General features: G+C 43.4%; 1 protein-coding gene across 1 annotated transcript; it reads right to left on the bottom strand.

Moving 5' to 3' along the window:
• Window positions 1-23,984: 23,984 nt before the first annotated feature.
• socs5b (suppressor of cytokine signaling 5b) lies at window positions 23,985-67,588 on the bottom strand. The gene is made up of 2 exons (XM_041867157.2): window positions 67,122-67,588; window positions 23,985-27,377 (listed from the first exon to the last, which is right to left on the bottom strand). Exon 2 carries the CDS (start codon window positions 27,358-27,360, stop codon window positions 25,672-25,674), a length of 1,689 nt encoding a protein of 562 aa, XP_041723091.1. The 5' UTR covers window positions 27,361-27,377; window positions 67,122-67,588; the 3' UTR covers window positions 23,985-25,671.
• Window positions 67,589-72,089: the final 4,501 nt, after the last annotated feature.

The raw sequence follows: 72,089 nt of genomic DNA, 5'->3' as shown, positions 1-72,089 counted from the left end.
AGAATTCAGTTTTAGTCGTCAGGCAACCAGTTCCTCTCTCTCTGTCTCCCCCAGACCCCCAGTCCCTCTCCTCTCTCTTCTCTGGGCCCCACTGAGGCCATGATGTCACCCCAAATGGAGAACAGGCAGCGCTGGAAAAGCAATGTAAAAAAAGCAGTCCAGTGGAATAATTATATGAGAGAGGGAGTGAATCAGGAAATAGCTTTTGGTTTGGCAAACTCAGCAAGAGAGCGAGCTTTGCCATATGCTAAATTAAAACAGTATTCGGAAAATAAACTCAGAAAGGTTCATTGTGGGGACTAGATTTTTTATTTGTTTTAAAGAGCAGTGCCTGTCACCCTGTGTAACCGATGGTCAACTGGGAGAATATCCATCCATTTCCTTCCTCTTTTCTTTAACCTCCACCCCCCTTTCATCAACCACATCTCCTTCTCTCTCTCTCGTTCTTGAGAGCAGTTGGCTGACATGCTCACAGCTCTTTCCTCATACTTTTTAATGGATATCTTCCCAATCAGGTTTTTATTGCAGGAAATTTCAGCACACCACATTGCGTGAGCCGGAGGAGTGCGCTGTTCTTAGCTCCATGCTGTTGAGTGCTAGGGTGCCTTCGCTTGCTAGGGGGGAAGGGGGTGGAGGAGGAGTGGGGGGGCAGTGGGATGGGATTGGTGCCAACATTACAGTTCTGGAGGATTTGTATGATTTATTTTCTTCTCAACAATACTGAAGTCAGAGAGAACACTTGAGCAAAACAAAACAAACAAAGCCAGTCACAATAACACAGACGGATTAAGTATTTTATTTTCCCTGTCAGATGATTGGTAATCTCTCTTGGACAGACGCACATAACATAACTGGTATCGTAGACTGTGGGATGCCACAACTAACGATAAAGTTTGTTCTGGTGCGCAGACTTTTCGTCACTGATCACTTGGACGAATCACGATTTTGCAGGTATTCGCATATTTCAAATTTTGGAAGGGAGGGGAAATTTGGCCCATAGATTCACTCGTAATTTACAAAGAGAGGGGAGTGGAGCTACCACCCTGCTTCCGCTCCTCGTTCTAGAGGTCGCGTTCTACTGCATAGGCGTTGCCAGATCTTACAAAACATGGATAGGTATTTTACCTATCAGTTTACACATCATATGTTATAGCAATCTGTCAGTCGATGATACAGTCGATGACGTGGAATGGAACCATTGGTTGATGCATGTAACGTCTAAGCAGTGTAACGCGACCAGAATATTTTCTTACACGTCTCCCCCAGAACTTAACCGAGCATCTGACGCAATTATGTGAGATCTTAGTTATGGGTTTCGGAGATTGGATGATTGGTAGCTCCATGGCTTCCTTTAATGGGATTCCTCACTACGATATTCCCACACTCTGGTTTTCTTTGTATGCAATCCAGCTCTTCTACGTGAAGGCTTTCTTCTCACCTCTCTCCCTTCTCTCTTTTCTTTTCACCAACCTCCCGGCCAGGCTTTTCTCTGAAATAAGGCCAGTGGTAGGTTTGTGGTTTAATTGCAATAATATTTGCTGTACTCCGCAGACTCCCAAGTCTTTTCTCCCTTAACAACGGGCATTATTTTTAGCTTCTGCACAGACTTCTGTCATTTCCTGTTGGAGGTTCAGGCACTGCACACTTGGTTCAGCCTACAAGTACACACACAGCCTCTGAGCTGAGGCTTTGACGCTAACACCATTCTCGACACCAAACATGATTGTTTGCCAGCGAAACATGCCCTCTTTAAAGTTTTCTATTGTCACATACACCGGATAGGTGCAGTGAAATGTGTTGTTTTACTGGGTCAGCCAAAGTAGTACAGTGCCCCTGGAGCAAATTAAGGTTAAGTGCCTTGCTCAAGGGCACATCAACAAATGTTTCACCTTGTCGGCTAGGGTATTCAAACCAGCAACCCTTCGGTTACTGGCCCAACGCTCTAACCGCTAGGCTACCTGTCACCCTAAATACCATCTTTGATCCTTCAGCACCAAAACACCATATTTCACCAGGAAAATATTAGCAAGACACCACCTATCACATTTCATTTAATTAGCAATGATCCATCATTGGTTCATTTGGAGAGTGAGAAGCACAGGGAATGTGTCTCTTCTTCCTGCCTTCTCATTTTCTGTCTCTTCTTTCACAATTCCAGGAATAGAGGAACCTTTACGGACAGAGCAGTTCCTCAACTTCTGGCTCTATTCCATGTAATGATATAAGCCCAACTCCCTGTGTGATAAATCATTGGGCTACATGAACATTGTGATCCTAAATAACAACAGCACAACACATTTATTAGCACTTTATAACAGCTTATTTAATACTACACAAAAAAGCATAGAGCCTAATATAAGCTTATGTCGACAAGCCAAGGTGACATGGGGCATGACGTCTTTATGGATGTTTAAGTGGTTAGAGTTAGGGTGTGTTCTGCTTTGCTTATGAATGTGTTTTTATGTCCTTATTTACTGGTGGACCTCTTAAGGGGTTACATATCATACTCAAACCAACACATTTGAAAGGAGCTTAAACTCCCATGAAAAGTGTTGAAATGGTGGCCAGTCCTGTAATGACAGCTGTGTGAGTCACAGGACTCCCCTGGGAGGTTGGTTGGGGAGAGGAGGAGAGATGCTGTGGTCAAGCCCCGGCCCCCCTCACTGCTCTGGGCTGGAGAACAGAGGATGAAAAGGCTCATGGCCACTCTGTGGTTTCCCTCTCTTATTCATCCTTCTGGGAACAGGCTGTGGGAAAGGAAACCGCAGACAGCCTTTTCTCTCTCTCCTTAGTCTCATTCAGACTCTACCTGCCATCCCTGTCTGCCTGCATTGAATGCAGGAAACTACAGCCCCTGGCTTCATCTTATGGTTTCCATTATTCTTTTGAATGTGTAGAATAAAATGTGTTGTTTGAGTGTTCACACAGCCAATCATCCACAAATCTGGGCATCTCCACAACACAGCCCATGCAGCTCCACCACAAGGCTCACACTGCTCCACCACATAGCCCATTTAGCTCCAACTCAGGGCCAACACTGCTCCACTGCAGGGCCCTAGCTTTCTCGGGAAAGAGAGATTAAATATAATTCTGGCATGTTAAGTCTGCAACACAAGAGAGGGACCGAGGAGGATGGAATTTGTCCGAAGTCCATAAACACATACATAGAGTGAGATCCTGATACCAGCATTCTAAGTGAGAACACACCGGAGCCTTCAAGAGGCAGGGAAGCTTGGGGTGAGAGTTAGCAGAGCTCCTGGGCTTAGAGTTTACAGGAAGGCCAGCCAAGCAACAATGATACATTAGGCTACACTTGGATAGAGGGAGAGGCAGAGAAAAGACAGTGAGAGAGGACAAAAATGTAAAAGAGAGCAAGAAAGAGAGCCGGATAGATGCAGTTTGTGGTGGGGTAACTGAACCCTGCAATTAGTTTGCATTTTATATTCATATTATAAGTTATGTATGTAATATTGGGCTAGTGAGCAGCAAGCAGTTAAGGAAAGATATGGAGGTACAGTGAAGAGATAGAGGGAGGTGGGAATATAGAGGAATTAACGGAAGGCCATGTCCACACATTTTTTCCAATGTATCTGCCAGAGTGGGGGGGGTCAGTCCAGATGCTCACTGTTAACATGGACCGTCTTTTCTTGGGAAAACAGGGGAGGGAGAGGGGGAGGGGTGTTGATGATGAAGATGGAAGGGGGAAATGTGGGAGAGAGGTGAGGAAGGAGCTAGCTGGGTGCTCACTCACTGACTTGGCAAGGTGAGCGAGAGGGAGAGAATCAGATTTTGGTTCCCAGATGTTGGACAAGTGGGAATTTTTTACTGGGGCGGGTGTGAGGAGGTTTGGGGATCAATTTGCTCTCAAGAACCCAAGGTGGTATTCTGCCTTATCCCTAGGGTTCTCAGCCATAAGTATCACCCACAGCTTGGACCTTGTGAACTACAACGTTGACGCCCGGTTTTAACGTTTAGAAATGTTAATCATGCTTGCTTGCGATACAGTTTTGGAAACATAAAGCCTTCTACTGTCACGGATACGGCCGAGACTGCCCCTCCTCCTCGCTCGGGCAGGCTTTGGCGGTCGTCGTCACCGGAGTACTAGCTGCCACCGATCGATGTTTCTGTGTCTCACTAGTTCTGTCTTTATTATTCACACCTGTTACTCATTAGGCTTATTAGTTTCCCTATATTACCTCTGTTTTCCCTCCTGGGTGTGTGCGTGATTGTTCTTTGTTACGTCGTCTGTTGAGCTGTTGTTTTGCTCTTCCCTGCGTGGAGGGTTTGCTATGGTTTACTTTTTTGTCTAGTAAAGCCATTTATCTCTCAGTTCTGTGTCCTGCGCCTGATTCCGTTTCCCCACTTCACCCAGACGCTGACTGAATCACGCACCCTTTATGGAGTCAGCAGGCACGCCCGATCCCAGCGCTTCGGTGGAGGAACGCATCCACCAGCACGCGACCATGCTGCAGAGACTAGGTTCGGCTCTGGATCAAGTGATCAACACCATGGGTCGATGGGAAAGAGTTGGGTTTTCTACACCTCCTCCTTCGCCGATTTCTCCTCCATCAAGACCCTCAAACCCTGGGTCCAGTGGTCTTCGGCTCTCGCTCCCGAGGGAATCCGATGGGACAGCTGCCGGGTGTAAGGGTTTCCTGCTCCAGGTGGAGCTTTACCTGGCCACCATCCACCCGGCTCCCTCGGGATACGAGAGCGTGTCCGCCCTCATCTCCTGTCTGTCGGGCAGAGCCCTGGAATGGGCCAACGCGGAGTGGGGTGGAATAGACGCTGAGTCCGTTCGTTATGAAGATTTTACCCGCTGTTTCCGGGCAGTATTCGATCATCCGCCTGAGGGGAGAGCGGTGGGGGAGCGTCTGTTTCACCTCAGCCAGGGAAGGAGGAGCGCACAGGAGTTCGCCCTGGATTTCAGGACACTGGCAGCCCGCGCGGGATGGAACGAGAGGGCCCTGATTGATCACTACCGATGCAGTCTACGGGAGGACGTTTGTCGGGAGTTGGCCTGCAGGGACACTAATCTTAACCTGGACCAGCTGGTAGATTTATCGATCCGGCTGGATAACCTGTTGGCTACCCGCGGACGTCCAGATCAGGGTCCGTCCAGTCCATCACCCAGCACTTCCGAGTCCACACCTATGGGTGGAGTAGGCCCAGGTGAGTAGGCACCCAACTCACCCAGAGCTCCCTGTTGCTCACATGATGATAAATGTTATTTTTCCTGATTTTTCCCCACATTCTCAGCATAGGGCGCTCGTAGATTCCGGCGCAGCTGGGAATTTCATGGATAGACTGGTTGCGCATAGATTAGGGATTCCTATATTGCCTTTAGATGTGCCCTTCCCCATACGTGCCCTAGATAGTCGCCCATTAGGGTCAGGTATGGTTAGGGAGGTCACAGTTCCACTTCGGATGGAGACACAGGGGGGTCATGAGGAGAGAATTAGTCTCTTCCTTATTGATACTCCTACGTTTCCCGTGGTGCTGGGCCTTCCCTGGCTAGCCACCCATGACCCCAGTATTTCGTGGCAACAGAGGGCTCTTAAGGGATGGTCACCTCAGTGCTCGGGAAGGTGTGTAGGTGTTTCCGTAGGGGCAACCACGGTGGAGAGTCCAAACCATGTCTCCCCAATGCACATTCCCTCAGAATATGCCGATTTGGCTCTCGCCTTCTGTATAAAGAAGGCTACTCAATTACCACCCCATCGACGAGGGGATTGTGCGATAGATCTCCGTGAGGGCGCTGCACTTCCCAGGAGTCACGTGTATCCTCTGTCACAGGAGGAGACGGTGGCTATGGAGACATATGTCACCGAATCTCTGGGACAGGGATACATTCGGCCCTCCACTTCCCCTGCCTCCTCGAGTTTCTTTTTTGTGAAGAAAAAGGATGGAGGTTTACGCCCGTGCATTGACTATCGAGGTCTCAATCAGATAACCGTAAAATACAGCTATCCTCTTCCTCTCATTGCTAGTATGACGGAGTCATTGCACGGGGCGCGCTTCTTCACAAAATTGGACCTCAGGAGCGCGTATAATCTGATCCGTATCCGGGAGGGGGACGAGTGGAAGACGGCATTTAGTACCACCTCTGGTCACTATGAGTACCTCGTCATGCCGTACGGGTTGATGAATGCTCCCTCAGTCTTTCAATCCTTTGTCGATTAGATTTTCAGGGACCTGCACGGACAGGGTGTAGTGGTGTATATAGATGATATTCTAATATACCCCGCTACACGCGACGAGCATGTGTCCCTGGTGCGCAAGGTGCTTGGTAGACTGTTGGAGCATGACCTGTACGTTAAGGCTGAGAAATGTCTGTTCTTCAAACAGTCCGTCTCCTTCTTAGGATACCGCTTGTCAGAGTCGGGTAGAGATGGAGTGTGACCGCATTTCAGCCGTGCGTAATTGGCCGACTCCTACCACGGTAAAGGAGGTGCAGCGATTTTGGGGTTTTGCCAACTACTACCGGAGATTTATCCGGGGCTTTGGCCAGGTAGCAGCTCCCATAACCTATTTGCTAAAGGGTGGATCGGTGCGCCTGCAGTGGTCAGCTGAGGCGAACAGGGCTTTTGGTCAGCTGAAGGCGCTGTTCACCACGGCTCCCTTGCTGGCTCATCCGGATCCTTCCTTGCAATTCATAGTCGAGGTGGACTTGTCCGAGGCGGGGATAGGAGTTGTACTGTCTCAGCGCTCGGGTACGCCTCCCAAATTCCGCCCCTGTGCTTTCTTCTCGAAGAAGCTCAGCCCGGCGGAGCAAAACTATGACGTGGGGGATCGGGAGCTGTTAGCTGTTGTGAAAGCTCTTAAGGTGTGGAGACATTGGCTTGAGGGGGCTAAACACCCTTTTCTCATTTTGACTGACCACCGCAATCTGGAGTACATTCGGGCAGCGAGGAGACTGAATCCTCGTCAGGCAAGGTGGGCCATGTTTTTCACGCGTTTTGTGTTCACCCTATCATATAGACCAGGTTCCCAGAATGCTAAGGCAGACGCTCTGTCCTGGCTATATGACTCAGAGGATCGGACCAGGGAGCCTACTCCCATACTTCCGGCTTCTTGTCTGGTGGCACCGGAAGTATGGTAGGTTGACGCGGACATCGAGCGGGCATTACGCACGGAGCCCACTCCCCCCCAGTGTCCAGTGGGTCGTGCGTACGTTCCGTCCGAGGTTCGCGATCGTTTGATTTATTGGGCTCACACGTCACCCTCTTCTGGCCATCCTGGCATTGGTCGGACAGTGCGCTGTCTTAGTGGGAAGTACTGGTGGCCTACCTTAGCTCAGGACGTGAGGGTTTATGTTTCTTCCTGTTCGGTGTGTGCCCAGTGCAAGGCACCTAGACACCTGCCCAGAGGTAAATTACAACCTATCCCCGTTCCACAGTGGCCGTGGTCACACCTATCGGTGGACTTTGTTACGGATCTTCCTCCGTCACAGGGTAACACCACGATCCTGGTCGTTGTGGATCGGTTTTCTAAGTCCTGTCGTCTCATTCCTTTACCCGGTCTCCCTACTGCCCTACAGACCGCAGAGGCCCTGTTTACACATGTCTTCCGGCACTACGGGGTGCCTGAGGATATAGTGTCTGATCGGGGTCCCCAGTTCACATCGAGGGTCTAGAAGGCGTTAATGGACCATCTGGGGGTCTCGGTCAGCCTGACCTCAGGTTTTCACCCTGAGAGTAATGGGCAGGTGGAGAGAGTAACCAGGATGTGGGTAGGTTTCTGAGGTCGTATTGCCAGGACCGGCAGGGGGATTGGTCAGTTTATATCCCCTGGGCAGAGATGGCACAAAATTCCCTCCGCCACTCCTCCACTGACCTGTCTCCTTTTCAGTGTGTACTCGGTTACCAGCCGGTCCTGGCACCGTGGCAACAGAGCCAGATCGAGGTGGATGAATGGTTTCGGCGCTCGGAGGAAACATGGAACGCTGACCATGTACGCCTGCGAAGGGCGATTAGGAGACAGAAGGCGAGTGCCGACCGCCACCGCAGTGAGGCTCCGGTTTATGCACCGGGGGACCGTGTCTGGCTCTCGACCCGAAACCTGCCCCTTCGCCTGCCCTGCCGGAAGCTGGGTCGGCGGTTTGTGGGGCCCTTTAAAGTCCTGAGGAGGTTGAACGAGGTTTGTTATAGGTTACATCTCCCCTCTGATTACCGTATTAACCCCTCGTTCCATTTGTCTCTCCTCAGGCCGGTGGTAGCTGGTCCGCTCCAGGAGTCCGAGGTGCGGGAGGTTCCTCCGCCCCCATTGGACATTGAGGGGGCACCGGCGTACTCGGTCACGGATACGGTACTGTCACGGATACGGCCGAGGCTGCCCCTCCTCCTCGCTCGGGCAGGCTTCAGCGGTCGTCGTCACCGGAGTACTAGCTGCCACCAATCGATGTTTCTGTGTCTCACTAGTTCTGTCTTTATTATTCACACCTGTTACACATTAGGCTTATTAGTTTCCCTATATTACCTCTGTTTTCCCTCCTGGGTGTGTGCGTGATTGTTCTTTGTTACGTCGTCTGTTGAGCTGTTGTTTTGCTCTTCCCTGCGTGGAGGGTTTGCTATGGTTTACTTTGAGTCTAGTAAAGCCATTTATCTCTCAGTTCTGTGTCCTGCGCCTGATTCCGTTTCCCCACTTCACCCAGACGCTGACATCTACTTTCACATCACATAAAAATAATTCCACAAATGCAAAATATTCACTTACTGTACACTGTTTTAAACACTTTTACAACACTTTTCTGGCATCAATCAATCAAATGTACAGTTGAAGTGGGAAGTTTACATACACTTAAGTTGGAGTCATTAAAACTAGTTTTCAACCACTCCACAAATGTCTTGTTAACAAACTATAGTTTTGACAAGTCGGTTAGGACATCTACTTTGTGCATGACTGTGATGGAAAGGAGTCAGGCGCAGGAGGGTAATCACCGAATACAGAGTTTATTCCTTCGTAGACATACAAATGCGCTCAAATAGCGATCAACGAAACAGGCACAGGGGAAACTATCATCCCTGGCAAATACACTGTAACGGACATCGAATAATACATAGGCACAGGGGGAAATCTACCCTGGCAACAATATGTTACGAGTAGCTCCACCGAGCTACACTACTCTCACAAATAACAATCACCCACAAGGACAAGGGGGCAGAGGGAACACTTATACACAGACTAATTAGGGGATAGGAACCAGGTGTGTGTGATTGACAAGACAAGACAATTGTGATGATGATTGGGGCGGCAGTGGTTAGTAAGCCGGTGACGACGAACGCCGAAGCCTGCTCGAACAAGGAGGGGAGGCAGCCTCGGCCGAAGTCGTGACAATGACACAAGTAATTTTTCCAACAATTCTTTACAGACAGATTATTTCACTTATCATTTACTGTATCACAATTCCAGTGGGTCAGAAGTTTACATACACTAAGTTGACTGTGCCTTTAAACAGCTTGGAAAATACCAGAAAATGATGTCATGGCTTTAGAAGCTTCTGATAGACTAATTGTCATAATTTGAGTCAATTGGAGGTGTACCTGTGGATGTATTTCAAGGCCTACCTTCAAACTCAGTGCCTCTTTGCGTAACATCATGGGAAAATCAAAAGAAATCAGCCAAGACATCCACAAGTCTGGTTCATCCTTGGGAGCAATTTTCCTTGGGAGCAATTTCCAAACGCCTGAAGGTACCACGTTCATCTGTACAAACAATAGTACGCAAGTATAAACACCATGGGACCACACCGTCATACCGCTCAGGAAGGAGACACGTTCTGTCTCCTAGAGATTAATGTACTTTGGTGCGAAAAGTGCAAATCAATCCCAGAACAACAGCAAAAGTATCTATATTCACAGTAAAATGAGTCCTATATCGACATAACCTGAAAGGGCGCTCAGCAAGGAAGAAGCCACTGCTCCGAAACCGCCATAAAAAAGCCAGACTACGGTTTGCAACTGCACATGGGGACAAAGATCATACTTTTTGGAGAAATGTCCTCTGGTCTGATGAAACAAAAATATAACTGTTTGGCCATAATGACCATCGTTATGTTTGGAGGGAAAAGGGGGTGCATTGCAAGCCGAAGAACACCATCCCAACCGTGAAGCACGGGGTGGCAGCATCATGCTGTGGGGGTGCTTTGCTGCAGGAAGGACTGGTGCACTTCACAAAATAGATGGCATCATAAGGAAGGAAAAATATGTGGATATATTGAAGCAACATCTCAAGACATCAGTCAGGAAGTTAAAGCATGGTCGCAAATGGGTCTTCCAAATGGACAATGACCCCAAGCATACTTCCAAAGTTGTGGCAAAATGGCTTAAGGACAACAAAGTCAAGGTATTGGAGTGGCTGTCACAAAGCACTGACCTTAATCATATAGAACATCTGTGGGCAGAACAGAAAAAGCGTGTGCGAGCAAGGAGGCCTACAAACCTCTTCTGGCTGTGCCAGGTGGAGATTATAAGAGTCCTTTCATCCGGTACACACAGTTGTTCGGAGCACGCTACATAGCTAATTAGCAAAGGTGGTCCCTATGTCTTCTGCCTGTCTTCCGTAAACAAGCGTTGTAACATGGAAATACTATATGGCCGTGTGGGAACCCTAACCCTAACCTTATAATGGTGTGTGTAGTCATTTAACCTTTAGTTTTTTAAAATAATTTCTTGCTGATATGAAAGCTAAGGTCCTTATGTTTCCAAAACTGTACTGCAAGCGATGTGTTAACGTTCAGACCGAGCGTCGGGGCTCTTAACAAACCCCACCGTGAATAGAGTTAGCTAGCATCTATGAACAGGCTAGGGATCACTAAGCGAAGTTATTGCATACAGTAGCTCGATTTACTAAAGCATGATTGAAAAGATAAAGAGCATTAGGATTCAATTAGGGGGAAAATCAAGATAGTACTCAAATCTACACACCAAATAAAAGACAAAGTTGTTGAATATCTTTCACCACTAACACTTTTTCAAATTACATTTGGATGCGTAGGCTACTATCCCTGTAGTCCCTGCACTGTCTTCTTTCTCCAGATGACGGTTGTGACGAATACTGAGTATACGAAGAGGCAGGATGCAGACGCAGGAATTAACAAGGTCAAGGTTTACTTAACAAAGAGAAAGAGAAATAACAAAGACAGAGTAAACGACACGAAGCTTAACAATCACACACAACATCATCCAGAACAGTCCAGGGCTAAATAGGGGTGGTGTTGAGATGATGAGGTGCAGGTGCGCTGGAGGTGATTAGGGTGCGTTGGGTTTCCATTTTGGTGTTGCCGAGGTGGTGCGCTCAGACCGGTGGCCCGGCGAATCAGAGCGGGGAGCAACGGGAGGAGACGTGACAACGGTGCGATTCAATAGGCCTGTTCCTCGCTCGTGCTGCAGGGCTTCAGGTTGGCTCAGAGAGGAGAGGCGCAGCTTCTGGCCCTGCCTCCTCAGCCCAGCCACTGGGAGCAGGTGATCTCTGGAGCGTGTCTAAAATACTGTCTGGGGATATATTTCTGGTATGAAATATGGATGGGAGCCTGTGTGCGTGTGTGTGTGTGCGGCTGGATGAGGTCAGCGGGAGGTCACCGCTCACTTTGCCGCCACAGACTTGGCGGCAGCGAACGCTGGAGACACAGGCACGCAGCAGCAGCACTCTCCCTTCTGTTCTTTCCTTCCTAGTACTGTAGGCCTGGTTGCGTGCAGATGACATGTGAGAGCCATGTGGTGTGTATCTGTGTTGAGCACTGGACTTGTGGAGAAATGTGGAGCTATGAGCTTGATAAGTGAAAGAAATGTAAAACGTAAGTGTATCAGGAGCGAGTGAGGATTCGGAACAACAAGCAGGTGTTTGATTATGACGTTTTTTTGGCATTAATGGAAGCACAGTTCATCTCTCAGAATCAGATACCTCAGCGCCATTCTACAAAGTTGATAGGAATGTATACTCAGAAAGACACTACAGCATGGCTCTCAAACACTGTTTTCTCCAACACAGCTACCCTCCTGTAAGTTAGGAGTAAAAACCTACAAGTCATATGCTTCATAAACAACAGGTGTGGACTAACAGTGAAATGCTTACTTATGGGTCATTTTCCAACAATTCAGAGTTAAATATATATATATATATATATTAATATATACAGTGCATTCAGAAAGTATTCAGACCTTTGATTTTTTCCACATTTTGTTACATTACTGCCTTATTCCAAAATGGATTAAATAGATTTTTTCCTCATCAATCTACACACAATACCCCATAATGACAAAGCGAAAACAGGTTTTTGGACATTTTTGCAGATGTATTAAAGATAAAAAAAAAAAAAAAAATCTTATTTACATAAGTAAGGGTCGTTGTCCTGTTGGAAGGTGAACCTTCGCCCCAGTCTGAGGTCCTGAGCGCTCTGGATCAGGTTTTCATCAAGGATCTCTCTGTACTTTGCTCCGTTCATCTTTGCCTTGATCCTGACTAGTCTCTCAGTCCCTGCCGCTGAAAAACATCCCCACAGCATGATGCTGACACCACCATGCTTCACCGTAGGGATGGTGCCAGTTCAATCTTGGTTTCATCAGACCAGAGAATCTTGTTTCTCATGGTCTGAGAGTCCTTTAGGTGCCTTTTGGCAAACTCTAAGCGGGCTGTCATGTGCCTTTTACTGAGGAATGGCTTCCGTATGGCCACTTTACCATAAAGGCCTGATTGGTGGAGAGCTGCAGAGATGGTTGTCCTTCTGGAAGGTTCTCCCATCTCCACAGAGGAACTCTGGAGCTCTGTCAAAGTGAACATCGGGTTCTTGGTCACCTCCCTGACCAAGGCCCTTCTCCCCTGATTGCTCAGTTTGGCCGGGCGGCTAGCTCTAGTTAGAGTCTTGGTGGTTCCAAACTTCTTCCATTTAATGATGGAGGCCACTGTGTTCTTGGGGACCTTCTATGCTGCAGAAATGTTTTGGTACCTTTCCCCAGATCTGTGCCTTCAACACAATCATGTCTCGGAGCTCTATGGACAATTCCTTTGACCTCATGGCTTGGTTTTTGCTCTGACATGCACTGTCAACTGTGGGACCTTATATAGACAGGTGTGTGCCTTTCCAAATCATGTCCAATCAATTGAATTAATCAATCAAGTTGTAGAAACATCTCAAGGATGTTCAATGGAAACAGGATGCACCTGAGCTCAATAATAATGGATTTAAATGGTGCTCCGTGGGATGTTCAAAGTTTCGGATATTTTTTTATAACCCAACCCTGATCTGTACTTCTCCACAACTTTGTAACTGACCTGTTTGGAGAGCTCCTTGGTCTTCATGGTGCCACTTGCTTGGTGGTGCCCCTTGCTTATTGGTGTTGCAGCCTCTGGGGCCTTTCAGAACATGTGTATATATACACTGAGATCATGTGACAGATCATGTGACCCTTAAATAAAGTCCACCTGTGTGCATTCTATCTAATTATGTGACTTCTGAAGGTAATTGGTTGCACCAGATCTTATTTAGGGGCTTCATAGCAAAGGGGGTGAATACATATGCACGCACCACTTTTCCGTTATTTATTTTTGAGAATTTTTTGAAACAAGTTATTTTTTTCATTTCACTTCACCAATTTGGACTATTTTGTGTATGTCCATTATATGAAATCCAAATAAAAATCTATTTAAATTACAGGTTGTAATGCAACAAAATAGGAAAAACGCCAAGGGGGATGAATACTTTTGCAAGGCACTGTATTATCAATTGTGAATGATGCCCAGCTTGTGTGCAGTAAGGCAAGAAACAGAGCTTACCTTTTTATTTGCGACTTTTAAAAATCATAGTCACACACCTCATGTAGCCTAGCCCATAGGCCTACAGTGAGGGAGAAAAAGTATTTGATCCCCTGCTGATTTTGTAAGTTTGCCCACTGACAAAGAAATGATCAGTCTATAATTTTAATGGTAGGTTTATTTGAACAGTGAGAGACAGAATAACAACAGAAAAATCCAGAAAAATTCATGTCAAAAATGTAATAAATTGATTTGCATTTTAATGAGGGAAATAAGTATTTGACCCCCTCTCAATCAGAAAGATTTCTGGCTCCCAGGTCTCTTTTATACAGGTAACGAGCTGAGATTAGGAGCACACTCTTAGAGGGAGTGCTCCTAATCTCAGCTTGTTACCTGTATAACAGACACCTGTCCACAGAAGCAATCAATCAATCAGATTCCACTCTCCACCATGGCCAAGACCAAAGAGCTCTCCAAGGATGTCAGGGACAAGATTGTAGACCTACACAAAGCTGGAATGGGCTACAAGACCATTGCCAAGCAGCTTGGTGAGAAGGTGACAACAGTTGGTGCGATTATTCGCAAATGGAAGAACCACAAAAGAACTGTCAATCGGCCTGGGGCTCCATGCAAGATCTCACCTCGTGGAGTTGCAATGATCATGAGAACGGTGAGGAATCAGCCCAGAACTACACGGGACGATCTTGTCAATGATCTCAAGGCAGCTGGGACCATAATTGGTAACACACTACGCCGTGAAGGACTGAAATCCTGCAGCACCCGCAAGGTCCCCCTGCTCAAGAAAGCACATATACATGCCCGTCTGAAGTTTGCCAATTAATATCTGAATGATTCAGAGGAGAACTGGGTGAAAGTGTTGTGGTCAGATGAGACCAAAATGGACCTCTTTGGCATCAACTCAACTCGCCGTGTTTGGAGGAGGAGGAATGCTGCCTATGACCCCAAGAACACCATCCCCACCGTCAAACATGGAGGTGGAAACATTATGCTTTGGGGGTCTTTTTCTGCTAAGAGAACAGGACAACTTCACCGCATCAAAGGGACGATGGACGGGGCCATGTACCGTCAAATCTTGGGTGAGAACCTCCTTCCCTCAGCCAGGGCATTGAAAATGCATTGTGGATGGGTATTCCAGCATGACAATGACTCAAAACACACGGCCAAGGCAACAAAGGAGTGGCTCAAGAAGAAGCACATTAAGGTCCTGGAGTGGCCTAGCCAGTCTCCAGACCTTAATCCCATAGAAAATCTGTGGAGGGAGCTGAAGACGTCAGCCTCGAAACCTTAATGACTTGGAGAAGATCTGCAAAGAGGAGTGGGACAAAATCCCTCCTGAGATGTGTGCAAACCTGGTGGCCAACTACAAGAAACGTCTGACCTCTGTGATTGCCAACAAGGGTTTTGCCACCAAGTACTAAGTCATGTTTTGCAGAGGGGTCAAATACTTATTTCCCTCATTAAAATGCAAATCAATTTATAACATTTTTGACATGAGTTTTTCTGGATTTTTTTGTTGTTATTCTGTCTCATTGTTCAAATAAACCTACCATTAAAATTATAGACTGATCATTTCTTTGTCAGTGGAAAATGTACAAAATCAGCAGGGGATCAAATACTTTTTTCCCTCACTGTACAGTAGCACACTTCTGTGTATAACATGAGCTGGTAAGTATGTGTAGGTAATCTTTTCTAAAGCAGCTTTGTTGAAAGATATCACGTAGTAGAACTGCAAAAGTGTTGCTCTCCACTTTCTGGAGGACTGATGCAGTTTTGAAATCAGTGGAATGCCCGGTGGAATTAGAGTATGATGGCTAAGGAGATTCTGGCGTTTGATTGCAAATATGCAGAGGAAGTCAAAAAGAGAACACACAGAAGGCTGTTGTATAAAACACCTGTCTCCGGATTACATCTTCAAACTAAGGTAACCATGGCATCCGTGACCGAGAGGGAGAAGCGTCCATCCTACATTTTCAGATATTATACGTTTCTAATTTTGTCAGAAAGTCGTTTTTATTTCAAGTTAAAGTGTACTGTTAGCTAGCTAGCTAACGTCATGTGTATGATCTGTGTAGTAATATTATTCGTATCTCAGATCCATTTGCATTGCTAGTTATAGCCTAATGTTAGCTAGCTAGCTAACATTGAACCTGGTTGGTTAGCTGCCTGCAGATTCATGCAGGGTAGAAAAGTTATGAATTTGGATTATGGTTCATTGTTTTACTTTACCATTGTTCCTCAACTGCAGTGTATGATATACCATTTTCTAGCTCTGAGTCTCTACTTTTATCCAATGTAAGAAACACCTATTCAAATGTTGCTACATGAGACCGAATCGAGCCGGTCGGTCACAAATGTCATGACCGCCACGGCCCAAACCACCACTGCACCTGGCTATCAGCGGAGCCTCGTCTGGCAGCGAAACAGTTAATTCAGCCTCATTTACTGCCTTTTTATAAACCATAGCTGATCTGGCTGACTTGCTTAAAGAAATATGGTTTCTACTGACTCCTTGTGGATTTGTGTAACTCGATAAGAACCGCATTCTCCTTCAATAACGAGTATTCACTTTTGAACCATACACAAACATTATTACATTTATGTTCAGTGAATTCATAATGTATATCAGATCTAAGTATAAGCAAGTGCAATCAAACGAGGTGCGACGAGGTAGGCCTATTCGTTCAGCACTTTCGAAATGGACAGCGACAATTTCAGATAGATGTTAGTTCAGATTAATTCAGCAAGATGTTGAGGCCTTAACTTTTACTCTTCTTTAAGTCTCCACACACACGAGAGAGAGAGAGAGAGAGAGAGAGAGAAGAGAGAGAGAGAGAGAGAGAGAGAGAGAGAGACATGGACTCAGTAGTTAGCCTACCATTTGAAGCATTTTATTATGTGGTCTAAAAAGGAAGGAAAATACAATTTCAACGAGGATCCACTTTTATAGACAATAATATACCAATGCACAGACAGTGCATAACATAAACAAAACCACCCTCGCAATTTGAACTGGAATTACATGGGTCCATTACTGAACAGAAATATACTGAACAAAAATGTAAACACAACACGTAAATAAAAGATCCCAGAACTGTTCCATATGTACAAAAAGCTTATTTCTCTCAAATTTTGTGCACAAATTTGTTTACCTCCATGTTAGTGCGCATTTCTCCTTTGCCAAGATAATCCATCCACCTGACAGATGTGGCATATCAAGAAGCTGAATAAACAGCACGATCATTACATAGGTGCATCTTGTGCTGGGGACTATAAAAGGACACTCTAAAATGTGCAGTTTTGTCAAACAACACAATGCCACAGAGGTCTCAAGTTTTGAGGGAGTGTGAACTTGACATGCTGACTGCAGGAATGTCCACCAGAGCTGTTTCCAGATAATTTAAATGTTCATGTCTCTACCATAAGCCCCCTCCAACGTTGTTTTAGAATATTTGGCAGAACGTTCAACCAGCCTCACAGCCGCAGACCACGTATAACCACGCCAGCCCAGGACCTCCACATCCGGCTTCTTCACCTGCAGGATCGACTGAGACCAGCCAACCGGACAGCTGATGAAACTGTGGGTTTGCACAACCGAATAATTTCTGCACAAGCTGCCTCGACATGACATACAGCTTTTTGTGTCACCTGCTAGTTTCTTTCGATAGATGGGCATTGCAGACAGTGTGCAGAAATTGCAGAGGAGGCTCATTGGTACTGTTCCAGACCACATCTGAAGTGTGGTGGGCTTTCTGCGCTGTCCCAGCTGCAAGAGCAAATCACCCAGGTAGGTGCTACACTTTCAGCAGTGGAGGACGAGCTACCTACGGCCGGAGGAGCAGCTACGGAGGAACCTCAAAAGTCGGATACAATGTGCCCTGATGAAGAGCTCCTGAACTGTCTAGATGTTCCTTTTTCTCTCTGCCCTACACCATCGATGCTCCCTCCCTTCGTCCAAGCTATGCTGCCTGACTGAACTGCCTCATATCTGACTACAGACTTCATCACTCTCCATCTTATTATTAACATCTGAAGTTGTGGAAGCCATCGCCCAAGAATCTGTAAGAGTACGATTAATTTAGTTTTTTTGTTTTAAAGAGACTGAGATTACGTGTGTAATGAAACGCTCTATGTAAAATAAATCTATTATTATTATTATTATTATAGTGCAGCTCGATTAGATTAGAAGCTACAAGCTAAATTGGGAAATAGACCACCTCTGGCCGTGTCTACACTTGACACTTACATGCGACTTCTGCTATCAGAATACAGTGCATTCGGAAAGTATTCAGTCCCCTTGACCTTTTCCACATTTTGTTATGTTAAAGCCTTATTCTAAAATTGATTAAATAAAACAATTTCCTCATCTATACACAATACCTCATAATGACAAAACGAACAGTTTTTTTAGAAATTTTAGCAAGAAAAAATGAATATATACCTTATTTACATAAGTATTCAGACCCTTTGCTAGGAGCATAGAAATTGAGCTCAGGTGCATCCTGTTTCCATTGATAATCCTTGAAATGTGTCTACAACTTGATTGGAGTCCACCTCTGGTAAATTCAATTGATTGGAGATGATTTGGAAAGGCACACACCTGTCTATATAAGGGCCCACAGTTGACAGTGCATGTCAGAGCAAATACCAAGCCATGAGGTCGAAGGAATTGTCCGTAGAGCTCCGAGACAGGATTGTGTCGAGGCACAGATCTGGGGAAGGGTACCAAAACATTTCTGCAGCATTGAAGGTCTGCAAGAACACAGTGGCCTTCATCATTCTTAAAATGGAAGAAGTTTGGAACCATCAAGACTCTACCTAGAGCTGGCCGCCCGGCCAAACTGAGCAATTGGGGGAGAAGGACCTTGGTCAGGGAGGTGACCAAGAACACGATGGTCACTCTGACAGAGCTCCAGAGTTCCTCTGTGGTGATGGGAAAACTTTCCAGAAGGATCTCTGCAGCACTCCACCAATCAGGCCTTTATAGTAGTGGCCAGATGGAAGCCACTCCTCAGTAAAAGGCACGACAGCCCGCTTGGAGTTTGCCAAAAGGCACCTAAAGGACTCAGACCATGAGAAACAAGATTCTCTGGTCTGATGAAACCAAGATTGAACTCTCTAGCCTGAATGCCAAGCATCACGTCTGGAGGAATCCTGGCACCAGCTCTACAGTGAAGCATGGTGGTGGCAGCATCATGCTGTGGGGATGTTTTTCAGCAAAAGGGACTGGGAGACTAGTCAGGATCGAGGGAAAGATGAACAGTGCAAAGTACAGAGAGATCCTTGATGAAAATCTGATCCAGAGCGCTCAGAACCTCAGACTGGGGCAAAGGTTCACCTTCCAACAGGACAACGACCCAAAGCACACAGCTAAGACAACACAGGAGTGGCTTCGGGACAAGTCTCTAAATGTCCTTGAGTGGCCCAGCTAAAACCCGGACTTGAACTAGATCGAACATCTCTGGAGAGACCTGAAAATAGCTGTGCAGCGACGCAAAAATGTAAAAAAAACTGTTTTTGCCTTGTCATTATGGGGTGTGTAGATTGCTGAGGGGAAAAAACTATTTAATCAATTTTAGATTAAGGCTGTGACAAAATGTGGAAAAGGTCAAGGGGTCTGAATACTTTCCGAATGCACTATACAAAGCTTGACGGGTCTAGACGCACAAACAACGCTTTGTGGTCTGATTGTGTTCAGATCTGTCTGACCACTTCAAGTGGTGGTCAGGGATGCATTGTGTGCGGATTTCTCCTCAGTCTGGATGCAATCAGGCTACCGAAAGTGCATACAGTGGGCGTCGTCATCAGCACTCCTCCCACAAGTCTCCAGAAAACTTGTGTTTTGGAACCGAGGAACCTTTTCATTATGATATTGGAGGAAATATGTTCCTAGCATGTGGGGATCGTGTTTGCTGGCCTCATAAATGCTTGCCAGCTAGCTAATATTTAGAAATAATATTTTTTGTTTGGCTAGCGTTATGCTAACTCGTTTGCAATCCCTTTAGCGTTGCTTGCTAGCGATCTACAGAAGTTAGCTGGTTACTTAGCTACAGTAGTTAGCTACTGCCATCAGTTGTTATTGTTATCATCATATTTAGCCTATTCCACCGTTTGTAGTATGCATACTGGCATTTGAATATAGCGCGGGAACGGACACGGTGGACACATTTAAATGTAACAGTAGACGCATGACGTGTTCGGAATTCCATGATCATAACTCCATTTTCAGAATACAAAAGCTGCATAAACTGTCAAGTCTAGACCCGGCCTCTGATGTACTGTGGCATTTACAAAATGGCTACTCTGATGATTCGCTCCAGTTGACTTTTCCTTGATGGTGCTGCCAACAATAACTGCTTATTCAAGCTCAATGTGCTCAAGAGAGATACATGTGTATATTGTGGAGGCTAACACTCAGACTCTCTACTGATGAGGTGCCTCAGGTTGAACCGAGTCAGAGCCTAGCAGGTCTAGAGATCTTGTGGGTTTGGCCCAGAGCTCACCGCGAGAATCCCCAACTCATTCCAGTGGTGTCTTGGTCCAGCTCAGGATTCCACAACTTATTGGAAATTCCCTGAGCACCTTGGGGTATTTGTGGCTGAAGGCTGAAGCTTTTAAGGGCCTGAGGCGGGTTTACAAGTGAACTTGATGTTGGCATTGGTAGTGTTATAAAAGCAGAGCTTGAGTCCAAGCAGCACATTTGATGGGGATCTGCCTGCAGTAAGGTGCTGCTCAGAATCTCTGATCTAAAATTCACCTTACATGCCAAATAACCACTCTTTATGTGATCAAGTTGAGCAAATCTGTGCAGCACCTTGCTCAAGCTTATCTTCTCGAACATGCTGTGTGTTGAGAGGGATTGTGAGCTTTGTGCATGTTCAGGTATTTATTATATATTGAGCTCTGTTGTTTTTTAACAGGTTCAAGCCTACAGAACGCTTCCTGTCATCCTGTGCTTGCTTGCTCACCCTCTCTCCCTCTGGGCGAGCTAAAATTATTTATAAGTCTCGGCTAGCTAACTTGAAACCGATAACCCACATGCTATTTATACTTTATTTCAAGGAACAAATACTAAACTCCAGGGTCGTGCTTGCATCTCCAGTCAGCTACTGGTAGGCCCTGGGTCCCCAGATCACTAGGCTAACTCATATCCAACCGACTCCACATACCAAATCCTGCCTGGGTCGTCAACCTCATTTAAGTTTGAAGGTAAACTTGACTAGACTACTTTAAAAATGGTTAGGAAACATTCAAACACACTGTAATTTTAGTGAATTATCCCTTTCATTTAAGGTAGAGAGAATGGTGAAAGGTAAGAAAATGCGGCACAGTGAGAAAGAGAAGAATGAGAGACCTGGAATCAAACACGGCCCAATGTAGATTACACTTAACAGTTTTATTTGGAATATTAAGACAATGAAGCATAAGCCAAGCGCCAAGAGTGACAGCTACAAGTGTCGCATCATACGGCTCTTTAAAATGAACAGGCTATAATGGAAAGAAACAACTTTCTGAATGGTGAAGCAGATGCACAGAACAACAAAGACATTGAAAATGTGAACATTTACACTCTCCAAATCCTTCCTGACAACTGTAAAAAAAAAAAAAAAAAGATTTTTAATAAAGAAAGAAAATGAAACAGCGATATTCGTCTGACCAGAGTTTGGTAAGCTCGTGGCAGTGCCTGCGGCCCCAGATTTGAAAGGGCTCTTGTGATTGGTCAGAACGAATAAGGCAGTCTGGGAACACAATTGTGCTGTAGAATGACAACCATTAGTCCCCATCATTGTCAAGTCCTGTTGCCACGGCACCCACATAGCAACCAATGTGCACATACAGCATTAAAGTGACAGAGGATTGCGACCATTGTTACAGTACACTCCATTGCATATAAGGGAGAAGAATAATACAAAATAATAATTATTTAGTCGTACATCTTTTCTTTTTCTCGTTTGCATATAGCATTTTTACCCAGCTTTCCAAAAAAATAGGGGAAAAGATGAGAATAAAACGTTTTTATTTTTCCTCTAAGAGCTGAAACCTTGATCCAGGCCAGGGGTCATGATGTGGTCAAACAGGGTTGGCTGGTGATATGACCTGCCTGTCTCAGATTTATTACAAGAAGGTCGAGAAGAGATCCTGGAACTAGCCTAATGGTGGGCCTGCCTGAGAATAGGTGGACAAGAGGCATTGTTCATAGCGGTTCATAGGGGGTACCCCTCACAGCAGACTCCACATCCCCTCCACCAGACCCCCTCTATGTGGTCTACACACACACACACACACACACGTCTGCAACTCAACAGAACAGAAATCTGTCCTCCAACATTGCTTGTAATGTATGAACACAAATGAAATACTCCAGGACCACCATCTTCTCCTGACTCACACCCACATCTCCACCTTGAACAAATAAACAAACGCGCACACACAGACAATTAAAGTGCCATTACTTCAACAAATCCCAAGACCCCCCCCCACACACCCCATTCCCACAGCAGGAAACCGCCGTTCAATGGTAGATTGTGTGACTGAGGCGCTACTCTCTTTTAATGCTAACTTTAGCCTAGCTTCCAAACTGGGCTGGGGCGGCCGCAACATGTGGAGGGGAAGCAGACAGCAGTACAAACAATAGCCCCCAAGTCCCCTCCACATATCCCAGTAGCATCATGTTGAGGATGTGGTCAGAGAAAGAGAGGGGGCGAAAACAATTCTCCCTCACTAAGAGTCACACAGCACCCATTAGGAAACACAGTGGCCCTTTTAGCGCACGGTATATGTAGATCCTGGCGAGGTACATTTCGCCAGTGATTAGCACCCACGGGTGGGGTGGGGTAGTGCCAGTAGGCCATAGACGTAGCATGATAGACAGGTGGCAAAGAGTAGGCGTGTGTGTGTGTGCGCGTGTGGGTAAGAGCCTGTGTGTGTGCAGGCGAGTGAGTTAACAGATATCCCATACAAGATGTCAGGGTGATAGAGAGACATGGATGTGGACATAGAACATACAAGTGCACATGCAAGTGACTTATATGTCAACTTATTTATTTTTTTAAACCGTCCTCCACAGCCCTTCATAGATCATACAAATGGGTGATTTTCACATGCAATCTTCAAGCTTTCTGAAAACAAAGTAAGTTCTGTCTGATTGGGTTTAGGACACAGAAGAGAGAGAGAGGGAGGGAGGGGGGATATGAAAAATAACATTGTTGATTGAACTATCACCCACACGCCTCAATTACACCATTTACCCTTGACAATGAAACACTTTCCCGCCCTTCTGCCTCCAAACCATAACACATACCCACACATCACCTTTCATTATTACACTGTGATAGTAGCACAAAGGGCTTGGCAGAGGCCAGAGGGGGGTTAGTCATTAAAAGCATTTCCAAGACTGAGGTGTGAGGTGATAGGGGCTCATCTCTGTTTCTACCTGGTAACATCGCCTGCACTGTATACTTCAGCCAATCAGGCATTGTTGGGGTATCTGTCCTAAGCTGTGATTGGCTGCCATTGAAATGTTTGTTCAGTTTTGAAAAAAAATTCAGTATGGTAATTTTAAAGAGCCCTAGAGACATAGTGGCAAGCAATACCACTAAAAACAACACAGGTTGTGTGCAACACCGTTGAATAACAGAGCTTTGGTCACAGACACTCAGAGATGCTCATGAATAAGCTAATCATATGCATTCATTGAATTTTCATTCATGATCCTCCCACTCTGATAACCCTCAACACACACACACACACACGACGCGTTGGGTAGTTAAAATAAACATTTTCCCTGCCATTCAGAGAGATGGGATTCGAGCGTTACCTATCCAACCAGGATAAAAATCACTGATATCACACCGATATTTTGTAAGAGTTATATTTGTATACATTTGCAGATAGTATTTCCATATACAGGGGTACTCCTCATTTCGTATCTTTTTCAGAGTGTTACATAGATTTTATAGACTCGTGCCTATGTGTGTCAATATAGGTGTGCAGTGTCGAAGCCCTCCAAGACCTGACGCTGCCTTGCCCAACCTATCCAGCCACCTATAAAACCCAATGAGTTTTACAAGTGAAGCCAATAAATTATTCTAGACAGCAGTGGCGGCTGGTGGGAGGAGCTATAGGAGGACGGGCTTATTGTAATGGCTGGAATGGAATAAATGGAACGGTATCAAACACATCAAAGATACGGAAACCATGTTTGACTCCATTTATTCCATTCCAGCCATTACAATAAGCCCGTCCTCCTATAGCTCTTCCCACCAGCCTCCACTGCTAGACAGTGGAGTAGTGCATTCACTTCTAGCTAGCTAGCTAACATTGACAATATTTTCTTGATGAAATAGAAATGTGAAAAATGTAAATATGTATATAAAAAATATTGAATGTGCACCAATGAACAGAGAGCAAGCTCAGAGCTCACACTTCATCCCCTGCTCCTCATCATTCCTTTTCCTCCTCATCATCCATTTAAAAGGCTACATGAGTGGGAAGTGCTGCTGGAGTATTCTATGCACCAGGCTCAAGAGTTTTAAGTAGATCAGGAGGCTCTATGAAAAGGCACATAGGTTACGCTTTGTTGTCTTCGTCTTCCTGATGCAAGCTCTCACAATATGCTGGGTTATTATGGGCATGGCTAGCAGCAGTGACAATGCGCATATCAAATGTAGCTCCTTCAGGTACTAATAATATAAAGCGGGACTGTGGCTGTAATGTGTAAAGGGGAGTCAAGTTAACTGTAAAATATCAATGGTATGTAGAGGGAGCAGACATTAATTATATTAACCCTAAGTAGCATGGTGGATGCCACAGAGAGAGATAAGTGACACCATGAAGGCAGAACACAGGTCCAGAAACAAACCAGACCCTGAGACAATAACCAGTGTGTGTGTGTGTGTGTTCAAAAACTGCACGCACTGTCAAAGTGCCTGTTCTGTTGCCAGTTTGAGCCACTGGCAGACATGTGTGAGAAAACCACCACCAGGACAAATATCATTAGTATTGTTCCATTAGAAGAACAGTACACCTGTGCCAACACAGTGGTGGTGGGAGACAATGATTATGCTTAGATAAATGACAGTGAGGATATCTAAAAGCCAAGGACTCACAGTGACCACACACACTCCTATGTATGCCTCGCTCCCTATAGGTGTACGGAAGCAGGATGTTGTAGCAGCACCTTTGGACATGGCTGCGTTCCGCATTGCCCTTGGGGCGAAGACCTACTGGACAGCACCCTTAAACAGCACCTTATTTCCGACATAGGCCTACTCAATGATGCATGATGATGGCTGGGTGTGTGTCTGTGTGACTGTCCACCAAACGGGCCCTAACAAGCTGCAGTAGGAGTTGTAGTCGCAGCAAACCCCCCCTCCAGAAGTGCCACTGTCAATCCCATACCTCAAGCCTCATGATGCCCGCCAGGCAGTCTTCTAGCAATAGGAAAAAAGGAAGGATAGAAAGTATATGTGAACTGTACGACATAGCTAGCTAACCATGTGGGCCTAGATAGAGACTGGGGGGGTGAGGGGGGGCATGCAGGCAGCTCATGCTGTGGGATCAGGCAGACATTTGACAGAATGAAAGAGGAGAGAGGGAGACAAAGCATGAAGGCTTGTGCTCTCCCGTTCTGAACCTGTTCAATACTAAAAATGTGCTTGCCAGACAGCATTATACTGAATATAATCATACATATGTATTCCATGTGATGTAAGTAATAACTAAAACAAAAGAGATTAGAATGAATCTTCGATAGATCACTTTACCTAACTCCTCCCCTCCAGTTACCCCTCCCCGCCTGACTGAAAAGTGCCATGTTCAGTATGGCCTCTCCTGATTGGCTGGGAGTTTTTCCTGTTTTGACTAAGCCCGCAGCGGCGCGCACAGGCCACCGGAGCCCCGCCACTATTTGATCTTGAGTGGCGGCTCCCACTCCAGCCAGCGCACGCGCACTTTCTGTTTGTAGTGATACTCCTTGAGGAAGTCCTGCATGGCCGGGGGCAGTGGCAGGGCGCCGATGCCATCGTACGTGGTCCGGGGGCAGATGGCGGCGCGTGCCAGGTGCTGCAGGCCGAAAGGGAAGGTCCGGTGGAGCGGCGACGTGAGCAGTGGCTCAAAGAACATGCAGGCGCTGGGGTCCTTGTAGTGCTCCAGCAGGCCTGTGACGGTGGATGAGTGGAACACGCAGGGGTCGTGGGCGTCGAAGCTGAAGTTGTGGTTCCACTGCTCGATGCGGGCGTGCAGAGAGCGGTTGTAGCGGCGAAAACTGACCGAGAACAGGTAGTCCTCCTGGGCCGAGTCGCGCAGTAGGAAGGTGCCCTCGGGCCGTCCATCCAGCAGTGCCTCCGCCTCGTAGCGGTCCATAACGCCCCAGTAGCAGGGCAGTGCAGTGATCTGCAGCAGGTCCGGTACCAGGCAGTGGATGTAGTCGATCTGGGTGTGCACCTTCCATGGCCCAGGCTGGTTCCGGCTCAGATTGCCATCCCCGGACGCGTGCCGCTGCTTGGGCCTCCGGGCCTGCAGGCAGAGGGTGGTTGAGTCCTCCTCCGAGTCACAGTCAGCCAGCTGGGCTGTAGCCCCTCCGAGCACCTGCACCGATACCCCTCCTCCTGAGCAGCTGGCCGTGGCGCCCCGGGCCTCCCCAGAGGCCTCTGCAATGCCGGGGGCCATCTTTGGTCCCAGTTTGTACAGAGAGGAGCCCTGCGCCAAGGCCTCCAGGGTGTGGATCTGGGCGTTGGGTGGGGGGTCCACTCCCTCCTCGATGCTGAGCCTGCGGCGTTCGCGCAGACGCTCCTCCTCATCCTCAGGGGAGGGGTGGGCAGTGTCGAAGGCGTCAAGCAGAGCCGTGGAGGAATGCGGGCTGACGGGCGCCGTGTGCTGCTTGATCAGGTGCCACTTGTTGGCCAAGTCCGAGCCCTGGGGGAAGGGACAGGTCTCCAGCATCAGCTCTGTCAGGTGGATCTTGCGCTTGGAGATGGTGGGGGTCTTGGAGGAGCGTGAGCGGCGGCGGGGGGGAAGGGGGAGACACAGACCCACTGTATCGCTAAGCCGCTGGCGCAGAGAACGGGTGCTCAGACTGCGCCCTCCGCCCCCAGAGTCACCCATTTCCTGGATGGAGCTGACCCCATAGCGACGCTCCCTCCGGCCAGTGGCCCCGCGCGTGCGCCCTGACCGCCTGTCTGTATCCATGGAGCTCTGGGTCTTAGTGGAACATGAGTGTTTTTTCTTGCCCCCCCAAGGTGCATGGCGTGAGTACGAGTCTCTCCGGGCCATAGGGACTCCCCCACGACCCCCCCTCGCATCCTCACTGTCTTTGCTGTCTATGGTGATCTCCACTATCTGGGGGATGTCCGACACACAGTTGTGACGTCGTCCTCCAGTAACCATGGGGAGCGGCAAGAGGCTTCGGGACAGGCTAGAGGCCCGAGAAGCCTGGGCCTCGCCTGAATTGCCTCCCCGTCCCAGGTCAACCACACAGTGCATACTGTCCACCTCCACCACGCTGTTCTCTGTACTGGGTCCCGCACCGTCACTGTGGAAGAGGGTCTGGCATCGGCTCCTCAGGTTGCTCCACATCTTGCCCACTTTCTCCATGGATAGGAGACCAAGACCTGCCAGACAGATGGACACATCAGATTAGACCAGTTGTAGGGTACAGGAATCTCACACAATCCATGGCCTACATTACTATACAATTGCAGAATTGAACATAAAAAAACCTTAATTTTAGTTAGGCCTAAACAAAGCTAGGTTTTCATCCAATTGGCGACAGATTTCCATGCGAATATTCTTGAATCCGCATAAAGAAAATGTGCGCATTTTTACACCAGTGATATGTTTTCACCAAATGGACTCGTTGCGGATAAAAATCAGTATGTGATGACGTAGTGCACACTAAATGTACTTTTTCGCTTAAGTGTACATGTACCAAATCTAAGTTCAATGTGTTTCCATCGCATTTTCAACTCTAATTATAGTTTTGTCACAAAAACGGTTGCGTTAAATAGCAAATGTGCCTACTCTGGTCTTGGCACCTGCGCTCTAGCCAACAGCTCACAGATTCAGAGTGGGTAGGCTGTGCGGGTTGTCTAGTCTACATGAGGTTTTTATGGATAAGAGCGTGAATATTTTTGTCAAACGGCAGTCAAGCATCGATCATCATGTCACCAGAATAAGACACTGGATATTTATATGTTCATCATAACTTATTTCATATGTAGCCTAATAAACTGCATGGTCGTAGTGGGAGGACCACACACCATATCATCGCGTGACTCCAAATTTACTTCGATATGATGGTTATGCTATCAATATTTGCACATAAAGGTGTTTCCACTGCCATTTCCCACATACAGTGGGGAGAACAAGTATTTGATACACTGCCGATTTTGCAGGTTTTCCTACTTACAAAGCATGTAGAGGTCTGTAATTTTTATCATAGGTACACTTCAACTGTGAGAGACGGAATCTAAAACAAAAATCCAGAAAATCACATTGTATGATTTTTAAGTAATTAATTTGCATTTTATTGCATGACATAAGTATTTGATCACCTACCAACCAGTAAGAATTCCGTCTCTCACAGACCTGTTAGTTTTTCTTTAAGAAGTCCTCCTGTTCTCCACTCATTACCTGTATTAACTGCACCTGTTTGAACTCGTTACCTGTATAAAAGACACCTGTCCACACACTCAATCAAAACAGACTCCAACCTCTCCACAATGGCCAAGACCAGAGAGCTGTGTAAGGACATCAGGGATAAAATTGTAGACCTGCACAAGGCTGGGATGGGCTACAGGACAATAGGCAAGCAGCTTGGTGAGAAGGCAACAACTGTTGGCGCAATTATTAGAAAATGGAAGAAGTTCAAGATGACGGTCAATCAACCTCGGTCTGGGGCTCCATGCAAGATCTCACCTCGTGGGGCATCAATGATCATGAGGAAGGTGAGGGATCAGCCCAGAACTACACGGCAGGACCTGGTCAATGACCTGAAGAGAGCTGGGACCACAGTCTCAAAGAAAACCATTAGTAACACACTACGCCGTCATGGATTAAAATCCTGCAGCGCACGCAAGGTCCCCCTGCTCAAGCCAGCGCATGTCCAGGCCCGTCTGAAGTTTGCCAATGACCATCTGGATGATCCAGAGGAGGAATGGGAGAAGGTCATGTGGTCTGATGAGATAAAAATATAGCTTTTTGGTCTAAACTCCACTCGCCGTGTTTGGAGGAAGAAGAAGGATGAGTACAACCCCAATAACACCATCCTAACCGTGAAGCATGGAGGTGGAAACATCATTCTTTGGGGATGCTTTTCTGCAAAGGGGACAGGACGACTGCACCGTATTGAGGGGAGGATGGATGGGGCTATGTATCGCGAGATCTTGGCCAACAACCTCCTTCCCTCAGTTAGAGCACTGGGTCTTCCAGCATGACAACGACCCGAAACACACAGCCAGGGCAACTAAGGAATGGCTCCGTAAGAAGCATCTCAAGGTCCTGGAGTGGCCTAGCCAGTCTCCAGACCTGAACCCAATATAACATCTTTGGAGGGAGCTGAAAGTCCGTATTGCCCAGCGACAGCCCCGAAACCTGAAGGATCTGGAGAAGGTCTGTATGGAGGAGTGGGCCAAAATCCCTGCTGCAGTGTGTATGCAAACCTGGTCAAGACCTACAGGAATTGTATGATCTCTGTAATTGCAAACAAAGGTTTCTGTACCAAATATTAAGTTCTGCTTTTCTGATGTATCAAATACTTATGTCATGCAATAAAATGCAAATTAATTACTTAAAAATCATACAATCTGGATGTTTGTTTTAGATTCCGTCTCTCACAGTTGAAGTGTACCTATGATAAAAATTACAGACCATTACATGCTTTGTAAGTAGGAAAACCTGCAAAATCGGCAGTGTATCAAATACTTGTTCTCCCCACTGTAATTCATTTGACCAACACAAAAAGATCCCACCATGTCGAACGAACAAACAATCTGTCGGCATTCATAAAATTACACCGAAACTTTATGTTTCCATCACAGCTGATTTTTTGTGTGTGAGAGAAACAGGGCTAGTTGGAGCAGTAAAGTGAGTGAGGAGTTGCCAGGCAGACGTGCAGGGACACGGCTGTAAATGAACCCGGGGATCTGCCTGCTCCCAGCTGATCTGCTGGTATGTACTGTATTACAACGTCCGTCTGGACCTGACCAAGAACTTTCCCTGTCACAACAGTGTAGACAGCCAGCACACACACAGAGACACACACACACACAAACACTAAATTCATCAGTGTGCATGGGTTATACTAGGTTCTTGAGAGCAGTGACCCCAAACTGCCTTCATGTTTAGAATCAACTTGTGGCAGGCAGCCCTCTTCCCTCCTTATCAAAGGTAATGGATCTCTTTAACACTGCATTTCCTTCCAATTGAACCATTGATTATTGACTTTAAACCTTTAGTAGTATAATAATACAGTAATATATGCCATTTAGCAAATACTTTTATCCAAAGCGACTTAGTCATGTGTGCATACATTTTTTGTACGGGTGGTCCTGGGAATCGAACCCACTACTCTGGCGTTACAAGCGTCATGCTCTACTAACTGAGCTACAGAGGACCACTAGTAGTGGATGTCTAGCAGTGGGAGATCTAATCTGCTCTCCAAACTGCCATGGTGTACTCCCAGTCTCCCTCCCACCTGCTCAAATTTGCAGAGATATCATTGTGGTCCTTTGTAGCTCTGTTGATAGAGCATATTGCTTGTAACGCCAGGGTAGTGGGTTCGATTCCCAAGACCACCTAAACGTAAAATGTATGCAAGCATTACTAAGTCGCTTTGGATAAAAGTGTCTGCTAAATGGCATATATTATTATGATATAGTATTGCCCCAGTTACATAACATAGTTGCCCCAGTTAGCCTAGATGAGCCAAGCAGAGCAGGCTCTACAGTCTGCCCTAGCTTGCTACAACACTGGAACCTCTGTTTCAATAGAGATACAAGAATTTTGCACAGTCAGCTGCAACGGCGTTAAGATGCCCGAGGAATCAGGCCCAGACTCAGCACAACTGATTACGTTGATTTACCAAGGCCTATCCTCCCCTGACCTAGAGCAGCCTATGACTAATACCACTCATGACATCCAGACAGAGCTAGAACCAGATGATCGCTCTTAACATTAGGCTATCTTTTTTACCAAGGACTTTTTATTCTTAAAATGTTGCCTTAATTTAACCAGGTAAATCACTGAGAACAGATGCTCTTTTACAATAATGACCTGACCAAGATGGAGCACAATTAGGACAATAGGACACATCATGTACCCAAGTCAGGTGGTCAGAGGTGGTCAAGACAAAAGACAGAGAAGCACGAGATATTACTAATATGTCATGTTTGGTAGAAGACGCAGCAAATATCACTCTCGTGATATAGGCATTTGATAGAAGAAGTGGTGGGCACAAATACCAGTATCCATAATACATCATGATTTTGATCGCTATCCCCCCCCCTCTTATTGCCAAAATAAATTGTTGCATTCGACAAAACAAAAACATTCAAGCCAGTCTGAAATGTCACCTGCTACAGACCTTCATAGACTGTGGCAGAAATTGATTTATGATGGGTGTAGGCCTAATGTACGGCCCAATAAAATCTGTGTTGTGGAATACACAGACGGAATCCAGACATTAAAACGTAATATAATAATATTCAAAAATATATTTAACTTATTAGAAAATGCATTCATTCTGTCTGGCAGAATTATATCATGATTATTTGCATCAATCCAGTGGCCATTTGTTTTGCAAACTCTGCAATCAAATGAGCGCTCGAGAAACACCTCCAACCAAACAACGGTCTCTGGCTGGTGTGCACTTGCATTAAAAAGGTAGGCCTAACTTTACCCCACATTTTTCTGATACAACTAAAGTGGTCTCCTGATGTGATTTAAGCAGTTATGGACTTAGAACTTCAAAAGGGTGACAGAGCTAAAACCTGAAAACATTTGGAAAAACGGAATCAGGCACAAAATAACAGAGTTTACAGGGCCCTACTAATTAGGGATGGGCATTTTACATTTTTGACTGTTCGAGTACTCCGATTTTTTTTTCAAGTACACAAATATTTGTTTATTTTATTTGTGACCCATTTCAGAAAGCTGCCCATATTACAGAAGTCACTACTTCTCATGAGAGCTATTTGAACGTTTAAAAAAATGCACTTTTTGAACATGTGAACTTTGATGTGCCATAATAACAAACTCGTATGTAATCTGTAAATATAAATAAAATGTGAAATCACAAAACTGTTTAGAAACGGAGAAAATACAGAATATTGCCCAACCATGATTGGTTGAGATAATGATGGGGCCGGGACATTCACGAGAAAGAGTCCATTCTATCATGCAAGGCTTCTCTGTCAAATGACACATCCAGCCCTCTGCCACCGTGGATATTATACAGATCCATTGGATTTACTCATATTTTCATCATGGACATGCAAAGTGTAGCTTTCAATAATAGTGTTGTCCTGCATACAGCTGTATCAACACAGCTCTGTCTTCTGTGGCAAAAGCAGTCTGGACTGGTTGAAGCCGAGTGGGAAGGATTATTTTGATATGTTTCAGTCTGCTGTGAATCATCAGAATCCATACACAGGTAAGAGTCTACAGTTAAAATGCCAAGATAGCTACACGTGCATACGTTGTCGTCTCAACTGTATCAAAAAGTAGTTTTCATTGCTAGCTATATAGCTAGCTAGCTAGACAGTTGCATACAGGTAACGTTATAGCCAGCTAGCTAGAGGAGCTGGCCAGTTGCATTCTGCTGATTGCTGATGTGCTAAGCCATGCCATGACAATAATATTTTTCATGTTTGCCAGTTTGTCATGTTTAACTTGCAAGCTACCAAATATTGCCACTGTGGTGCAAATGCTATCCGATTAGCATGTTAATCAAACCCCATGGTAAGTGATAGGGACACATGCTAAGTTGGCTAGCGAGATAGCCACGATGAAGTGATAGCTAAATATCTAGATATTGGATAATAGATTGTCGTTTTTTGCATGTTCAACTAGCTTGCTAGCTATATGAATACCATTTACATCTAGCCAGCTGGTAATTATGAAGCTAAATGTTTGCTAAATCTAGCTAGTTATCTTATAGTTTCTGCATTGCCATTGTTGGGTTGGAAGCAGGTCGAGTGTGTGTACATGGCATTTTAGTACATATGTAGTAGTCAACAGGCAATAACAAGCTATAGGATATGAATTAATTTATGTTTTAATATATTTTTCTGGAATTTGTCTTTCAGCATAAACCTGTTCTCCACCACCAGTACAAGGAGATGATTGAGGTTGAACAAGCAACAATTCAGGTATGTTGTCTTTGAACTTTGAGCTTATTGCTTGAACTTGGGGGTCAATTAATGTTATTGCTGGTATGCAAGGTTTAATGTCTTTCCCCCTTTAAAGCGTCAATTGTCTGGAGCCTGGTGTTGTGGCCAAGGAGTTTTCACTCCGATGGAACCGGGTTTCAGCTGCTGTGCAATGTTGACGTCCTTCCTCCCAGAGATGTGAAAGCATCCCCCGGACTGGACACAACCCGGCAAACGTATATTTTTTTTAGAAGATCAGGACTTTTGCAACGAAAAGGCCATGGACATTACATCTCCTGCTCCAAAGGGCAGGACAGAAATATGCTCTCAGGCTAGATTCCTTTGCTCATATTATATCACTGAAAGGATCTTATGATATACATTTGAATTCTTTAAGAGATGGGTGGGTCTAAGGCTTTAGAGGATGTGAACAATGCTAAATGGACGTAGACAAAGAGCAGCACTGTAGCTGTTCAATGTGAAAGGTTATCTTTATTATACAACAATAGGGAACTTAATACTGTTAATGGTTTGCCTAATGGGGGAACTTGGTGAGATAATGTTCAGAGAATCCATTTAGGTAATTTGGTGAAAGTATTACTTTATATTTTATAGTAAAAAAGGTGCGAAGTGATGCGCATCTTGTGCCTGGAACAGTTTACACATCTCACATCAACTGTTCAGAGGAGACTGCGTGAATCAGGCCTTCATGGTCGAATTGCTTCAAAGAAACCACTACTAAAGGCCACCAATAAGAAGAAGAGACTTGCTTGGGCCAAGAAACACGAGCAATGGACATTAGACTGGTGGAAATCTGTCCGTTGGTCTGATGAATCCAAATTTGAGATTTTTGGTTCCAACCACCGTGTCTTTGTGAGATGCAGAGTAGGTGAACAGATGATCTCCGCATGTGTGGTTCCCACCGTGAAGCATGGATGAGGTGGTGTGATGGTGTGGGGGGTGCTTTGCTGGTGACACTGTCGGTGACTTATTTATAATTCAAGGCACACTTAACCAGCATGGGTACCACAGCATTCTGCAGCGATACGCCATCCCATTTGGTTTGTGCTTAGTGGGACTATCATTTGTTTTTCAACAGGACAATGACCCAAAACACACCTCCAGGCTGTGTAAGGGCTATTTGACCAAGGAGAGTGATGGAGTGCTGCATCAGATGACCTGGCCTCCAATCACCCGACCTCAACCCAATTGAGATGGTTTGGGATGAGTTGGACCGCAGAGTGAAGGAAAAGCAGCCAACAAGTGCTCAGCATATGTGGGAACTCCTTCAAAACTGTTGGAAACACATTCCTCATGAAGCTGGTTGAGAGAATGCCAAGAGTGTGCAAAGCTGTCAAGGCAAAGTGTGGCTACTTTGAAGAAACTAAAATATATTTTGATTTGTTTAACACTTTTTTGGTGACTACATGATTCCATATGTGTTATTTCACAGTATTGATGTCTTCACTATTATTCTATAATGTAGAAAATAGTAAAAAGAAAAGAAAAAAACACTTGAATGAGTAGGTGTCCAAACTTTTGACTGGTATTGTAAATGTGCCCATTTGGGGATCTGATAGTATTTCTGATTAGCTTAACGCACCACCACTAATGAGCTGTGGAGCTTCTCAAAGTATTGTTTTCTTCACCTCAAACAGCAAGCAAAGGAAGTCTGTTTTTACATGCATTGTATGTAAAATGACAATAGTTCCTCAACGTGTTCGAAAAATCTTTACAGCCACCTCTTTTTCGATAACCACTAAGCGTGAAAGGGAAAACTGTAATGCTCTGATCAAGTGGAAACTTCATAAAATAGGCCTACCTGATTACTTCCTATCCCTTGCACAAATTGCCTACAACCGTTTCTGTCCTGAGCTCACTGGCCCGGGAAACTCTGAGGCCAGACCCAAGTTAATAGTTGATACAATGTTTCAAGTTCGTTGCAGACAGGCCATGCTTAGCCAATGCGATTTATAGGATATTTCTTTTTAAAATCAGGATATTTTCTACCTGCAGGCTGCAATGTTTTTATTTGTTGGCTTTATGTAGGCTATTTTTACATAGTTGGCAATGGAAGTTACTCTTTAGGTTTGTATCATTTTCATTTAGATAGAATTTTGATTTAACCACATGACAATGACTTTGAGATAGGAAGACGTTATTATAAATGAAATGAAATAGTTCCACGTAAAAGTGCACATAAACCATAACTGGCACGCAGATCGGTAGAAATGTTAAGATAAATTAGCATTCCACATGAGAAAGGTTGCAGACTCCTCGTGTAGCCTATTACCGGCCACTTCAGGAGAGGAATGGCAGAATCTGCAAAAGCCAGCAGGAGTGGGAGGAGGATGGTCGGGTCAGGTTACGTTTTTTTCCCTTCTGGTTATCTTGATCTCTGGCTCCCTCGAGACATTTGTGTCTTATTTAATCAAACGGTGTGCTTAAAGCATCAGACAAGCTCAATACATATAGTTGATTTTATTAACAACACACCGGGTGTGTATGTATACAGTGCCTTCGGAAAGTATTCAGACCCCTTGACGTTTTCTACATTTTGTTACGTTACAGCCTTATTCTAAAATTGATTCAATTGTTTTTTTCCACTCATATCTACACACAATACCCCATAATGACAAAGCAAAAACAGGTTTTTAGATTTTTTTGCTAATTTACAACAACAAAAAAACTGAAATATTACATTTACATAAGTATTCAGACCCTTTACTCAGTACTTTGTACCTTTGGCAGCGATTACAGCCACAAGTCTTCTTGGGTATGACGCTACAAGATTGGCACACCTGTATTTGGGGAGTTTCTCCCATTCTTCTCTGCAGATCCTCTCAAGCTCTGTCAGGTTGGATGGGGAGCGTTGCTGCACAGCTATTTTCAGGTCTCTCCAGAGATGTTTGATCGGGTCCATGGTCACCTCCCTGACCAAGGCCCTTCTCCCCTGATTGCTCAGTTTGGCCGGGCGGCCAGTTCTAGGAAGAGTCCTGGTGGTTCCAAACTTCTTCCATTTAAGAATGATGGAGGCCACTGTGTTCTTGGGGAACTTCAATACTGCAGAGATTTTTTGGTACCCTTCCCCAGATCTGCACCTCGACACAATCCTGTCAATTCCTTCAACCTCATGGCTTGGTTTTTGCTCTGACATGCAGTCAACTGTGGGACCTTATATAGACAGGTGTGTGCCTTTCCAAATCATGTCCAATCAATTTAATTTACCACAGGCGGACTCCAACCAAGTTGTAGAAACATCAAGGATGATCAATGGAAACAGGACGCACCGGAGCTCAATTTTGAGTCTCATAGCAAAGGGTCTAAATACTTATGTAAATAAAGTATTTCTATTTTTAATAAATATGCAAAAAAATCTAAAAACCTGTTTTCGCTTTGTCATTATGGGGTATTGTGTGTAGATTGCTCAGGAAAATGTTTTATTTGATCCATTTTAGAATAAGGCCGTAACGTAACAAAATGTAGAAAAAGTCAAGGGGTCTGAATACTTTCCCGAAGGCACTGTATATGGAAAAATACACTATTTAAAATTGACCAATCGATTGGTCAAAAGAACAGCCGACTTTCGGTCGACCAATATTTTTTTTTTGTCGGGGACAGCCCTACTATGTTTATGGGGGTTATAGCCTAGGCCAGGGTTCTTCAATTCCGGTCCTGGAGGGCCGAAACACCTCTGTTTTTCATCCTCTCCTTCTAAATCAGGGGCTAATTCAGACCTGGGACACCAGGTGAGTGCAATTAACTACCAGGTAGAAATTAAAAACAGAAGTGTTTCGGCCCTCCAGGACCGGAATTGAAGAACCCTGGCCTAGGCTAACCAATTCTAAATGGCACTAGCAGTTCGCAAAGTAGCTTAAGTGGAAAATAGACGGGACGCAATTATTCCAAAACTGCAGCTCGTTGTTAGAACACTTATTTTCCTACTTCAAATCAACCAGTCCATTTTGAATTTGTGATAAAACTGTTGTCATTTGGCAAGGAATGTAGCTTGTATCAGGTAGATACGTTTTTATAGGCATTTATTTCTGTAGGCCTAACGGGAGCTTGTGTGCGCACTCAGCACGTGTGTGTGGAGGGAGCGGTCGGAACACAATTGAGGGAATGAGACACAGAGGGGAAAGGGAATTTAGAGAGTAGAACACTGTGATGCTTGGCTTGGTTTCTTTTTTTTTGTGCCCCGCAAATGCACATGTAGAAATGGAACACTTGAGTCAAAGCAAATTAAAAAGTGGTCTTCAAGACAAGATTTCACTTGCCGGGCAGCCACAAAACACATTCCATCAAATAGTAGTACAGTATTTGATTTTTTTTGGGATCTCTGGTTAAAGATCGAGCTTTGTTGTCCGTTCGAGTACTCATGCCCATCCCTACTACTAATGATGATCACACAAATACACACCCATCACTAAGTGGGGGGAGAGAACCAACAGTGAACAGTGTGTAATGATCATAGGCCTAACTCATAAGGTTGCTCATGGCAGGCTAAATAGTGAGGGGAGGGAGGGACGAGTGAGTTTCAAACAGGACGTTCCTCCTCAAACTGTAGCTGTAAACAGCCAAGATTGGAGCAGGGGGCCCGGGTGTGACATCACTCATTCTCACTGTAATTGATCTAGCGTTACAGTCAGTCTCCCGTCCCCGACTAAGTCGTGATAAGAGTGCGAGTGGGGGTGTATTGTGTGTTGGGTTGGAGGTGTTCCCTCTATTCTCTCAAGGGGTGGTGCCACTTCCCCTCTCTCCACAATAACTTACTGACTTTACACAGTATCTCCCTTCCCTCCTTCAAGACATGGCCCTTGAGGCCCCATACACCCTCAACCATGCTAACTTAGTGGTCAAAAGCTTTAGTTATGATAACAGGCATTTGCAATTACAGTAACCTATCCATCATCGGTTCTCACAAGACTTACTAGCCTATAAATAAAAAGTGTACAATTAATTTAAAAAACAATCCAGCTTTGACACACTTGATATACGGATTTAGTCTAAGATTCAAACAGCAAGGCCATTCACTTACACGCTAGGTTCAGATATGCACAGAACTGTCCTCACATACAGCTGAAGTCGGATGTTTACATACACTTAGGTTGGAGTCATTAAAACTCGTATTTCAACCACGGCACAAATTTCTTGTTAACTATAGTTTTGGCAAGTCTGTTAGGACATCTACTTTGTGCATGACACAAGTAATCTATCCAACAATTGTTTACAGACAGATTACTTCACTTATAATTCACTGTATCACAATTCCAGTGGGTCAGAAGTTTACATATACTAAGTTGACTGTGCCTTTAACCAGCTTGGAAAATTCCAGAAAATGATGTCATGGCTTTAGAAGCTTCTGATAGGCTAATTTACATAATTTGAGTCAATTGGAGGTGTACCTGTGGATGTATTTCAAGGCCTACCTTCAACATCAGTGCCTCTTTGCTTGACATCATGGGAAAATCAAAAGAAAATCAGCCAAGACCTCAGAAAATAAATTGTAGACCTCCACAAGTCTGGTTCTTCCTTGGGAGCAATTTCCAAATGCCTGAAGGTACCACGTTCATCTGTACAAACAATAGTACGCAAGTATAAACACCATGGGACCACGCAGCCGTCATACCGCTCAGGAAGGAGACGCATTCTGTCTCCTAGAGATGAATGTACTTTGGTGCGAAAAGTGCAAATCAATCCCAGAACAGCAAAGGACCTTGTGAAGATGCTGGAGGAAACAGGTACAAAAGTATCTATATCCACAGTAAAACGAGTCCTATATCGACATAACCTGAATGGCCGCTCAGCAAGGAAGAAGCCACTGCTCCAAAACCGCCATAAAAAAGCCAGACTACATTTTGTAACTGCAAAAGGGGGTTGCTTGCAAGCCGAAGAACACCATCCCAACCGTGAAGCACGGGGGTGGCAGCATCATGCTGTGGGGGTGCTTTGCTGCAGGAGGGACTGGTGCACTTCATAAAATAGATGGCATCATGAGGAAGGAACATTATGTGGATATATTGAAGCAACATCTCAAGACATCAGTCAGGAAGTTAAAGCTTGGTCGCAAATGGGTCTTCCAAATGGACAATGACCCCAAGTATACTTCCAAAGTTGTGGCAAAATGGCTTAAGGACAACAAAGTCAAGGTATTGGAGTGGCCATCACAAAGCCCTGACCTCAATCCTATAGAAAATGTGTGGGCAGAACTGAAAAAGCGTGTGCGAGCAAGGAGGCCTACAAACCTGACTCAGTTACACCAGCTCTGTCAGGAGGAATGGGCCAAAATTCACCCAACTTATTGTGGGAAGCTTGTGGAAGGCTACCCAAAACATTTGACCCAAGTTAAACAATTTAAAGGCAATGCTACCAAATACTAATTGAGTGTATGTAAACTTCTGACCCACTGGGAATGTGATGAAATAAATATTAGCTGAAATAAAATCACTCTCTACTATTATTCTGACATTTCACATTCTTAAAGTAAAGTGGTGATCCTAACTGACCTAAAACAGGGAATTCTTACTAGGATTAAATGTCAGGAATTGTGAAAACTGAGTTTAAATGTAGTTGGCTAAGGTGTATGTAAACTTCCGACTTCAACTGTATTAATATCAGACAGGGATGGCCTCTATTACTGCCATTATAACAGTCCAACGCAAAGCAATCTACAAAGGCAAGATTCATCCCACTCACAGCAAGACTTAACTAAGAACATACGTGCATGTGTAACCTTTTGTGTGAGCTAATCTGTACAGAATACTCGGTTTGCATGTGTAGGCCTAGTTCAATTCCATACACAGACTGATTGGGAACAGTTAGGCCTTTCAAACACAAACAAGGTTGTGGTAGAAAAATAACTGTCCAGTCTACTGGACAATGCAGCTTTCAGCAAATGCACTTAACAGGAGAAAGGTGCACACCCTCCTTTTCCTTTTGTCTTTCCCTCCAAATGGACTGGTTGGTAATGTGAAGCAACATCAAAACTTCCTAAGGGAGGCCATGTTTTTCCATGTGGGTTGGCTGATTTTATCCTTTAGAAGTCTAATCACGTCGACGAAAAAACAAACAAAGGTTACAGTTTACAAGACGAGTAATTTGAGTATTTACATTCCCACAAAAACTTTACATTGTGCCCAAAAATAGCTAACCCATGTGGTGTTTTACACAGAAATAAATATTGTGATTGTGCAACTTTAACGGTGGTTATGTTGGGCAGGTGACAAATCTGAATTTTGTACCTGCACGCACTGCCCTGCACATAGCCTACATTTGATTGAGATGTAAAGGCTAAGTTTTTCAAAACATCAGAAGGACATTAGCCTGTCCATTCATCCAACATATCAGAGGTGTAACATGTAATGAAGGGTGTTTCAGAACGACATGAAGGTGGTGGGCACTAGGAAATGGGATGAGGCCTAGGCTACATACACTGCCACCATACTGTAATGTGGTAGAATAGTTTTACAGGCCTAAGAATAGTGAGGCCCTCATCTGCTTACTGCTCCTATAGTAGCCTATATGCTACTGTCGTTAGGCTAACACGGAGCGAGTGACCAGGGAAAAATGACGAGCACTGCCAGTGTGTGTTATGGGGTCAGTTAGCTAATCTGCGTCCATCCTGTGTCCTCATTAGCATGGCTCCATACTGATTAGTTATCAAAGGGACTCGGGTGAGCATTCCAAACGCAGCACCCAAAATAATACACCATGTGTGGCTGGTATAAAAAGATCACTAGTAGACCAGTAGTAGGCCTAGGCCGATATGCACACCTCCCTGTGCACCGTGCCTGTGCATTCAATGCAAAGCTAACAAGATAAGCCTAAATTGCGCAAGAGAGAGATGAGAAGGTGAGAGAGGGTTGCAGAGAGCAACCTATTGAGAGAGGTGACGACAAACCGACAACACAATCAACACCACAACAAACACCCTCTTAACACAACTAAAACTGCAGCCATCTGCAATTCCAGCTTTGCCAAATGACTGAGCAATCCAATTTCACATAATACACACCAACAACAGCCCATAAAACACCATTATGGATGGGTCGTGCTACTTACATTTACATTACATTTTAGTCATTTAGCAGACGCTCTTATCCAGAGCGACTTACAGGAGCAATTAGGGTTAAGTGCCTTGCTCAAGGGCACATCGACAGATTTTTCACCTAGTCGGCTCTGGGATTAGAACCAGCGACCTTTCGGTTACTGGCACAATGCTCTTAACCACTAAGCTACCTGCCGATAGAGCAGGGCAACTCAGATTCTTTATTTAAAATGTATGCCAAAAAACCCTGATTTCAAAGTTTAACAAACCATACAACTCTATGCACAATAACTACTTTTAACAATTTACACCTGAACATTTTACAAAAACACATTTACTGGAAGAACTGTGCAGATGCAAAGTTTGGTAACAGAATTTCAGTAAAAATCTCCCTCCGTTTTTTTATGAGTCCACATTTTCCAAAAACTCTTAAATAACGGCTCCGAATTAAGATTCAACGATGTCTGCTGAAGACTGGGGTGTCAGCTATGACATGACACATTGAAATTCCTGTTAAGGTTCCACCTCGAAGACTGATGCAGGCTACAAATACATACAGGAATTGGGGGTGGGAATGTTGTGGTGATTTCCACGTGTAGCAGAGAAATAACAACAGTTATAAACACGGGTGCGTCAATACCTTCAGGCTATGCTCAAACCCTACACAACACCCCGAGCACTCCGTTCTGCCACCTCAGGTCTCTTGGACCTCCCACCCCTACGGGAGGGCAGCTCCCGCTCAGCCAAGTCAAAGCTCTTCTCTGTCCTAGCACCCCAATGGTGGAACCAGCTTCCCCCTGAAGCTAGGACAGCAGAGTCCCTGCCCATCTTCAGAAAACATCTGAAACCATACCTCTTCAAACAGTATCTTAAATAATCTTCCTCCTCACCTCGACCCCCCCAAAAAAAAAAGAAATTAATAATAATAATATAAAAAATTTAAAAAATACACTTAACCAGCACTTGCACTTGAAACCCCCCACCCCCCCTTCTAGCTCTGACTCTACTGATAGCCACGTTATTGAGGAAAAATGTACTTTCTATGCCTGTGATATGTGGTTGTCCCACCTAGCTATCTTAAGATGAATGCACTAACTTTAAGTCGCTCTGGATAAGAGCGTCTGCTAAAATGCCTAAAATGTAAATGTAAATTTTTTATTAAAATAGGATTTTAAATTGAACTCTTTAACCCTAACCACACAGCTAACCTTAGCCTAACCCTAACCTGAAATTAAGACCAAAAAGCGAATTTTAGTTTTATGAATTTGTACGATATAGCCAATTTTAACTTTGAGGCTGTTTTAGCTAGTGGAAACCCAAGTGTAGGAAACAGCGAAAAGCTGTTTGACTCTCGGACAACTCGCGAATAAGAAGAACTTCACAGCAGGTGTTTCTGATTAATAAAGATTGCCACGCTGGCTTACCGCAAAAATGGAAGAGGAAAGTGGAAGGGGGAGAAAGTAAGGAACTTGTCTGTCGGCCTTGCATTAAGGAACATCATTGGTTAAGGAAAACTGTGATAAATAAAAAAGTATATCAGTTTCATTTACGGACCAAAGGATTGACAGCCGTCCCATATAGATTGCAAAATAGTTGGGAAGAGATTTTTGACATACCGATCCCATGGCATAGTGTTTATGAACTGATACGCAAAACGACACCGGATTCAAAACTTGGAATTTTTCAATTTAAATTATTATCTACAATTCTTGCTACCAATATAATGTTATTTATATGGGGGATACAATCTTCCCAGCTCTGCAGATTTTGCTGCGAAGAGACAGAATCATTAGATCATTTGTTTTGGTACTGTCCATTTGTAGCTTGTTTTTGGACACAGGTCCAGGACTGGCTAAAGGATTGCAATATTTACCTGGAGCTAACCTTGCAGATAGCATTACTGGGTGATCTGAAAAGTCATAGTCAATCAATCAATAATATAATAATACTTTTAGCAAAAATGTTTATTTTCAATTCACAATCTGTAGAAACAATTTGTGAATCTGTAGAAACTTTTGTAAGACATCACAGTACAGTTGAAATATATATGGCAAATAGAAATCCTATATGGATGGTGTTGGGAGATAGATGGGAGGTATTGAATGGAATTGAAGGATGGGACTAATAACAACAAATAATAACAAGATAACTAATAATGTAGGCATACTGTGTCCATAATAAGTATATAGGTTGGGAGCTTTTGTGAAAGAGCACAGTTAGAAAGATATGGCATATAGAAGCAAACCAGATGGACATCATGAAAATGATCGGAGCGGTTGAGAGTAGAAGTAGTTCAGGAGAAAAACAAAAACAAAATGTAATTATTGTAAAATTGACTGTGTCCATAAAATGTAGATAGTTAGTATAAGCTGGAAGTAGAGGCCTAAGCATTGTTGTTCACTAGTTTACTCCAAGTAGGGAAAGGGTGGTGGGGTTGGAAAGTAATAAAGGGGAATATATATGTTTTTTTTTTAAAGGATATGTATGTATGCATGTGTGTGTGTATATATATATATATATATATGTAAAACATGGGGGATTGGAAGTGATGCAGACAATTACATTGATGGAAGTTACAATCTATCTGCAATATTAAGCCATCTACCACCCCCCCCAAAAAAAAGATTTAAAAAAAAAAGAAAGAAAGAAGAATGCCATGCTGGTGGATGGTGACATTTAAATAAAACACAGCCCTGAAACTAAACGTAGGCTGAAAAGAATGTCCACGTCATCTCATAGGAAAAGACACGGAAAGACTCACGGAAACATCCGAAGTCACACATTCAGATTTGGCACTTAAAGCCCAAATATATCATACTTTGACTAAAACGATGACTTATTCACTTGCATCGTTGTGCAACATCATGGGTAAGCTCGAAAAAGTGGATTTCTACTGGTGTGGGTGTTACAGAAGGCAGAATAATTTCTCCAAAACTAAATATAAGTGTTGATATTAGTTGGCAGGGGTCTTTAGTTCAACATTGTGTTTTGATGTATTTCTAATACCTTTTAAGACTTTTTCTGGTAGATGTTTTCTAAGACCCCTTTTCCATCTGTTTGACCAGAATCAAAGCCTTTGCTTTTTAGGAAAGAATTGGCTGTAAAAAATATGGACTCTTTGCTTTCATTTGACATGCTCCTATGAACTTCACATGTTGGTGCATATAGAAATTACCAGCAGTAAACAGGCATTTGCCAGCCAATCAGCAGCCAGGACCAGAACTTCCCATTGAATAATGTGCCAAAACTATATTTTAGTGATGTCTGACCCATCTTGACCTTGCTACAATTAGTGTTGGTATGCGATCGAATAAATAAATTAACAAATCTGGAAGTGATTATCAAAACCAGTCAAAGTGCGTCTTGCAAGTGGGGCCTACTAGATGCTAGTGCACTGTGCTTATATGATTACTATTCATTACACATATGATCAACTAGCCTAAACTGACAATAAGTCCAACTCCAGCCCATAGAAAACCCTGGCTGCGTTGAAACTGAAATGGGCTACTTCTGCTTCTCGACAGCCTAACACACCCATTCTCTAGGGATCCTAGTGATCTAAGGGGGGATTGGAGAGTGGACAAGATTAAGGGAGGAAGCCTTCTCTCTGCCCAGACCAGAGTAAATTAGATATTTATGGTGTGTTACTTTTAGAAAGATCTGTGGGATGGCCAAGAGCCATGGAGGGTCTGTTCTGTTCAAGGCACTCACAGAAGACTTAGTTTTTTCAAATTTTAGTTAGTTAGGCCTACTTGTTTAACCAGAATTATGAGAAAGGCTTAATATCAGACGGATCTAAAGCATGAAACACACAGACTGACGATAGACTGACGATAGACTGCCGATAAGCACTTATCACAGTAGGAGGCCGTTCCTTCTCTTGCTAGAACAAAATACTTACCTGGTGCATACCGAGGAGCCTGCCGTTTCTACTGTAACGTTATTTTGTAATGTTAACTTGCTAGCTAGCTAGTTGTAACGTTAGCTTGGAAGCTAGCTAGTTGTAACTTTAGCTTGCTAGCTAGCTAGATAGCTAACTTTAGCTTGCTAGCTAGCTTGATAGCTAACTTTAGCTTGCTAGCTAGCTTGATAGCTAACTTTAGCTTGCTAGCTAGCTTGATAGCTAACTTTAGCTTGCTAGCTAGCTAGATAGCTAACTTTAGCTTGCTAGCTAGCTAGATAGCTAACTGAGCAAGTCAGTCACAAACTACATATGAAACGAATGGGGTGTTAAGTGCAGCACAATGCACACAACACAATGCTTTACCAAGCTAGCTATCTGGCCACTGTAGCTAGTAACATAATTCAATCACAATGGATCCGTTTCCATGAAGCAGCTGCCTGTAGCTGGCTGCCGAGAGTCAATGCAGTGTCTTTACTTCACCTAGCTAGTGAATCATGCTAACCATTTAGCTAACGTTAGTCAGCTAGTTAAAAATGTATCTATGGGCTGTATGCGATTGAGAGTGAATTACATTTACTGAACAAAAATGTAAACGCAACATGTAAAGTGTTGGTCCCATTTTTCATGAGCTGAAATAAAAATATCCCAGTAATGCTCCATACGCACAAAAAGCTTATTTCTCTAAAAATGTGCAGAAATTCGTTTACATCCCTGTAAGTGAGCATTTCTCCGTTGCCAAGATAATCCATCAACCTGACAGGTGTGGCATATCAAGAAGCTGGATAAACAGCGTGACCATTACACAGGTGTGCCTGTAACGCAGTAAAATATTTGAAATTGTCGCGGATGCTACGCTACAGGACTGTTTTGCTAGCACAGACTGGAATATGTTCCGTGATTCATCCAATGGCATTGAGGAGTATACCATCTCAGTCACTGGCTTCATCAATAAGTGCATCTACGACGTCATCCCCACAGTGACCATACGTACATATCCCAACCAGAAGCCATGGATTACAGGCAACATCCGCACCGAGCTAAAGGCTAGAGCTGCTGCTTTCAAGGAGTGGGACACTAATCCGGACGCTTATAAGAAATCCCGCTATGCCCTCAGACGAACCATCAAACAGGCAAAGCGTCAATACAGGACTAAGATTGAATCCTACTACATCGGCTCTGACGCTCGGCGGATGTGGCAGCGCTTGCAAACTATTACGGACTACAAAGGAAAACCAGCTGTGAGCTGCCCTGTTATGCAAGCCTACCAGACGAGCTAAATGCCTTCTATGCTCGCTTCGAGGCAAGCAACACTGAAGCATGCATGAGAGCACCAGCTGTTCCGTACGACTGTGTGATCACGCTCTCCGTAGCCGATGTGAGCAAGACCTTTAAACGGGTAAACATTCACAAGGCCGCGGGGCCAGATGGATTACCAGGGTGTGTACTCAGAGCATGTGCGGACCAACTGGCAAGTGTCTGACATTTTCAACCTCTCCCTGACCGAGTCTGTAATGCCTACATGTTTCAAGCAGACCACCATAGTCCCTGTGCCCAAGAAAGCGAAGGTACCCTGCCTAAATGACTACCGCCCCATAGCACTCACGTCGGTAGCCATGAAGTGCTTTGAAAGGCTGGTCATGGCTCACATCAACACCATCCCGGAAACCATAGAACCACTCCAATTCGCATACAGCCCAAAAAGATCCACAGATGATGCAATCTCAATCGTACTCCACACTACCCTTTCCTACCTGGACAAAATAAACACCTATGTGAGAATGCTGTTCATTGACTACAACTCAGCATTCAACACCATAGTGCCCACTAAGCTAAGGACCCTGGGACAAAAACACCTACCTCTGCAACTGCCATTCAGGGGTGCGTGCTTAGTCCCCTCCTGTACTCCCTGTTCACCCACGACTGTGTGGCCAAGCACGACTCCAACACCATCATTATGTTTGCTGACGACACAACAGTGGTAGGCCTGATCACCGCCAACGATGGGACAGCCTATAGGGAGGAGGTCAGAGACCTGGCAGTGTGGTGCCAGGACAACAATCTCTCCCTCAATGTGAGCAAGACAAAGGAGATGATAGTGGACTACAGGAAAAGGAGGGCCTAACAGGCCACCATTAACATCGACAGGGCTGTAGTGGAGTGGGTCGAGAGTTTCAAGTTCCTTGGTGTCCACATCACCAACAAACTATCATGGTCCAAACACACCAAGACAGTCATGAAGAGGACATGACAACACCTTTTCCCCCTCAGGAGACTGAAAAGATTTGGCATGGGTCCCCAGATCCTCAAAAAGCTATACAGCTGCACCATCGAGAGCATCCTGACCGGTTGCCTCACCACCTGGTATGGCAACTGCTCGGCATCCGACCATAAGGCGCTCCAGAAGGTAGTGCGTACGGCTCAATACATCACTGGGGCCAAGCTTCCTGCCATCCAGGACCTATATACTAGGCGGTGTCAGAGGAAGGCCCAAAAAATTGTAAAAGACTCCAGTCACCCAAGTCATAGACTGTTCCCTCTCTTTACCCCTACCTACAGTTGAAGTTGGAAGTTTACATACACCTTAGCCAAATACATTTAAACTCAGTTTTTCACAATTCCTGACATTTAATCCTAGTAAAAATTCCCTGTTTTAGGTCAGTTAGGATCACCACTTTATTTTAAGAATGTGAAATGTCAGAATAATAGTAGAGAGAATGATTTATTTAAGCTTTTATTTCTTTCATCACATTCCCAGCCCAGTGGGTCAGAAGTTTACATACACTCAATTAGTATTTGGTAGCATTGCCTTTAAATTGTTTAACTTGGGTCAAACGTTTTGGGTAGTCTTCCACAAGCTTCCCACAATAAGTTGGGTGAATTTTGGCCCATTCCTCCTGACAGAGCTGGTGTAACGGTCAGGTTTTTAGGCCTCCTTGCTCACCTCCATGCCTTTTCAGTTCTGCCCAGAAATGTTCTATAGGATTGTGGTCAGGGCTTTGTGATGGCCACTCCAATACCTTGACTTAGTTGTCCTTAAGCCATTTTGCCACAACTTTGGAAGTATGCTTGGGGTCATTGTCCATTTGGAAGACCCATTTGCGACCAAGCTTTAACTTCCTGACTGATGTCTTGAGATGTTGCTTCAATATATCCACATAATTTTCCTTCCTCATGATGCCAACTATTTTGTGAAGTGCACCAGTCCCTCCTGCAGCAAAGCACCCCCACAGCATGATGCTGCCACCCCCATGCTTTACAGTTGGGATGGTGTTCTTCATCTTGCAAGCATTCCCCTTTTTCCTCCAAACATAACGATGGTCATTATGGACAGTTCTATTCTTGTTTCATCAGACCAGAGGACATCTTCACAAGGTCCTTTGCTGTTGTTCTGGGATTGATTTGCACTTTTCGCACCAAAGTACGTTAATCTCTAGGAGACTCCTTCCTGAGCGGTATGACGGCTGCGTGGTCCCATGGTGTTTATACTTGCGTACTATTGTTTGTACAGATGAACGTGGTACCTTCAGGCGTTTGGAAATTGCTCCCAAGGATGAACCAGACTTGTGGAGGTCTACCATTTTTTTTCTGAGGTCTTGGCCGATTTCTTTTGATTTTCCCATGATGTCAAGCAAAGAGGCACTGAGTTTGAAATACATTGGAATACATCCACAGGTACTCCAATTGACTCAAATGATGTCAATTAGCCTATCAGAAGCTTCTAAAGCCATGACATCATTTTCTGGAATTGTCCAAGCTGTTTAAAGCCACAGTCAACTTAGTGTATGTAAACTTCTGACCCACTGGAATTGTGATACAGTGAATTATAAGTGAAATAATCTGTCTGTAAACAATTGTTGAAAGAATTACTTAGGACATCTACTTTGTGCATGACACAGACTTTCCAAAACTATAGTTTGTTAACAAGAAATTTGTGGAGTGGATGTAAACTTCCGACTTCAACTGTACATGTACAAATTACCTCTACTAACCTGTACCCCCGCACATTGACTCGGTACCCCCTGTATATAGCCTCGTTATTGTTATGTAATTTTGTGTTACTTTTAATGTTTTACTTTAGTTTATTTACTAAATATTTTCTCAACACTATTTCTTGAACTGCATTGTTGGTTAAGGGCTTGTAAGTAAGCATTTCACGGTAAGGTCTACACCTGTGGTATTCGGCGCATGTGACAAATACAATTTGATTATATTTTAGACCAGGGTATTCTACTCTTACACTACGAGGTCCGGAGCCTGCTGGTTTTCTGTTCTACCTGATAATTAATTACAGCAGTCTAAATCAGTCCCTGATTAGTAAGGAACAATGAAAAACACAGTGGAACTGGCTTCGAGGTCCAGAGTTGAGTTTGAGGGGACTAGACCATAAACAGGGTTTGATACTGCGACCTTTTTTTATCATCATGAATTATTAAACTAGCAATGTGCAATTGACCAAAAATTAACCAACTTCCTGAAGAGGCAACAACGGCACGGGAATGCTCCTGTCTGTGTGTGTCAGGGCTCGACATACAGGGGAATTTTCGGAAACCCTCCGGGCCAGTCGATCATCCCTGTCAGTGGCCCGCTTGGGCCAGTGAAAAAAACATTGTAATAATGCTATTTTCAATCTAGGCTATATCATTTATTAAAAACAGATGGATTCCAGAAGCTGTTCGTTCATTATGTTGATTATTTATCACGCTCGCTGCACACATAGCCTATAGATAATCTGTCGGGCAGAGAGAGCGCCAGCTCTCAAACAGCTGGTTGGTGCGTGGAGCGCAGACTGACAGTGGTAGGGGTATGAAAGATTTTCCAAGTTATGATATCTACCAGTAAATGCTAAGGCAAGAATGGGTATGCAAACCAGGTATTTAAAAAGTTCAAAGTCTTAGTTTAATATTTGCGATGCACAATTCAGTCATCATGGAATAGCCTACCTGTAAAATCAGACATTTCCTCTAGGCTCTTTGGTTCTTGAAAAGTAATCGAAGTTATGGTAGCCGATTTAGAAGTTCTATTGCTCCAATATAATTATTCTGTGATTTCATTTCTGATCAGTTTATGAGAGATGTAGACACTTTTGTTTGTTTCCCGACATTTCAATTGAAGTCTGTTGCGTTTGCAGTAAAATCATGTGCAGTTATTATGAGCAAGACAACATTGAATATTGGCTTCAATTTGGTTTTCCATACAAAGCGTTCCATTACAAAGGGAACCCGTTATTTTTGTCAATTTCTCGTTTTGAAACATGATACTGTAACCCCTCAATAACTCTTCAAAATCTCAAATGGCGAGTGACTAGCTACTAGGCTTGGGCGGTATACCGTATATAATTTGAATATTTGTAGATACTTTTTTAATTAATACCTGCAGTCAACTTGTGCAATACGTTAGGAGATAAAGCAGATTGCGTTGTTAATTTCACCTGTCACATTATTTTACATTACGAAGCTTCCTGTAGTTCCCCAGAACAGTCGAGCCAGTCACGTGTTTGTTTGTAAATAGCACAACGGGAGAAAGCAGGAGCTGGTGAGTCCATAACGTTCTATATCTTTCGGCGAGTCTCTGTTGTGCGGCGCACATGAAGTTACTTGTATGCAATTCACTACTAAATGTTTTCCATTGGCTATCTTATAATGGCTTTCTGCCAGAAGTCAAAGTGCTTTGGATGAGTTATCTGTACAGTTGCCATTTTTTCCCTGTGCTTCCTACTAGGTTTTTTCCCCCTCCTCTGTTCTTCTCCCCTCTGCTCCATGTACACATGCTGCTCTTCCTTCAGAAAAGCATTTATCACAACTTTGTTCATTTGCACAATTTCTCTCGTTCACTTTCACTTGTAAAATGTCCACACTCACCGAAAATGACATTCGGTAGTTACTAGCTATGCTTGTATAACTGAATTAGCTGGATTTGCCACCACATGGACAGACTTCATCAGTGCATTTGTGTGTGGAGCATGCCGTCCATTGAGTCAAGCAATGCCCACATTATTCTGACGTAAAAAATAATGTGAATGTCAATGCATAATACCATTGGATAGGCCTATTAAAAAATGCATTATTCTTAAAGTGGTAATGCATACTTTTCTGCATACATTTTGGGGGGAGTTTTTTTACTATAGGCTATTACAACAATTAAATATAAAATGTAGGTCCTTGAAAATGATAAGTGCTTGGAAAACTCCTTGAATTTGACTTGCCAATGTCTGTATGAACCCTGTATAGGCTACTCGCGCATCCCGCAAATGAAAGATAAAATCTCCTGCTATTGAAATTACGCACGCATCATTCGCTTTCCTGTCAGATCTTGACCTGGGCCAGTAAGTTTAATGACTTTACTTACATGTTTTAATAAGACAAAAATATTTGATAAAATGTGAAAAGTCCGGACTGGGCTTAATGGGTACAGTGTACCCTTTATGCCCATGGGTGTTCCAAATAAGCCCATCTCTTAAATAATACATCCTAATTCATTTCCACATGTTCAAAACTTACAAACTTAAATTTCTTATGTAAAATGTGATTATTTTAATAACTTTAGGGAAGATTAATATTAACGGATCATTACTATTCATCATGAAAGTAGCACTCACAACAGGGGGGTGTCCAATCGTATCAACAGAGATCAATATGGACTTAGACTTTTGTTCTTGCCGACCAGTACACACCTGATTCAACTAATCATAGACTTTAATCAAGACATGATTAGTTGAATCAGGTGTCTTATTGCTTGGTTAGAACACAAACATACATCCACACTGGCCCTCTGTTGATAAGAAGCCATGCAACAAAGACCATAACACACACAACTTCCAATGAATTATTGAAAGCTAACTCACATTTGCTGTACTGCTATTCTAATTACTTCAACTTGTCTTCCTAAAGCCTATCTGAAGACAGTTTCAAATATCCCTCTCTGTGTTTAGGTGGTGGACCAAAAAACGGAATCACCTGGGAGAATGAAAGACGACAACATGACAATGCCCCCAACCAAAAGTGCATGAGTAGTCACCAAATAGTAATCTTCTTGTCCCTCAGTTGTTTGCATTTTTATCCACCACTTGTAGGTCTTTCTATCCCTGATATCCCTCAACCCTGATCTTCTTCTTCTCTCTCCCGCCATCAACGACTACCTGTCCACTCCAAACGTCTTGGAGAGAGTACAGAGGTTTCTAATTGTTCCTAATCTTGGTAAAGGCACCATGGCTAGATGCACAGTATGCATTAACTGTAGTTTTTGTGTTACTTAAATCTGAACAAAAAAACATGTATGCTCATGTTCATTGAATATTTGGGACACTATCCCCATGTGTTTCAATGTAAACTGGGCTTAATAGGAGCATACTGGGCTTAATTTAATTGGCACAAGTTATTTATGGGGAAAAAGACAGAATAGCAAAGTCTACCCATAAAATATTTGGTAAATATACACTATAGACTACAATATTATGCAAAGCTAGTATTTATCATATTGAACAATTTTGTTTTATTGTCAATTACATTCTGTATAGAGGGAGTGCTTTTTGTGTTATGTGTACCCATTAAGCTCACCTAAGATAAATGTCAAATTTACAAAAATGGTATCTATGTATAACAATGCAAGGTTCATTTAACAGTAAAATAAGACAAAATCCATTTTTAAAATGTAGGCTGTGAATGCATGAAATCTATTATCTTGTTGTAGTTCACCAAGTTATGCTGCTACTGTGAGACTGACATGCAGGCACGACTGCTAGCATGAAAAGCACATTTTCAAATTGGACAAGAAATAGTCATGAATGCTCATGAAATATACTATCATGTGCATATATCAGCACATACCTCTCTTAATTTTAGATAATGTATGATCACTTATCTGAGAAGGTACTAAAGAATTTCAGAAAAATATGTATCTGAGGGTGGCCTCAACACCAAAGTTTTTTTGCAGCTTTGAAATTGGCCACTAGCGGGAACTGACACATAATTGTCAATAACTTAATAATACATTTTTATAAAAGTGTGATTTTGAGTGCTAAAACAAACAAAAAACGGGGGAAATCACAGTCCTTCTCATCACTTTTTTTCCATGGTATCAAGTATCGTTTTTTCAAATTCTGCCCTCTAGAGGATTGCAAAAAATAACATATGGCACTTTGAAATTTGCAAAAAATACATTTTGCACTTTATTTGAAGTCTCTTTTCTTTGCAGTAAATCTATTCAAATCAATGCAATAGCACAAGGGCATGTTCATTTAAAGGATGGCTAGTCATGATTAGCCTGGTTCTGTATGGAATGCAGGCACATTATGGGACATTGGGCGGCAGGTAGCTTAGTGGTTAAGAGCGTTGTGCCAGTAACCGAAAGGTCGCTGGTTCTAATCCCCGAGCCGACTAGGTGAAAAATCTGTCGATGTGCCCTTGAGCAAGGCACTTAACCCTAATTGGTCCTGTAAGTCGCTCTGGATAAGAGTGTCTGCTAAATGACTAAAATGTAAATGACAGGTCATTATCAATTATTTAAAAAATATATATGTACAAAATTGCTGCTTTATAAATTCTACCCAGGGCTCTATGCTAACTATTTTTACATGGAGCACGTGTGTACCTAAAAGTTGGAAAATGTAGGCGCACATAGGGCTGTTATGGTGACTGTATAACTGACACACCGGCGGTTACGAGTCCTGACGGCAGTCAAATTGAACGTGACTGTTTAGTCACGGTAATTAGGCTTCTGTTTGCTGCTCTGATGCTGCTGATGGTCATTAGTAGCCTACCAAACTTGCTAACTGTCTGGCACTCAGCACTCTATTGTCCCTCTAAATCACTCTGACATTAATGCAAAATCTAATCAAACACTTCATGAGAGTCCATGAGCTCATGTTGCGCAACATTTCTATAGGCTATGCAATTGCTTGAGGAAAGAGTGATGGCCTCTATTGAAAAGAGGAGGATCCAATCAGCTTTCTATAGGCTAGGCCTACTATAATTATTTCTCAACTTTACTCATATTAAGCACATTGCTCCTCTTTATGTCTGGAGTATAGCCTACCTGGCTGGCATGAAAATGAACCACGAGAGAAGCATCCTCCATTTGCTATTTATGTGCATAGATGACATTTCTTTGCCTGCTGCCCCCGTTTCGAGACAGGTGCATGATAATGGTCCATTCTAAATCAAACAAATTTGTGGACAGGTGTCTTTTATACAGGTAACAAGCTGAGATTAGAAGCACTCCCTTTAAGAGTGTGCCCCTAATCTCAGCTCGTTACCTGTATAAAAGACACCTGGGAGCCAGAAATCTTTCTGATTGAGAGGGGGTCAAATACTTATTTCCCTCATTAAAATGCAAATCAATTTATAACATTTTTGACATACGTTTTTCTGGATTTATTTGTTATTATTCTGTCTCTCACTGTTCAAATAAACCTACCATTAAAATTATAGACTGATCATTTCTTTGTCAGTGGGCAAACGTACAAAATCAGCAGGGGATCAAATACTTTTTCCCCTCACTGTATGGCATAGTCAGATCAGGGCCTAACATAAGGACAACTCAGAGTATGCTATTCTGTTCTTCTGAAATAACATTTTCTTCATTTAATGTTTCCTTAAACCTGTCGATTGTGATGGTGTAGGCTATATTACATGGATTTATTAGACTTTTAAAAATGTAGATGTTCCAAAACTTCTGCATCAGTGGCTTGTAGGCTATGCATGGAAGCCAGGACATGCTAAATGTGTTTGTTAATTAACGGATTTGGCTTAGTTTTAGATTAAGCATTAAGAAATGCTTGAGGCCATGACTGAATTCAAACGTGAGTTGGTTTTGGGGTATGGTTTGATGTGGGCGTCTCATGTGTGTTTGCAGGTTGGAAGAGTTAGCCAAATTATTTCGCCAATTAGCTTCAGCCGGCTGGTGTGTGACCGTGGCAAAGTCGAGTTGACTTTGGATAGCCAATCTCCGGGGCTAGTTGGGACTGTCAATAAATTACAAAATGTTCATGAAATGAAAAAAACATTAATAAAATTGCCACCAGCCAATTGTCCAGGAGGACAAAAAAAAGCATGCTTCCCATTCGCCATTAAAGTGCAGAGGCAACTAGGCAGGCTTCAGCACATCACACACCACTTTGCAATGAGCTGGAGGCAGTATGCATTTTGAAAACATATACTTACTTGTTTGAAACCTGAACGTTTTACTACATATTATGAGGCATGTCTTACCTTACTTCAAAGTAGCCTAGCCAAAAATCAAACCAAACGTGCAGGCAATTATTTTATAAAGACTTCCATAGTCTAGTTAGATCTCCCCACTTTCTAACTGATATTTTCATGTCTGTCACATGAAACCGCTCACAATTTTGTTTCCCCGCTAATTGTTTTATGGAACGAACATTCGCACATAGCTGCACTTATAATGTGAACGAATAGTTTATCAACACTTTTTATTAAACATTCGGTTGTATGAGCCTCATTGCTTTTATGGATATAGCCTAGGCCTATTGGTTGAATGAATTTGGGATCTATCATAGCACTGTCCCAGAGTCTTTTTGGAAGTGGCTATTTCTTTCTCGCACAGAACGACAAGCTGACCAATAGAATAGGTAAACTTTTATACTATGGGGGATAGTAGATTAACATAGGCTAGTGATTTTGCTGTTAGTTACTCGTCTCGTTGGCTGAGGAAAAATAAATGTGGACAGTTATAACATAAGCACCTTTATAATAATAATAAAGCATTCCATGCATCCTCACATTTGCGGACTAACATTTTTACGCATGTTACAGCCTTATTCTAAAATTAATAAAATAAAAAATAATCTAATCAATCTACACACAATACCCCATAATGACAAAGTGAAAAAAGCTTGACATTTCTGCAAATATCTTATTTACATAAGTATTGCTATTAGACTCGAAATTGAGCTATAATTTCCATTGATCATCCTTGAGATGTTTCTACAACTTGATTGGAGTCCACCTGTGGTAAATTCAATTGATTGGACATGATTTGGAATGGAACAAACCCGTCTATAGAAAAGGTCCCACAGTTGACAGTGCAGGTCAGAGCAAAAACCAAGCCATGGGGTTGATGTAATTGTCTGTAGAGTTCCGAGACTGGATTGTGTTGAGGCACAAATCTGGGGAAGGGTACCAAAACGTTTCTGCAGCATTGAAGGTCCCCAAGAACACAGTGGCCTCCATCATTCTTAAATGAAGACGTTTGGAACCACCAAGACTCTTCCTAGAGCTGGCCGCCCGGCCAAACTGAGCAATCGTGGGGAGAAGGGCCTTGGTCAGGGAGGTGACCAAGAACCCGATGGTCACTCTGACAGAGCTCCAGAGTTCCTTTGTGGAGATGGGAGAATCTTCCAGAAGGACAACCATCTCTGCAGCACTCTACCAATCAGGCCTTTATGGTAGAGTGGCCAGACGGAAGCCACTCCTCAGTAAAAAGGCACGACAGCCCGCTTGGAGTTTGCCTTAAAGGCACCTAAAGATTCTCAGACCATGAGAAACAAGATTCTCTGGTCTGATGAAACCAAGATTAAACTCTTTGGCCTGAATGCCAAGCGTCACGTCTGGAGTAAACTTGGCACCATCCTTATGGTGAAGCATGTGGTGGCAGCATCATGCTGTGGGATGTTTTCAACAGCAGGGACTGGGAAACTAGTCAGGATCGAGGGAAAGATGAATGGAGCAAAGTACAGAGAGATCCTTGATGAACACTCAGGACCTCAGACTGGGGTGAAGGTTCACCTTTCAACAGGACAACGCCCCTAAGCACACAGCCAAGACAACACAGGAGTGGCTTTGGGACAAGTCTCTGAATGTCGTTGAGTGGCCTAGCCAGAGCCCGGACTTGAACCCGATCGAACATCTCTGGAGAGACCTGGAAATAGCTGTGCACCGACGCTCCCCATCCAAACTGACAAGAGTTTGAGAGGATCTGCAGAGAAGAATGGGAGAAACTCCCCAAATACAGGTGTGCCAAGCTTATAGCGTCATACCCAAGAAGACTAGAAGCTGTAATCGCTGCCAAAGGTGCTTCAACAAAGTACTGAGTAAAGGGTCTGAATACTTATGTAAATGTGATAACGTTTTTTTTTTAATATACATTTGCAAACATTTCTAAAAACCTGTTTTTGCTTTGTCATTATGGGGTATTGTGTGTAGACTGATGAGAAAAATAAAATAAAAACAGTTCATCCATTTTAGAATAAGCCTGTAACGTAACAAAATGTGGAAAAAGTAAAAGGCGTCTGAACACTTTCCGAATACACTGTATGTAAGATAGCCTACTATTCCTAATGTGATGATTAGATAGTCATAATTTAGGATAATAACATAACGCAATCACTGTTCGCAAAAAAAACTGTTCAATGCAGCACGCAGCAGCTTGGAGTAGGCCTAGGCTATAGGCGATATCAGATAGGAGAAGATACAGTGGGGAAAAAAAGTATTTAGTCAGCCACCAATTGTGCAAGTTCTCCCACTTAAAAAGATGAGAGAGGCCTGTAATTTTCATCATAGGTACACGTCAACGATGACAGACAAAATTTAAAAAAAAAATCCCAGAAAATCACATTGTAGGATTTTTCATGAATTTATTTGCATATTATGGTGGAAAATAAGTATTTGGTCAATAACAAAAGTTTCTCAATACTTTGTTATATACCCTTTGTTGGCAATGACACAGGTCAAACGTTTTCTGTAAGTCTTCACAAGGTTTTCACACACTGTTGCTGGTATTTTGGCCCATTCCTCCATGCAGATCTCCTCTAGAGCAGTGATATTTTGGGGCTGTCGCTGGGCAACACGGACTTTCAACTCCCTCCAAAGATTTTCTATGGGGTTGAGATCTGGAGACTGGCTAGGCCACTCCAGGACCTTGAAATGCTTCTTACGAAGCCACTCCTTCGTTGCCCGGGCGGTGTGTTTGGGATCATTGTCATGCTGAAAGACCCAGCCACGTTTCATCTTCAATGCCCTTGCTGATGGAAGGAGGTTTTCACTCAAAATCTCACGATACATGGCCCCATTCATTCTTTCCTTTACACGGATCAGTCGTCCTGGTCCCTTTGCAGAAAAACAGCCCCAAAGCATGATGTTTCCACCCCCATGCTTCACAGTAGGTATGGTGTTCTTTGGATGCAACTCGGCATTCTTTGTCCTCCAAACACGACGAGTTGAGTTTTTACCAAAAAGTTATATTTTGGTTTCATCTGACCATATGACATTCTCCCAATCCTCTTCTGGATCATCCAAATGCACTCTAGCAAACTTCAGACGGGCCTGGACATGTACTGGCTTAAGCAGGGGGACACGTCTTGCACTGCAGGATTTGAGTCCCTGGCGGCGTAGTGTGTTACTGATGGTAGGCTTTGTTACTTTGGTCCAAGCTCTCTGCAGGTCATTCACTAGGTCCCCCCGTGTGGTTCTGGGATTTTTGCTCACCGTTCTTGTGATCATTTTGACCCCACGGGGTGAGATCTTGCGTGGAGCCCCAGATCGAGGGGAGATTATCAGTGGTCTTGTATGTCTTCCATTTCCTAATAATTGCTCCCACAGTTGATTTCTTCAAACCAATCTGCTTACCTATTGCAGATTCAGTCTTCCCAGCCTGGTGCAGGTCTACAATTTTGTTTCTGGTGTCCTTTGACAGCTCTTTGGTCTTGGCCATAGTGGAGTTTGGAGTGTGACTGTTTGAGGTTGTGGACAGGTGTCTTTTATACTGATAACAAGTTCAAACAGGTGCCATTAATACAGGTAACGAGTGGAGGACAGAGGAGCCTCTTAAAGAAGAAGTTACAGGTCTGTGAGAGCCAGAAATCTTGCTTGTTTGTAGGTGACCAAATACTTATTTTCCACCATAATTTGCAAATAAATTCATTAAAAATCCTACAATGTGATTTTCTGGATTTCTTTTCTCAATTTGTCTGTCATAGTTGACGTGTACCTATGATGAAAATTACAGGCCTCTCTCATCTTTTTAAGTGGGAGAACTTGCACAATTGGTGGCTGACTAAATACTTTTTTTCCCCACTGTATATAGGCTTTCTCTGCACAGGAAAATGTTGGCCTGTTATTAAAACAGATTTTACTTCACTTTATTTGACTGGAGACATTAGTAGAATATTTTTAATACAACAACATTTTTAGGGTAGCCTACTCTGCTGATACTGACAGACAAATAAATAAACTTTGTGTGATCCATATATTAGGCCTACAAAAAGGGGAGAAACAAATACAATATGACATCCATCTAATCTGGAGGAGTAAATTATTGTCCAAAAACAAGAAAACGTGGCACTGACCCAATGATAAAGACAGTGAATATGTACACTCACCGGGGATATGGCCAATGTTCTCCGCTGGAGACATTAAGGTGAGATTTATCTTTACAGCAATAGCCATTTGTTTTCCAAATAGTTTTTCTACGACTATTTTCAAATATTGCGATATGCCTGGCTGGGTCTCTGCTTTTCACTGACAGTCGCAACTCAATAATCATCTATTTGGTATTTGCCACGCACTCTGCCCATATTGCGGGCCCTTTCGACTGTAGGCTTCGCGATTTTGAAACAATACACCAGTTATTATTTTTTTAAGAAGCTAATGATCCTCTGTGGCCAAATCATGCTTTCTGGTATAGTAGCCTATTTTGAATTATTTTATTTATTTATGTGTAGAAAGGAGTAAGCTAATTAGGCTATAGAATTTTGGCAATTTACTTCACTTTAGGGAAAGCTTAGCTTCCCCTAACCTTATGGATGCGCTGCTTATGTATTCTAACATCTTCAAATTGCTCATCGGAATTCGGTAAGAGTGTCACATGCTGTTGCATCCGAGTTGCATGTTCTGTTAAGATAAATTACCATAAACTACATGTGATTTCTGTCATTCTGAGAACCGTGGGTGGACGCCCTAATCAGGCTATGCAACCAATGTATATCGATCCGAGAAACCCCAACACACACACTTTCCCACATACGCTGCTGCTAGTCACTTTACCCCTACCTACAGTGCCTTCAGAAAGTATTCACACCCCTTTACTTTTTCCACATTTTGTTGTGTTACAGCCTGAATTTAAAATGGATTAAATTGACATTTTTGGTCACTGGCCTACACACAATACCCCATCATGTCATAGTGGAATTATGTTTTTCAGCATTTTTACTAATTAACTAAAAATGAAAACCTGAAATGTCTTGAGTCAATAAGCATTAAACTCCTTTGTTATTGCAAGCCTAAAGTTCAGGAGTAAAAATGTACTTAACAAGTCACATAAGTTGGATGGACTCACTTTGTGTGCAATAATAGTGTTTAACATGATTTTTGAACGACTACTTCATCTCTGTACCCCACACATACAATAATTTGTAAGGTCTCTCAGTCGAGCAGTGAATTTCAAACACAGATTTAACCACAAAGACCAGGGAGGTTTTCCAGTGCCTCGCAAAGAAGGGCACCTATTGGTAGATGGGTAAAAAATAAAAAAAGCAGACATTGAATATCCCTTTGAGCATGGTGAAGTTATTAATTACACTTTGGATGGTGTATCAATACACCCAGTACCTACTAAGATACAAGCGTCCTTCCTAACTCAGTTGCCGGAGAGGAAGGAAACCGCTTATGGATTTCACCATGAGGCCAATGGTGACTTTAAAACAGTTAAGAGTTTAATGGCTGTGATAGGAGAAAACTGAGGATGGATTAACAACATTGTAGTTACTTTACAATACTAACCTAATTGACAGAGTGAAAAGAAGGAAGCCTGTACAGAATACAAAGTATTCCAAAATATGCATCTGTTTTCAACAAGGCACTAAAGTAATACTGCAAAAAAACGTGGCAACACAATTAACTTTTTGTCCTGTTATGTTTGGGGCAAATCCAATACAACACATTAGAGTACCACTCTCCATATTTTCAAGCATAGTGGTGGCTGCATCATGTTATGGACTGGGTACCTGTAATCATTAAGGACTGGGGAGTTTTTCAGAATAAAAAATAAACGGAATGGAGCTAAACACAGGCAATATCCTAAAGGAAAACCTAGTTCAGTCTGCTTTCCACCAATACTGGAAAATGAATTCACCTTTCAGCAGGCCAATAACCTAAAACACAAGGCCAAATCTACACTGGAGTTACTTACTAAGAAGACCGTGAATTTTCCTGAGTGGCAGAGTTTTCACTTAAAGGGGAATTTCACCCTGGCTCTGCCACAGCATATAGTCATTGCTATATTAACAACATTATGTTTTTATCACAAACATCACAATTATCCAAACAGCAAGCTAGAACCAGTGTTGCCAACTTAGCGACTTTGTCGCTATATTTAGCGAGTATTAAGACCCCTCTTGCGACACATAAAAAAAAAAATTGACTAGCGACAAATCTAGTGACTTTTTCTGGTGTTATTGGAGACTTTTGGAGACTCTGACGTGAAAGCACGTATCGTTCTTACTCTTCTCAACGAGCAGCGGGTGCTGCCGTGGGCCCCACCCCCGTCCCAAAGCACTCACAGGCGGCCCAGTTCTCGCGCTGCAGTCAGAGCAGGAGATGTTCACCCCTCCGCGTCCAGACTGCAAATGAATCGCGCATGCGGGAAGCAGCCGCTGGCTGATCCCGCCCTGGCTTACATTCAGGGCGGGATGAAAATGTAAAATGTTCTTTGTCTAAAATAAATCACTGCACAAAAATAAATTACTGCATTTGACTCACACAGCCTCAGTCACATTCACCTCGTCCACTGTGTGTGTGCCTCTCTGTGACATAAGCTAAACATCTAGCTGGCTAGCTCATCATGTCTCAGTCTAAACTGTACACTCAAAAATACAGAAAGGAGTGGGAATCAAACCCTGAATTTAAAGGCTGGTTGAAGCCGTTTATTGGAGATGATACACGGGCATACTGCCTGTATTGTAAGGCTGATTTCTACGCCAAACTTAGTGATGTAAAAAAACTATTTACAAGCTGACGGCTAAGATAGCTCAATTTACAGTAAGCATGGTATAAACATGAATAGAGTAGTATTTGTATAATTTGTGTTATGGGGTTACAGGTGGTTAGAGGTAGCCTGAGGACCACAAAGTACCTTCCAGACTATGTAATCAATTTAGTGTACCCTTCTTATCTTTTTGTAAAACGGGAGTCATTCCACAGTCCCCTGCTGAAAAATACCCCAAAGCGGGGGCATGATGGAGCGGACACACTGTGCGGTTATGGAGCACAACAAGATTGTGGGACAGAAACCAGCAAGGGACACTGAAAGACTACAACCGTAATGCAGATTATCAAAACACAATACAAAGACGTCTACAAAATTCCCCTGCAAGGGGCTACTATTGACAAGAATGATCTTGCACTCCCTAGTGGCGCAGCAGTCTAAGGCACTGCATCACTACAGTCGGGTTCGATCCCAGGCTGTGTCATAACCGGCCATGACCGGGAGTCCCATAGGGCGGCGCACAATTGGCCCAGTGTCATGAGGGTTTGGCCAGGGGGGGCTTTACTTGGCTCATCGCGCTCTAGCGACTCCTTCTGGCGTGCCAGGCGCCTGCAGGCTGACTGCGGTCGTCAGTTGAGCGGTGTTTCCTCCGACACATTGCTGCAGCTGGCTTCTGGGTTAAGCGGGGGGGTGTTAAGGGCGGTTTGGCGGGTCATACAGTGTGCATCCTTGTTGATATGTAAGTACATATTTCATATCTTTCAGGTGTTTATGTCTGAAGATGCACTCTGTGACGATAATGTCATATTTACAGTTATGCTAATTAGTAGTTTATACTGCGAGCTAGCTATTGTGAGCTGGCTAGCTCTGGTTTGGTTGTCATATCATTTCGGACATTTAACCCTGTATTTGTAAAGGATAATGTCCCTCAGTGCGTTGTTTATATGCCCTGTAATTGTATAGGTGTATGGTACATCATTATATGGGTATTCCATTGTATTTCACTGTTTAGAGGTATTCAAGTTCATTGTGCAGTTGTAGCCCTGTACTGAAGATGATGGTGCTATGCTTTGTAGTACACGTGTGGCTGCATCCCTTTGATCTCAAATTAGTGCAGTCACAGTCATGTTGTATTGCTCTGTCTGGTCCTGTATAGCATTAAGTCATCATAGTCATGTTATAGCCATGCATATTGTTTATAAGAGATGTGAATTGGAGATTGTATTCTGTCAGTATGAAAAAAAAAAAAAAGTATGCACTCACTACCTAACTGTAAATCGCTCTGGATTAGAGCGTCTGCTAAATGACTAAAATGTAAATGTAAATATTTCCGAGGACGCATGACTCGACCTTCGCCACTCTCGAGCCCGTTGGGGAGTTGCAGCGATGAGACAAGATCGTAATTGGATATCACGAAATTGGGGAGAAAAAAGGGGGTAAAATACAACAACAAAAATGATTATAATATGAATGGTCTGGGGGAGGTTTACAGACAGTACTTTGAGATGAGGAAGGGGGTTTCGGTTATGCTTAGACAGTAAATGTATTGTTGTGTATGAGAGCGATTGAGGTGCCATTTCTCCCATACACAACACTTGATACAGTGTAAGGACTGCCTTCCTAAGACTTTTCACACCTTCTTTATCGTCTCTAAACAATACCCTAGCCGGTCCCATTCGGTTGATACCTTTACCAACAAAAGGTGTGTTGCCCTACGTCCCTTCCACAGAAAGTGTAAAATGCTAAGACCACAACCATGTCTTTCCAGGAGACGTGCAGTACCAGCAAATCTTCTGCAAGAGGACCAAACAGTTGGTGGTTAAGAAGCCCTACGCCACTTTCGGCAGAGTCTTATCCAGCTGGCCGTTCACCGCAAACAGGACAAGTCCATCACCATAAGCGCAAAGAGTCTCAGCTTCCCCAGCCCACCACTGCCAGTGTACCGGAGCCGGATAAAGGACTATGGCTGCGTTTACACAGGGAGCCCAATTCTGATATTTATTTCTCACCAATTGGTCTTTTGACAAATCAGATCAGTTCTGAAAAAGATCTGATGTGATTAAGATCAATTAGTGGAAGAAATATCATAATTGGGCTGCCTGTGTAAACACAGCTAATTATAAGAATCAGGTGTGCTAGATTAGGGTTGGAGTGAAAACCTACAGGACGGTCTCCAGGAACAGGGCTGGAGAGCCCTGATTTAGAACCACCATAAAATAAATATGGATATTTTCTATCAATCTTTGAAAGTTTTCTGCCCTTATGGATTTACAGAATATATTTATATAAGCTGTACAGGGCTCTGTAGCATCAAACAGATGCTAGACATTCAGATATCGAAAGGATGTTTGTTTGTTTATTTGTCAAAATCTAAAATACTGTAGAGTGTACACTATTTAATGATAACTCAAGAGAACTGGGTATTCAACAATGTTATATGGTAAAAGTAACATACAAAAAAAAGAGTATGAACAGTGTAGTACAGTTCAGTGTCCGAGTGTGTCTCAGGTGTGGAGACACACATGCGCAGAGAACTGTAGTTACAGATTGTTACACCAGAAAATGTGATTTCCCCAAAGATTTTAGCCGACATCTTGTCTGTTTCAAGTCTTCTCTCATTGATCGAGACAGGTGGGTGTCCACCCAAATGTGCTGCATGTCATGATGACAGAGACCTGTCTCAATCAATGAGTGAGAAGACTTGAAATAGATACGATGGCGGCGCATATATTGTTGGATTACTTCGAGGAATTTTTATTTTAATAACGGAGCACTTTCTAAACTCAAACTGAGCCCCTGCAACTGGACACTGACATTTTATGAGACTCAAATCAAATTTGATTGGTCGCATACACATATTTAGCTGATGTTATTGCGGGTGTAGCGAAATGCTTGTGTTCCTAGCTCCAACAGTGCAGTAATATCTAACAATTCACACAAATCTAAAAGTAAAAAAATGTAATTAAGAAATATAGGAATATTAGAACAAGCAATGTCAGAGTCCGGAGTGTGTGTGTGTGTATATATACATACATACACACACACATACACACAGTACCAGTCAAAAGTTTGGACACACAACATATGTGGGAACTCCTTCAAGACTTTTGGAAAAGCATTCCTCATGAAGCTGGTTGAGAGAAAGGGTGGCTATTTGAAGAATCTCAAATATAACATATTTTGATTTGTTTAACACTTTTTTGGTTACTACATGATTCCATGTGTTATTTCATAGTTTTGATGTCTTCACTATTATTATACAATGTAGTAAATACTAAAAATAAAGAAAAACCCTTGAATGAGTAGGTGTTCTAAAACCGGTAGTGTATATATTTTTAAAAGGCACCCTATCTGACCACCTTGTCCTGAACACAGGAGTTCCACAAGGTTGTGTCATGTCACCTCTCCTGTTCTCCATATACACTAATGAAATTGCATGCAACAACTGCGACCTCATCAAATATCCGGACGACATGGCTCTGGTTGCATACTTGGAGGGCAAGTCTAGCTCAAGCTACTCCCAGTTCATTGACTGCCTTGTAACGTGGATTGACAATAGCTTCCTTGACCTCCATTTTACCAAGACTAAAGAACTGTAGCTTGGAGGTAAGCTGGGGAACAACGGAAGTCCCTCTTTCGAGCATGTCACCATGAAAGGCTGGGACTTGGAACACGTCACATTTTAAATACTTTGGGACAATTTAAGACCACAAACTTAACTTCCAGGAAAACAATTACCTCATTAACAAAAAGGCAAGTCAGTGTCTCTTCCTACTTTGGAAGCTAATAAGTAAATGCAAGCAAACACACACACTGATCATGGTGTACACTTGATTGAGAGTGTTCTCATTTTCAACATTTCTTCCTGGTATGGGACTTTCTCACTCAGGAACAGGAGTAACCTGGCATAATTTGTCAATCAGGCCAGCAAAACAGCGGGCAGGAAACAGCCACAACTCCAAGAAGTGTACACAGAACATCACAAGGAAAGCACTCCAGGTCTTCAACGACAACACCCACCCACTGCACGCATCCTTCCAAATGCAGTGACAATCCTGAATAAGACTCTGATGAACTGACATGTACATGTTTAGTGTGTGTAATGTGTATGTTTAATGTCTGCTTTTATCCTTTTACTGTAAGCCAGAGCGCCTAAGACACTTTTCCATTCTGTGCAAACTTAATGGACAATCAAGTTCTCTTATCTTAAATAATATGCCAGTATAGCCTTGGGATAGAATAGCCCTACAATAATCAGACGTTTCAGGTTACTGCATGACAATGACAATGGTGGAAGACATACTGGGACACAGATTGGATTCGTTCCATTCATTATTATATAAACATGTAGTGAAACACTTCACAATAGCATTAATTAGGATATGGTGCTTGCACAGAACGACATCAGCTATAACGTTTTCTATAATTTGGACCATTCATTGGATTGGTGAGGTAGGCTATAACCTAATAACCTAACGTTAGCCTAATTTACAACCTAATTGCTAAATATTTTCTAGACAATATTAATGAGTTTGATTGTGAGATTAGTATTTGACAACCTAATATTTAGGCAATCATAAACTAATATTGCATGAGAGATAGATGAGATAGGGCCATTTAAACCAATGTAGCAGTGCCAAATCGAGGCCTATCCTCGGTCAGACAGCACTGGTTAACTCTGTTTAACTATCTACAGTAGCTAGTTAGCTACTGCTACCACTGGACGTTGACAATAGTTGGCATTACATCATGACCTGTAAGTAAGGATCTGTATAATGCGATATGTTTTTGAAATGATGTAGGAGTTGTGATAATATACCTCAGTAGATCGATGGTAACATTATGCAAAAAAAAATACGACAGATCACCCTTCCTCCAAACAAATGGCTGCATTTCGCAAATAACGGTGTCTAGTTAGCTAGCTGGATGCTAACGTGAGCCAACATCGAGTTGGTCTGCTAGCTAATTAGCTAGCTAGGATGAACAAATCTAATACGAAATTACACAGACAGACGTACACAATACGGTTATTTAGCGACATAAAGTAGCTAAATTACATGTATTCCGTAATTATTCATGGTTATTAATATTCTCAACTTACCCTTTTGTCTTTTATAAACACTACTCAACAGTTCTCTTTGTCTGCAAAAAATGGCTATCAAGATAAGTCAGGCACATATCCCCCTTGAGCTCCACGGTGTCGAACGAAACACAAAAACGTACGCGGGCCCTTTTCAATGTCATTCCGAATGGTCTTTCTAATACCTAAGACAATGTATATTTTAAATAAAAACTCTAAAATGATACATAAAAGTGAGAAACCCGGTTCTTTCTCTTGGCCGACACTTCTCTTCGGCCGTGGTGGTCGTTCCTGTTCCTGACAGCCAATACCGTCGCTAAGCAAAGCCGAGAAAAGAAGGGGCGTTCAGTGTGGATTGCAGGCGGGTAGAGAATGGCAACATGGAACTCCAATGGGGAAAGCAGGACGAGAGCGAGCTTCTGATGGTGGATACTGTAGGGAAAGTCCATGCCTGTGGCCCAGCATGACAGACACTGCATATCGCCTGTGGGCAGGCATGACAGGCACTGCATATCGCCAATGACAGCAGAGTAGGAAATCAAGTAGTGGCCTGTTGGCATTTACTTGGAAACGTGGAGAGGCCCCGCGTGTCTCGGTTGATTCGTGTCAATTTGCTCGAGGCAAACAGCAGGTTATATTGGAGGGGCCTGGGAGTGATCATTTCAGTAGCTAATGGGAGACTGGGTTGCTCTCTGCCTGAAAGGTTATTCTGTTGTGATAGTTCCACCCGCCAAATCCTGAATGATTTAATTTACTTTGTACCAATACATTCAACAATGGGCTATGTTATTTCACTTTGATTTTATTGATGTAGGCCAATATAAATTATATATTCTTACAGCCTATATTACTAGTGACTTCAGTTGACTGATTCAGGGCTCCAGTCTGCGATCATAGCCTAGTCGCATTTTGCGACCCTTTGACTTGGCTGTGCGAGTTAAATGTTTAATTGGTCGCAATGGTGCGAGGTGGACATTCTATCTGCTCGCCTCAATCAAAACGTCCTATTTTGGGGGCAGATAAAACCATGATTCTGTCAAACAGTAAAGTGCGTTATCCTCATGATTCCTGCAATGAATGTGTCTGCCCAGCCGCCTGTTTCACACAATGTTTTACAATCAAAATACTTTTGGTTATGTAGTGTATGTGGACACCTGCTCGTCGAACATCTCATTCCAAAATCATGGGCATTAATATGGAGTTGGTCCCCCCTTTGCTGCTATAACTCTTCTGGGAAGGCTTTCCACTAGATGTTGGAACATTGCTGCGGGGACTTGCTTCCATTCAGCCACAAGTGCATTAGTGAGATCGGGCACTGATGTTGGGTGATTAGGCCTGGCTAGCAGTCGGCGTTCCAATTCATCCTAAAGGTGTTCGATGGGGTTGAGGTCAGGGCTCTGTGCAGGCCAGTCAAGTTCTTCCACACCGATCTCGACTAACCATTTCTGTATGGACCTTGCTTTGTGCACGGGGGCATTGTCATGCTGAAACAGTTGCCACAAAGTTGGAATCGTCTAGAATGTCATTGTATGTTTACATTTTAGTCATTTTAGCAGACGCTCTTATCCAGAGTGACTTACATGAGCAATTAGGGTTAAGTGCCTTGCTTAAGGGCACATCGGCAGATTTTTCACCTAGTCGGCTCGGGGATTAGAACCAGCGACCTTTCGGTTACTGGCACAACGCTCTTACCCACTAAGCTACCTGCCGCCCTAGCTATATAGTAGCGTTAAGATTTCCCTTCACTGGAACTAAGAGGCTTAGCCCGAACCATGAAAAATAGCCCCTGACATTATTCCTCCTCCACCAAACTTTGCAGTCAGCACTATGCTTTGGGGCAGGTAGCGTTCTCCTGGCATCCGCTAGACCCCGATTTGTCCGTCTTACTGCCAGATGGAGAAGCGTGATTCATCACTCCAGAGAACGCGTTTCCACTGCTCCAGAGTACAATGGTGGCGAGCTTTACACCACTCCAAACAACGCTTGGCATTGTGCATGGTGATCTTAGGCTTGTGTGCGACTGCTCGGCCATGGAAACCCATTTCATGAAGCTCCCGACGATAGCCGAATCCACTAATTTGAAGGGGTGTCCACATACTTTTGTATATACTGTATAGTGTATCTCATATGACTTTGAAGTACGAAGCTGCACATCGGCTCCTGCGAGTGCACTAGGCCTCATTGGGTAGTAGTAGCCTATTAAAAATCAATTAAATGTATTGAACTCATTAGGGGCTCATTTACCCAAGTTCATAATAAGACATGAACAGAATGCATCAGTAATTCGTATTTCCTGCAAGTTTCTGAAGAGGCAACAACACGGCAATGCCCCTGTTTTGTCTGTGTGTGTGTGTGTAGTGTGCGTATGTCTATCACTGTAGCCATTAGCGATGCTAATGATAACTGTCTTCTGGTAGATGGAGAAAGGCTTTCCCAAAAACCTTTTAATTAATTAGAAAGTAGCATATACCCTATGGAGGACCAAATCTGCCATAATTAGAAATAAATGAATATATAAATGCACACATAAATAGATGAATACATGAATAAATACAGTTGAAGTCAGAAGTTTACATATACTTAGGTTGGAGTCATTAAAACTCGTTTTTCAACCACTCCACAAATGTCTTGTTAACAAACTATAGTTTTGGCAAGTCGGTTTGGACATCTACTTTGTGCATGACACAAGTAATTTTTCCAACAATTGTTTACAGACAGATTATTTCACTTATAATTCACTGTATCACAATTCCAGTGGGTCAGAAGTTTACATACACTAAGTTGACTGTGCCTTTAAACAGCTTGGAAAATTCCAGAAAATGATGTCATGGCTTTAGAAGCTTCTGATAGGCTAATTGACATCATTTGAGTCAATTGGAGGTGTACCTGTGGATGTATTTCAAGGCCTACCTTTAACCTCAGTGCCTCTTTGCTTGACATCATAGGAAAATCAAAATAAATCATCCAAGACCTCAGGAAAAAAATTGTAGACCTCCACAAGTCTGGTTCATCCTTGGGAGCAATTTCCAAACGCCTGAAGGTACCACATTCATCTGTACAAACAATAGTACGCAAGTATAAACACCATGGGACCACGCAGACGTCATACCGCTCAGGAAGGAGACGTGTTCTGTCTCCTAGAGATGAACGTACTTTGGTGCGAAAAGTGCAAATCAATCCCAGAGCAACAGCAAAGGACCTTGTGAAGATGCTGGAGGAAACAGGTAATAAAGTATCTATATCCACAGTAAAACTAGTCCTATATCGACATAACCTGAAAGGCTGCTCAGCAAGGAAGAAGCCACTGCTCCAAAACCGCCATAAAAAAGCCAGACTACGGTTTGCAACTGCACATGGGGAAAAAGATCGTACTTTTTGGAGAAATGTCCTCTGGTCTGATGAAACAAAAATAGAACTGTTTGGCCATAATGACCATCGTTATGTTTGGAGGAAAAAGGGGATGGCTTGCAAGCCAAAGAACACCATCCCAACCGTGAAGCACGGGGTGGCAGCATCATGCTGTGGGGGTGCTTTGCTGCAGGAGGGACTGGTGCACTTCACAAAATAGATGGCATCATGAGGAAGGAACATTATGTGGATATATTGAAGCAACATCTCAAGACATCAGTCAGGAAGTTAAAGCTTGGTCACAAATGGGTCTTCCAAATGGACAATGACTGGACTACAGCCATATATAGTAGATTTGAACCTAGAAGAAGACCAAGAGACTGGACTAGGCAAGAAGGAGTCGACCGGGATTGGCCAGAAAATCACGGTAAGCTAACGCTACTGAGTGAGTATCAAGCAAGCTAGCTTGGCTACAACTGATAAAGTCAAGCTAGCTAGCTAGCCACGTTTTACAGCCAGACCTTCACCCTTAAAAAAATGAATTTGTTGTCAGAAACTTCCCACAAGTTTATGGCAAATTAGCTGCAAGCTAAATAGTGTGCCACAAAATGTTGCCAGAAGTTTGCAAATATTTGCCACTAGTGGTGAATCTGCGGCAAACCTTTGGCAACAATAATATTTATTGCCACTAGTGGCAAACAGTTCCGCAGAGTTTTATTTCTGGCGTACAATTCTTTTTTTATATTTTTATTCTGTCAAGATTCTATTTGAATCTGTGGCAAACCTGTGGCAACAATATTTATTGCCACTAGTGGCAAACCATTTACCAGAAGCCGTTTCTGGTGAACACATGAGTTCCAAGACCAGTAACCGTTGATGACCAATCAGGGGGATTAGAAAAATCTGTTGGAAAATGGAAACCACGCTATCTAGCTAGCAACCTACCAAAGTTGTCAGGTGTCTAACTTATTAATTACATTTCCTAATAAACTTTAAAATTATGTTAGCTAATTGATGCCTAGTTAGCAATGTCGTGTTTTATGGGATAGAGTGAAACACATTTTGTTGATACCAGTTTCAGTTCGGTCAATGCCACTAACTGGCTAGCGTTTAGCTAGCTGGCTAGCGCATAGCTATCATATCTGTGCACAATTAATGTGATAGCTAGCTATCTAACTAATGATTTGCCTAAACACTTATTTTTTGCTGTCTTTTAATACCAATATGCATGTCAATATGCTAGTGTCACTGTTCAGTTGCATGTTAGCTAGCACAACCACTGTTATGATGTCTTTTCATGGTGTTGTGGGAACAAGGTTACATTTATTAGATGAGTGACTCTTGGTGCCACACAGTCTGAATAACAAGGATTCCAGTATGTCAAGGAAGCTTACTGGTGTTTATCTTAGAATGATTGATAGATGGGATATACTGACTTGGGGTAAAAGGTAATACCATCAAAGAAGGGAGTGCCAACTGATGGTTACCAGATGTTGTTGAAGAAACGTGTAACATGAACTATATAAACTGAGAGATTTTCTTTGTCTAGGGTTGTTATGACAAGAGGCAAAGCATGTGCCATTTGTTAGACGAACCCGGTACCGAATCTATTAAATATTTGTATTAACTCTCCATCTAAGT

This window comes from Coregonus clupeaformis, chromosome 37 (assembly GCF_020615455.1).
Source record: "Coregonus clupeaformis isolate EN_2021a chromosome 37, ASM2061545v1, whole genome shotgun sequence".
In the NCBI taxonomy this organism is placed as follows: Eukaryota; Metazoa; Chordata; class Actinopteri; order Salmoniformes; family Salmonidae; genus Coregonus; species Coregonus clupeaformis.
Note: the sequence above shows the minus strand (reverse complement) of the source record. Positions and strands in the feature narration are given on the sequence as shown.

Coding starts and splice junctions, on each gene's coding strand:
- socs5b (XM_041867157.2), bottom strand. CDS start 27,360: ATGGAGAAAGTGGGCAAGATGTGGAGCAACCTGAGGAGCCGATGCCAG.